The sequence below is a fragment of the Gopherus evgoodei genome, chromosome 12 (genome assembly GCF_007399415.2).
Source record: "Gopherus evgoodei ecotype Sinaloan lineage chromosome 12, rGopEvg1_v1.p, whole genome shotgun sequence".
Classification (NCBI taxonomy): Eukaryota; Metazoa; Chordata; order Testudines; family Testudinidae; genus Gopherus; species Gopherus evgoodei.
In genome coordinates, this window is record NC_044333.1 from 15,365,988 (window position 1) to 15,438,076 (window position 72,089).

The window sequence follows — 72,089 nt, forward strand, 5'->3', positions numbered from 1 at the left end:
AAAGTCCAATGTTAAAAAGAAATTGGGCACACAATATGCATGCATTTATCTATAACAAAGCCATCTTCGTACTTAGAACCAAGTCACTACAACTACAGTGTCTATGTGGATTGGTATAAACAAAACATTGACTCAATATCTGCTCTAGTCAGAGCATCAAATCAGATAAATGATTAAGTGAATGCTGCATAAAACCCTGAATATTTTCTTGGGGATCTGTTAATCTTTCACTGATTCACCTTGAGGGTAAAATAAGTGGTGGATTAACCTGAATTTAATTGGTTCCTTAGTCCCATACTTGGAAAGAACCTACTCCTTAAGTCGTTTGCTCAGTAATTACAATAACTGATATTTAATCCTTAAAAGGTTATGATGAAACATCATAATTTTTCAAAAAAAAATTGCATTGACCAAACTACATTAGCTGCAATAGATTAGACATCTAGTATTTGCATCCTAAGAATTTCATTAATGTATTTTTTTCTCATCTTAAATTTTCTTGAAAATAAGCAAATGAAAACATTTGCTACAATTATATACTTTCAAAATGTTGCCTTTTTAAAAATAAAATATATAAATAAATTGATATGAACATGCAATTTCTTCAGATCAGTTGTAAGTAAGGATGGCAAGTCTTAGAGATGAGGGACTATTGTTTTTTGTATTAAAAGGTTTGCAAAACTAGTTCAGGTTAATAAATTTTATTGTGCATTAACTATATTGGGACAAATTCACCATTCACTACACTGAGCTTTCAGCTACGTTTCCCCCTCCTGTCCATTCCTGCTCTGTCCCTTGAGGGGGGCCTAACCCCTTTCTTTCCAATTCCAGGATGATCCTTGGGAGGGTGGAAATAGGCTTCTGGGCATACTGCAGAAGAGATGAGCACATAGACACTCCCTACTACTTCTACTAAAATAAAGCATAGAGCTGTCTAAGAAGCCATAGAATTTTGAATTTCTTTTAAGGTGATAAATCAAATCTGCCAATGTCAGCCACATCTGTGGTGTCCTTTTCTTGTACTGTGCTGTGTGTTAGTATAATGCAAGAGTGCCAATAAGCCTGACAGATCAAACCCAGGAATTCAGAAAGACAAAACACAGTAGCCACAGTATTTGGCAATGTTAAAAGAATGATGGCATTTTTAAATGACATTTTTACACCAATATTTTTAAATTAAGACTCTTAAGTCAGAGTCCTAAATCCATTCCTAGGATCCTCCCTGATTTTAAAAAGAGTTGAGCAAATGGAACTCATGGATTTAGGAGCCAAGTTTTAGGTTCCTATCTGAAAATCTTGGACTCAAGCCCTAGCCTTGACTCAAATGTCTAGCCTGATAGCTGAGTGGTGGGTTGAGGGTTGTGCTGGAGCATTAAAAAGGAATTCTCCTCCAAGACCACTCTGTGCCAGTGAATCTGTTCTGTGGTTTCTTCTGCAGCTCCTGCACGTGGAAGGAAAATTGCTGATATATTTTCATAATAGCAGAACCTCTGTCTCTATTCATGCTCCTCCATAAGAACACAAAAACTGCCATCCTAGGTCAGACCAATGGTCCATCTAGCACAGAATCCTGCCGCTGACAGTAGCCAGTGTCAGAACTTCAAGGAGTGTAGAGAACACAGCAGCTAGAGAGACCCACCCCTGTTTTCCCCTCCTGGCTTCTGGCAGTCAGAGATTCAGGGTTGCCCTGAGCATCCCTGACCATTTTGGCTAATAGCCATTGGTGTTTCTATCCTCCATGAACTTATTTAGTTCTTTTTTTTAACACACTTACAATTTTGGCCATCACAATATCCCATGACAATGAATTCCATGGATTAATTGTGCATTGTGTGGAAAAAGTACATCCTCCTGTTTGTATTAAACCTGCTGCCTATTAATTTCATTGGGTGACCTCTGTTTTTTGTATTGTGGGAAAGAGTAAATAACACTTCTCTGTTCATGACCATTTCTAAGACCCAGGCTGACATCACTTAGTGAGCTCCCAATGAACTTGGAATCTGTGGTAAACACAATGCACATATACAGTGTGAATTCCCAGCCACAGGAAGTAGAATTACACTGGTTCGCCTTGGTTGGAGAGGGTAGCACAGGACAGACTCCTCTAAAGAACATCACAAACGGCGATCTTTTTGTTTGAGCACTAAATTAAAGAAAACCTTCTTAATACATTTTTAGCAATTAAGGTTATGTATACTAGAACTGCTCAAACAAGGAACATAGGAATTGTCAGACTGGAAAAGATCAACAGTTCATTTCAAAATCTTCTCTTGCTATGTGGCCAATACCATGTGCTTCAGAGGAACATGTGAGAAACTCTAAAATGGACAATTGTGGAATAACTTGCCCACAGGGAAAGTTTCTTAGTAACCCTCATATGCTGGTTACTGGTCATGCCCTGAAGCATGATGGTTTATATCCACTTAAATGTACCATAAGAGAGTCACACTGACTTCCATACTCTAATTATTTCCAGGTTTAAAGTATGGGTTTTTTAATTCTTGGAGATTTGAGTAACTTCTAGCTAGAGTGGAAAGTCTCAGTTCAAGGCAGTGTGACAGCAGAAGATGGCCTAACCATTGTCATCAGTAGCATGCAGTCCCTGCTCTATAATAAGCTTAATACGTGTTTTTAGTGCAGACAAATCACAATTGCTTCCTGGACCTCAACATAGCTAATTTTATGGATATTTTAAATTATGAGTTTAGATGAGATTTGCTTTCATTGATAGGTCTAATAAACATCAGTCAATAAATAAAACCACATTATTACTTGAAAGATACAATATAATTGACGGCTGGATATTCTCTAAACATGTATAATCAGTTTTGCTACAAATCTCAGCTGATTGTAGCTTATTTTATGAAAAAAGAATCTATGGGTGAACTTTTTCTTCTGCAAACCATAAATTAAAATGTGGTCCTTGTTAAGTGCAGCTTCACAAATTAATATGAAATATAGTGCTTTTTCATAAGCTTTGAGAACCAGATTTAAAAGCATATTGGTGTTTGTGCACAGCAGGCAATAATGATCCATTATCCTGCAAGCAGAGGAGCTAGCAGCAACACATAAATAAGAAGCAATTGGACCATCTGCTTTGATTTCTGCAGCATCCCCAGAGGATGTGTGCAGGAGCTGACACTTCTCTCCCATCTGCCCTTACATTATCAATTACAGTTAAATTATGCTGCATGCTAGAGGGCTGGCAGATATGGATTATAGATTGTGGCACCTGAAAAATATAGAGGAAAATACATATGTTGCAAGCCAGCTCTTTATTTACAAGTCTTGACATTTTTCCTCACTTTCTCTGCTGCCTTTTTTTAAGCTTCCAAGAGACATTTCAGTTTAGTGTGAACTTGAGAAGAAATTAGGTCTAACAGTATAGCACCACATGCATAATATTTCAGTTTCCTTTTTTACAGCTGAAACTTGCATGGAGCACAAAACATCAGGTTGAACAGATTTTAAATTATGAGAAAAAATAAGTTGTGAAAACATCTGGGTTGGTTGTTACTGCCTGTTATGTTTATAAAACATGTTAGAACAGGAGAGGCGATGCACCCTGTACATTTTTGGCAGCTTAGAAATCATGTGTAAAACTGTAACTTTTATGAAATGTTAAGTGTTTATGAAAGCTCAGGGAGTGGTAGAAGCAGGAACTGAAGGCCACAGCTCTGGTATACTGCAAGCAGGCACTCTGCTGAAGTATCTTACCACAACCCATAGGAATGCTACCCTCTTTTGACCAGGGAATACTTTTGTTGCAAATTCATTCAATTTTCAACCTGTTTGATGGATGGTTGCCAGTCGTGCTGAACTGCAATTTGGTTTTGTGGTATGGTATTCTGACCATTAATGCTGACATATCAACACTACATAACAACCTTCTTTTTCACCCTGACTCGAACTGGAAGCCTGGCACATTCATCAATTGTATCAGTCCATTACCCAATATGGGATGTTCTTAGACGTATACAACTCCAAACATTGCCTGTTGTACCTTGTTCATAGTTTCTAAGAGTATTCTGTCTCCTACCATTTTCAGTATCCTTAACTTTAATAAGAGAGCAAAGCATTTAGCAAATGGCACAAAGTAATCATAATTTGACTTATTTAGATATTTCTGGTATATGAGAGATCCTTTTGACAATGCTGTCTGGTCAATACTTTATTCCTATGTTAGAATATTGACTAATGGTTACATGGTACAAAGTGAACAAATAAAGCACAATTTTAAGATAGATGGTTTAGGCTATACAATGAAGGATAATGCTAAGTTATCACATGTCCCATAATAGCAGAAGAAATGAGAGGTAATATATTGGCTGTAGTGTGCAAATTAAAGGGCCAGATCTGCTCCCATTGAAGTAAATGGCAAACTCTCACTAGATCACCAGGGCCGGCGATTCCATTTAGGTGACCTAGGTAATCGCCTAGGGCAACAGGATTATTGGGGGGCGGCATTTTGCCGGGGGGGTGGCAGGTTACTCCAGTTGACCTGCCGCAGGCGTGCCTGTGGAGGGTCCGCTGGTCCCGGAGCTCTGGTGGACCTGCCGCAGGCTTTCCTGCGGACGGTCTACTGGTCCCGCGGCTCCGGTGGACCTCCTGCAGGCACGCCTGCGGCAGCTCCACCAGAGCCGCGGGACCAGCAGACCCTCTGCAGGAACGCCTGCGGCAGGTCCACAGGTCTACTGGAGCCGCGGGAGCAGCGTGCTGGGCAGTGAAATGGCCATGTGCCTAAGGCACCAAAAACACTGGCGCCGGTCCTGTAGACCACATCTATCTATTTAGGTTGGCCCCATTAGTAAAATGTCTCAGTACCTCATAGCCTTTCATTTATTTATACTCACACAACATCCCCATGATAAGAATTATAGCCCTTATTTTCCAAATGGGAAACTGAAGCACATTTAAACTAAAGGCCTAAAGGCCAAATTTTAAAAGGTATTTAGGCATTGCATTATTCAGCGTTGCAACACCTAACTGACTTAGGAGACTAAGCCTCATTGAAAGTCAATGGGACTTACACTACCAAGTTCCTAAGTCTCTTTTGAAAATGAGCGTTAGCTAGCTGTTGCAATGTTGAGTAGCACAGTGCCTACATACCGTGAAAATCTGGTCTGTAGGCACTTAGAGTCAGCTATGTAAGATATTCAGGCATCTAAAGATGGGGATATGTTCCTAGATGACGTACCCAAAGTCACACAGGAAGTCTATGAAGGAGCAGTGACTTGAACATTAGCCTCCTGAGTCACAGGATACCTCCCTACCCATAGGACCAGTCTTCCTCCACTGGGTTCATTGACTTCAATGCAACTACATTGATTTACACTAGCAGAGAGCCTGTCTCAATAGTTATTGCCCTTCCTCTTGAAGAAAAGTTGCAGGGTGTCTCTTTAGGGTCCACTACTACCAGAACTTATGCATGTTACATCAGGACCCAAAGAGGTGCTTGAATAACCAAATTCTAATATTCACAAAGCCCAGATTGTACATACTTCAGCTTTCTTATGGAAAATTGGCTTCATGACATCTTGCAGATTTTTCCAGTGCTGCATGGGGGGGGGGGGAGACAACCTATAAAGGGAGGGAAAACTAATGAAAAGGTATAAAGTAGCTAAAGTGAGAAAAGTATACATTTTCCACGTAACTACCAACAAAATGTATAATATAAAATCATGATATAATCTTGTTTCTTCAGTCAACATTTTAAAATAAAATAAAAATATTTCTTCTGTTAAATAGTTTATAATCTTTTAAATTTACATACTTTACTTAGATGTATTAATAAATGAATGAAAAGTATTAGTCTAGTTTATATACATGGTCAGTAAAACTAGTGTTATTAGCCCAGTGGGTGCTTATTTCTATGAAATTGTTGTAATTGCTTTGGAAGAGAATTTACATTCATTATGGTAAAATAATTAGAGGTTATGTGCATTACGTTTCACTTTTCAGCAACAACATTTGTATTTTGAGAATTATCCCTGTAGCTATTGTGTGGGTTTTTCAGAGGGAAGGCAATACATTCCTGTGCATATTTGTAAGCTGCAAAATTAAAAGCAACGTCAGTTATGAATTTGGAACTTAATCCAAAGCTCACTGAGGGCAATAAAAAGACCCTTACTGGCTTCAAAGAGCTTTGGATCAGGTGCTTGACTATGTCCACTAACCATGTCACGTGATGACAGGTGCCTTCCCTTAAGTAGTAAATTATGGGCAAAATATGTGGTAAAATGCAGAGTTAAGCAAAGTCTGTCTGGATGCTGGTAATATATATCTAATACATACCCAGCTTCAAGCTCAGATGAATACTATGGATACCTGTGGAATTGCAACACAGACAATCCAAGGGGAAACAAAGGAATACAAGCCTCATTATGAAAGTAGATCAGATTAAGGCTTTTAAAATGAAATTTGTCGCAATGCAGATAGTTCCCCTTACAAGGCTACTCCATGCCATTTAAATCCTTATGGTGGAATGTAAGTGGAGTGGAGAATGAAAGATTGAATAAGAGGGAGAAAAGAAACACATGCACACAGCCCAGATGCTGGGACACTAATAGAAGAATACGATGAAGAGTGAGTTAAAGGATACTACTCCAGCTGGAAGAATCTCCCACGGGCAGCAGCTCACATATTCTGAGGGAACATGTCAAATTTGATAAAGTTCCTCCAGAAACCAGGTAGGTCTCCTGCCAACTTACCTGCCCAGCTCCTCAGCAGCCCAGCTGGCAGGCTGACAGGGAGCTGAGATCCTGGAAGCCCTAGCAGTCCTGGATTCCAGGCTGTATAGCTTCTTGGCCAACTGGGCTCCCAGGACCTCCAGGGTATAGCCCACCATGACCTAGGGCTCGCATTAGAGAATAGTTAATTCTGTTTTACTGAGAATTTTGAAATGTTGTGTTTTGTTCCAAATAGGAACTAAACCAGATTTTGAAATCTTGAAATCCTCCATGAAATAGAATTGCCATTCTCTGCCCAGCTTGAGGAATCACGTGGTTGAATATAGTGTATCAGTCTCCTCTCCTAAGGATCTGACTTCTTCCATAAGATCAAAATTTCACACTGAGAATGGCTGTGCATTTCTCATAATTTACATGAAAGTGCAGGGTAGATATGTGGGACACTGAATATCCTTATCTGCATGCTATATGCATCATACTTGTGTATTCATCTTAAATGTACAAGTACCAATACTTTTTGTTTTCTTTAACTCAACAAGTGTCCAAAGCAGTTCCAGGGGACAGGTAGAAATGTACAGTTTCAAAATCTGTGCTAACAACCCTAATTGTGCTGCTCTGAATTCTATCTCATGTTAACAGTTTCTTTTTAAAAGGCCTACTGATCAAAAACCAAATAATTTTGCACCTTATGAAAGTGAATTTAGTTCTTGCATTTAACTTATGGTGTGGGAACCTGTATCTCCTCCTTAAAGCCTAATTAACATGGAGACTACCCTCTCTGATAAGTTCATAAGCAGTTCACAGACAGGTGGGATGTAGCAACTTTGCAAGACACTGTTTAAAGATCTTTGACATCTGAGAAAGCCACAAAATCCAATAATCCTACTTTCAGAACTCCAGGATGTCCTCTGAGATCAATCTCATATCTCAACATCACATAAAGAGAGTGCATTGCATTATAGACTGTTTTTTATTGAACACTAACTAAGCAACAGCATTAGACATTCTTGAAGAAGAGCATTTACCAGTGGGACTGGAAAAGGTTGTCAAATTCTGAAATTTTTACCCATGATTAAAACTGCACTTTAGAAATTGTTACATTATTAATAAAGGTCAGCTTATCCTCCATGTATCTTTTAACAGTATCCAACAGATTATGTATGGGGAAAAAAGTGAAGCAGTTTCTGTTTATCTGTGCCCACGAATAAAGCAGATTTTAATTCTCTCTTTTTTTTAATCACCATCCTGTCATTGCAGATACTCTTTCAAGTATATAAAGTGGGGTGGGAAACAGAGAGCCCAAGGGGTTTATGGTTTCATCCACATAAATTAAACAGAATTTGAGGGCATCTGGAAATATAATGAAAGTGTCTGAGAAGGAGTCAGGTTGGATTAGAAGTGTTTAGGTACTTCCCTATATCCCTCTGTGTGTATATATGTATGTCTATTGGTGTGTTTATGTGCATACAAGTTCAGTTTTCACAGAAGTTGAAGAGGATAATTTCAGAGTGTTATGCATGTATTTAACAACAGTGGGCACACTTCATAATTTTGCTCAACAAAATTCCTCATGAGTCTTCCCCAACCAAAATAAAACTAAAAGCACCTGTAATGTTATTCAGGAATAGTTTTCCTGAATAAATCTATGTATGGACACTTTTATACCAGAATTAGGGTATATGATGGGGTGTGTACCCCACATAGGCAAGGAATAGGTTATGTGGGCCTGAGGCCAATTAATGCATCTGGCTGCACCTGAGGGTATTCCAGGCTTAATTATTCATGAAGCTCAGCTGGGGGGAAGGAGCTGGGTGGTGACTATACAGAGGGGAAGCACAGTTTGCAAAGAGCTTGCAGGGAGACACCCTGCAATCACAAGGTGGGATTAGCGCATATAAAGACTGGGAGAGTCAAGGAGGAAGCCTATGGGTGGGTTGGCCCTGGAATCCTCTTCTCAGTAGAAAAGTGTCTGGTAAGAGGGGAGGAGAGACAGAGAGCAGCCAGTGTGGAGTTGTAGGCTCTGATGGTAAGCCCTGATAATAATTCAAGGCTGGGTTTCCAGAGAGGCATTAAATTAAGAGGAAAAAAACTTTTAAGTGTCAGGAAGGCAGAAGGTGGTTTTAAGTGTGTGTTTGGTTTGGGATTTGTTGGGGGATTTCAGAGGGCAGCCCTGTGAACCCTATTCTGAGAGAAGGGTAAGCCTAGAGAGGTTTGTGGGGAAAAGGTCACAGTAGAAAGAGCCCAGAGACCTTGCCTTCTCCCTACATGATCATGGGCTGGGAGGGCCTGTGTTCCCCACCAGGTGATGTGAAACCCCCTGACATAAGGGCATGAGGACACTTGAAGCCCTGAGCCAAGAGGGTGCAAAGATCCTAGAGCCCCAAGTCAGTGTTGAAGACCTATTTGTTGGACTCTTTGACAGCAGAAGGAGTGGGACTAAAGTGTGATCAGGTCGGAGGGTGGAGCAGTGAGAAGAGACCACTGCAGGATGAGAGTGCATGTTGGCAGTAGCGCTTGAGAGGAAAGATCCTGCTACTCTAGTGGTGAGTTCACTCTTCTGTAGAGTGCCTCTTTCCAGTTTAGATTAATCAATTTTGAGTAAGGGTCTGCACATGTAGTTATTTAGGAATAGATATTGTGCTTCAAGTTTATGCTCTCCCTTAATCTGAATTATCTTTCATGTGTAGGTTAGCCCTAACTCTAACTGAAAAGGCTGTTTTTTTTACTGCTGCTATAATCTATTCCCTTCTTGGATAGCAAAATTTCTATGTTGTTGCACTGATTTACTGCCCTGTAAAAGTCATACTTCTGGTCTTGATATGCCAACCTTGGAAGCCTTTTACTGGTTAGCCCTAGAAAGCAAGTTCCAGATGGCTAACACTTAGAGTCAGTGCATTACATAAAGGGGGAGAAAAGTCTTCTGTATTTTGCTGTCTAAATCTGCTCATATAACTGTTCTGACTAAACCTGTGCAAACAGTATGCAAAGAAACAAACCAGACAAATAGTCTTTCTCCTTATTTTACTACAAACTGGAAACTCAAACAATGTTTATTCAGCATTTCAAACCTGTACTTGCTTTGAGGGAACATACCCTTCCCCCTTTTTAAATTGTGTTTTTGCTTAATATTATGTGACATTCATTTTTTCCTCTTGCATTCTTGTTGAAGTAGTATTTTTCAGTGTTTCTACTTTCCAAAGCAGGTTTTAGGTGCCCCAAGTCTGAAGCCCCTTACTGCTGCAATTGATATTTCAGTTGTCGTCATATTTGAATGGGTAAAACATATCAAGATGACAGTATATGGGTTGATAAGATGATATCAACACACTGTGTAATAATGGAACATTTCAGTAACTGCCTTTTAGAAGGGTTCTTTCATTTTTAAACAGAAGCTTAGGTCCCCATACAAAGTCTGCAAAAGCCCACTCCCAATTGTATGTGTAAATTGGGATAACTGGGATCAATCTGTGTGTGCACACATGAATATTGATGTCTATTCAGTCATGGTGCTAAACATCTAATAGTGGAGGAATTTTACATGTAGATCTTGGATTTTTACATGTGAATCTGAGTTAATGCAATGTCAGGACAAGCTTCTCTGTATAGCGTATCTTAAATCCTAAAGCTGTTCTGAACCTGTTTAGATGGTCCCAGGACTCCACCTTGAGCTTCTTGATTTTTTTCCAAATAGTCCCAAGTTGATGGACTCTCTTGCCTACGTCTCTTTCCATTCTCACATGGAAACTTCAATAGTCATATATACAACATAGCAGAGTGCAAGAATATAGTAGTAGCAAAGGCTAGTAACTGCAGGAGAAGTTACTGTATCAGTCATGAAATAAGTATCCGTTGTGCCATAGTAGGTTGACATAACATGGGAGTGTTTACATCTTAAAGTGCAATTTATTTCTGTATATTGTAATATGACTACCGAATAGTCAGTATAGATATTTTGTCACTTTGACAGCCCTACAAAATATTGTGATTAATTGCACTGTTAAACAATAATAGAATACCATTTAAATTTGTTTATGATTTTTCAATTCACCTAATGAGTACTGTAATGCAATCTCTTTATCATGAAAGTTGAACGTAAAAATGTAGAATTATGTGCAAAAAAACCCTGCATTCAAAAGTAAAATACTATAAAACTTCAGAGCCTGCAAACCGACTACTATTGTTCAGCCAATTGCTTAGACAAATAAGTTTGTTTACATTTGCAGGAGACAATGTTGCCAGCTTCTTGTTTACAATGTCACCTGAAATTGAGAACAGGTGTTTTCATGGCACTGTTGTAGCTGTCACAAGATATTTTCGTGCCAGATACACTAAAGTTTCATATGTCCCTTCATGTTTCAACCATCACTCCAGGGGACATGTGTCCATACTGATGATGGGTTCTGCTCGATAACAATCCAAAGCTGTGCAAACCAAAGCATGTTCACTTTCATCATCTGAGCCAGATGCCACCAGCAACAGGTTGTTTTTCTTTTTTCTTGGTTTAGGTTCTGTAATTTCTGCATCAATGTGTTGCTCTTTTTAAGACTTGAGAGCATGCTCCATGCCTCGTCCCTCTCAGATTTTGGATGGCACTTCGGATTCGTAAACCTTGGGTCAAGGGCTGTAGCTATCTTTAGAATCTCAAATTGGTACCTTTTTTGTGTTTCTGTCAAATCTGCAGTGAAAGTGTCCTTAAAATGAACATGTGCTGGGTCATCATCCAAGACTACTATAACATGAAATATATGGCAGAATGCAGGTAAAACAGAGCAGGGGACATACAATTCTCCCCCCAAGAAATTCAGTCCCAAGTTTGTTTAATGCATAATTTTTTTAACAAGTGTCATCAGCATGGAAGCATGTCCTCTGGAATGGTGGCCAAAGCATGAAGGGACACACAAATGTTTAGCATATCTGGCACATAAATACTTTTGCAGCTGGAATTGCAAGGTGCCTTGCAAATGCCTGTTCTTGCTTTCAGGTGACATTATAAACAAGAAGCAGGCAGCGTTATCTCCTGTAATTGTAAACAAACTTGTCTGAGCAATTGGCTAAACAAGAAGTAGACTGAGTGAACTTGTGGGCTTTGAAGTCTTTGTTTTTGAGCGCAGTTATGTAACAGTGCAATTTACAAATGTAGATTTGTGTTTTCATGACAAAGATTGCACTAGTGCATGTATGGGGTGATTTGAAAAATATTTTTGTTTATCATCTTTCTGGTGCAAATATTTGTAGTAATATACACTTTGTATTCCATGTTGTAATTGAAATCAATATATATGAAAATGTAAGAAAAACATCCAAAATATTTAATTTTAATTGGTGGTCTATTGTTTAACATTGCTATTAATCATGATTAATGTTTTTGAGTTAATTGCATGAGTTAACTGTGATTAAATCAACAGCTTTAATATTTTGTCCTAAATAACCTGGCATTTCAGGCTAGTGTCATGACAAGTGTGGTACCTTTTCATGTTTCTTCTTTGAATCACTTGTCTGCATTTAACTATACTCCCCAAACAGTACCTTACTAGTACCTTGGTACAATCTAATACTTCGGAAGTTGATATGGCATTCATGGAATGGATATTTAAATGGTAGTAAAGTACCAGCAAATCAGCTTTCCAGTCTTTGAGTGATTCTTGAAGTACTGTCTTATGGCTACTCTCCTGTGAATATCAGTGACCAGCGGCCCCAATCCAGCAATGCGCTTAAACTTAAATATGTACTTGTTTAACAATATAAATACATAAGGGTTTTGCAGGACTGGGAGCTAGAATCCTGCAATACAAACAAATATGTATCATAAAGGAAATGTTTCCTCTTTCCATTACAAAAGAGTTTCAACCGAACATTATTACAGGAGTTTAACACAGTAAATATAAGTCCTATGGGTATTATGATGGGCATCTTATAACATCTGTATTATAGAAGTCTAATATACCATGGCTTTAGGCTTACAGAGAAGTCAATAAAATTAACAGTTTGAAATTCTATTTTCATTCATTGTAATGGTTTACAAGTATATTACATTCTCTACTTCATTCTGACACAAGTCAATAGGTAACCAATGTAAGTGTAGTTCATTTATATTTGAATTGATGTTCTGTCCCTCATTAGCATATGTTTCTAATGCATTCTGATACATTAGTAAATAGGCTTGTCTGATTAATCATTAGCACATGAAAAGAATTAGCTGTCTACTGCCAAATGGAATTATTGACACTGATAATAAGAGGTACTGTATCATCTGGAAGCTGGTGTTTTTAAGGGAGGGATGGAATTCATTGGCATTTCCATTTGTAAACTGAAATATTTTTTCATATATGGAATAATTTTATTCCTGTCAATCACTCACTTCACTGTATACCTTCCCTTACTCTTTACCTTGATTATACAAAGATGCCAATGCTAATGATTGAAATACTTACTTTCAGTTGTGCCATCTTCAAATTGTTGTTGTTCACCCTAAGGAAGAAGTGTAACTTTTCCTCTAAAGCAAAACTGTAGAACCACAGCATTGTGATGGGGGGGGGGGAAATAAAATGTAAAACTTGACCCATGCAATGCCCTGAATATTGCACTAGGTTGCTACTATGAGTCAATGTGACACACCTAAAAGGGTCACAGCCCCATGATTTGAAACTATTCATGTGATTCTCCCTTGCTCTTGTCTATGCCATTAGATTTAACAGCACTTTGGTGTGATTGCCATACACGTTAAAGTTAACTATATGATAAGAACACAACTTAATCTAACCAAGTCTTGTAAATCACTTAACTAGTCACACAGTAGGGTCATTCTAGGCTGAATATTTGCAACATATGATGAAAATGTTGCAACTATTCAGCTCTTGCACTGAATACTTGTACACTTCAGAGGTGTAGAAATTCGTATTCTACAGTATGTCAACAAAATGCTGACAAGAAAACTGAACATAGCTTTTTTTTGACACATCGTTAACCTCCAATATGTTCATTTAACATTAGATAGCAAGAGAAGGAAATGTGTTAACCATGTTGTAAGCTCTTATTAATAACACTGCATGGCTGTAGTTAATCTTCTTGTAACATATGCAAGAAAATGCACACGTTTAATTTAAATAATATCGGAGAATTTGGCCGGACCAGGTAGGCAGGAAGAAGACAAAGGGACTATTAGCTCATGCTATGGTTGCTCCTGGCCTGTGGAGGTAGAGAGGAGTTGCAGAAATACTATCATTAATGTTTGGCAAGGCATCCTCAGGGTAATAAGAATGGCAATGTCTAGTCACAGTGGCAAAGCTGCTGTTTACTCTTCTGCTCCTGGACTTACTATCCCTGCTTATGCATGGCGGCATAAGAGGAGACTTGCTGCAGCTACTATTCTAGCACTGGCTTCTAAGGAAACTGGAGCCACCTGGCAAGACTGTAAATATTCATATATCCGTTCTAGTCAGTCTGCAATGAGCTCCAGTTATGACACCCACAAATTTCCCCTCTCCATATGGCAGAGCTCTTCTAGAAGTCTCTAAACCCTCTGACAAGCAGGTTCAGATACCACCATCCCAACAGAGAACGGACGGCTTAACACCCCACCCCAATGAGCAGTTGCTTCAACTGACTGCATACTGTATTGTACTATAAAAGTGAATCAGGCATGGTCTTTTATGAAAACTTGTGATGTTCTGAACAGGTCACTGAGATTCATAACTATAGTCTACTCACGTGTATATAGAAAACTTTGTTCATAACCTGTACTATAACTTCAACTACCCGTTCCAAGCCAGGTATTTACATAATACCAGTTCCAAGTAACAACACATCTGCTAGCTAGGAAGAGACAATGGTGGACCACTAGAGTTAATGGAAAGATACTGGGAAATTCCACCTCTCAAACTAAAAGGGGATTTTTGCACTCTGAGTAAGTGGGGAGGGAAAAGCACTTTAAAAGTAGGCTTCTGTATGAGGCTTTCTAATCCAGAAACTTAAGGTCAGCCTCTATGCAGGAAGCTGTCTGGCACTCTTGACACCCCCTAAGCTACAGGGTGTCCCTCAAAACTGTTTAAAGGCTACAGGTAACTTGTATTAGAAAAGAGATTTTAATATAAAAGTGTAAAGCCTGGGGTTGTCTTTGTTCATTTACTGTGTAACTTGTACATGTTTACTCTCCTTTATAATTTCATCTCTGAACCTTTTTTTTTCTATAAATAAACCCTTTGCACAACAGAGAGCTGCTAGGGGTAAAAAACTGTGGCAGGTATGTACCAAAGTAAGTTGGTGTCAGGGGTGGAGGGGGCTGTCATAAACATACAGCTAAGGGTAGCATAAAATCCCTCCTTTACTTGTAAAGGGTTAAGAAGCTCAGATAACCTGGTTGGCACCTGACAGAAAGGACCAATAAGGGGAGAAGATACTTTCAAATCTGTGGGGGGGGAAGATTTTCGTTTTTGGTTCCTTTTGCTCTCTTGGCGAGGAACCATGGTAAGGGAAAATACATCTTCCCCAAGCCATATCTGAACTAAGTATCTAATATTACAAAAATAATTAGTAATAGCAAGGAAATGCATTAGATTGAGTTTTTTCTGTACTAAGAGGGAAGTTTATCACTGTTTTTGTAACTTTAAAGTTTTGCCTAGAGGGGAAATCCTCTGTTTTTGAATTTTTTGTTACCCTGACAGGTTATTTTCCATCCTGATTTTACAGAGGTGATTTCTTTTACATTTTCTTAAAATTCTTCTTCTTTTTTTTTATTTAAAGAATCTGATTTTTCAGTATCCTAAAGACCCAGAGAGGCTTATCTGTACTCACTTTGTAACAAATTAGTTAGGAAAGGGAGTAGAGGGGTTTGCGGGGATATTTTGAGTGAAATAGGGCTCGAAGTGGCCCTTCCTAAATGTTTGTTTAAATTACTTGGTGGTGGTAGCGATAACAAAGGATTGTTCTGTGTACAATGACCCATACCAAATGAGTGGCCCATGTTCTCTACTGCCTTTCAGGTTTTCATGAATTTTGCTGCCAGGCTGACTTCATTTTTATTAATGCCCCATACCCCAGGCTTCAAAGGTAATAACACATAAACCCCTTCCCTCCACACCACACCTTAACCAAGCAGAGCAGCTTCACAGGTCACTCAACTTTAGGATTAAAACCTAACTTTCAAATATATGGCAGTTCTGAGACTTCTTTACTCCGATACGCTGCTTTTCAGGTCGAATGTGCTAAATCTATGTGTGTGTTTTTGCTATCCTCTCTAGATTCAAGTGGGTAATGCAATTTGGCTGCACCATCTAGTGCTTGCCAAGTGAATTAAATAAATAGGGCAGAATTTGCCACTTCACAATCCTGCTGCTATTGGAAAGCAAGGATTTTCTTGCAGACAGCAATGGCCCACAGTGAGTTTTAGGTCACACAATTCAGTTTTCATTTTGTTGGCCTTTTAGTCAACATATTCACATGAGCCGGGTTGTGCCCTTGCATTCCCTTGACAATCGTACAGGATAGGGCAGAGAACCCCTCCAATGCCGCTGTAAGAATCGCATGTCCACAAGCATTAACAATACTAAAGTCATATCACGTTCTTCTACTGTAAAACATCTGTGCAGAATTCTCTTCTGCCATGTCTATGGCACTGAAATAACATGGATGAATTCAAAATCAAATGAAGAATCTTCACCTGCCTTCTAAAAAATTAAGCCTGTTCCCCACCCAAAAACCCCTGTATTTGGTTACCCTGAAACCCTGCATTGGTCATGCAGAAACATTTTCTGCTCTTAGTTTGCAGTTTTGTTTGCAGAAACATTTACACCTGTAAATATTGCAGGCATGTTTCAGAAGTACCTTTTGAAAAATTCACTCTTTACATTACAGAAAGTAACACTTTTCTTCTAAGTTTAAATATAGCATCTTCAAATTTTAGTTTTCTTGTATGTAACAGTGTCTGGAACAACTAAGCTCAATTCTCCTGGAAAAATTGACTTAAATATCCATAAGCTGATATGATCTTCTGTAAACATGAGGGCTGAGAGACTTACTTCTGTATTAGTGCAATTATTATTTTTTTAAAGTAACTTCAAATTACAAAATGTACAACATGAAGCATGTCATCCTTAATTGATTTTCTTTTTAGGAAGACTTAAACTAACTTTCTTTCAGCATGCTCTGAACACTTAAATTCATCATCCAGTGCTGTTAAGTAGGATAACAAACATTGGCTCAAAACTAGGCATGCTAATAACCTTCATTACTATAACTTTGGCAGAGTATAATTGAAAAGATCCATGGTTTTTGATGGTGTTGGTGCCTCACAAAAAAACTTCAGCTATCTATGTAGATTAACATTAAAGCACAGTTGGGCACCTTTAATGTGCACCAGCAGGGTCTACATGGACCAATTAATGTGTAATACATTAATGTAAGAACTCTCACTTCTATAGTGCATGTTGCCACACCACATAGATAGATAGATAGATGCCCTTGAGAGTAGAGAATATCATGGAGTTCTTTGGAAGTGCTCTTCCTCTGAGTGTCATCTCAGTCTTGGTTGGGTTCAGTTGTAATTAGGTGCTCAAACCCAGATCTATTGACACAATTCAGCCAAGAAGATATGAGCACCATCATTTCCAGGAGGTGGTGGAGATGGATTTGCCATGTGCTTTGGATGGAAACTGAGTCCATAACCAGAGTAGCAAAAAGATGGACACTTGAAGGCAAGCAAAAATGAGGCCGCCCAAAAACAACATGGTGGAGATCTGTGGAAGCCGAGCTGAAAAACCTGGGGCACAGCTGGCAAACCATTGACAGACTTGCCAGAAACAGACAGGAGTGGAGGAGCTTTGTCCCTGCCCTAAACGCCAGAGGCATAATGGGAACATGATGAGTTTGGTGCTGATTTGGGCTAGACACTGAGAAACTGGAAGATGGTACTCTTTTTGTTTTGAGGCGTGAGTAAAAGGTGCATTGTTGGGCCCTAAATGAGGAGGAAGAAAAGTAAAGGTGTATCTGGCAACCACACTACTTGTGTGGGGGGTGGGTTGGTTTTTTTGTTTTTTTTTTTAAAGAAAAATTCTCATCTTGCCAAAGTGCTGCACATAGAATTAAAATACACACTATGAAAAGGAAATTGAAAAAGCAAAAGACTGCAGAACAATTTGTGTATGTGGTGAGAGATTAATACATAAGCACCAACATTAATTCAAATGGAAATTGCCAAGAAATTATTTTACACTCTTTTAAAAATAAAAAGTAGGGAGGGATCTGTCCCATGAGAGAGTTCAACACCTATATGGGCACCAAATTCAAAAGACTAACCTATGTTAATTCAAAATCATGACCCATCCTACTAACCCTCAATCATACATGTAACTTTTTCTTAAATATGAGTGTAGCAGTGGAACTACTGTGGGGAAAAAATAAGACTGGGTGCTTAGGTTTGGTGGTATTTAGCTTTGCTATTGCTATAGCTAAAATCTTTAGATTGCACAATATTCATCTATCAGCGTTTCCTAGGTTTTGTCCAGAGGCCTAATTAGTGCCTGAACTTGTAGCCCTGCTGTATGAAAAGTACTGACTTTAATATGTCAGTGGGACTTTTACATGTGCAAAGACCATTAGATTAAGCTTTTACTCCATGCTAGAATCATTTCAGCTCAATGCCCTACTCCTTCTCATTTGAAACTGAAGCAATAAGGTTGTTTTATGAAAAATTCATCATATTTTGATTTCTTAAGTTGGATTTCTGGATGTAAATAATACTAACAGTGTATTTTTCATGCTTCTCAGCAATTACTATATATTATGTAAATACAAGTGGGTAACATACTGTAAATCTGCAACTGGAGAATTATTGACCTGAAACAAACTCACTTTTACTGAGAACTGTCTCTTCCTACTGGTCTGATTCATGGTGTAACAAATTCTTAATTTCCTATAACAGTGCACAGAAACACTGTAAGAAGCCCTTCTCAGTGCTGAGGGAATAAAGCAAGAAAATGACATTTTTACTAAAATAAACAACTTGGCTGAAACCCATGCTGTAAAATACAAGTGCAAAAAATCCCACTTTAAATTGTGAAGGGGGGGAAAAAGCATCCTCTAATACTAAAGCTATACCAATAGCAATACATACAGAAGCAGGGGAGAGTGGAGAAATATTCATGTTTTAAAGCAACTGTACATTGCTAGAAGCAGACCAACAATAAATTATAAACTTCTGTCAGGGCCATACATTAGGTTTTTTTTTATATATAACTGATTGTATTGTTTCACTGCATACTTTCTAGTATATACACTTTCCAGTAAATTTTCCAGTATTTTTGAGTTATATTGGATTATATTTGACACTACTTTGTCTCCTAACCTACTATGTTTACAAGGCCCTAGGTCAAGTTTTAACAGAGTTAGCTGTGTTTCCTATAAAAGTGTGGGTGTGTTCTGTAAGATGTTAGGAATTCAGAGGAGTACATACATCCCCCAACACACATACACTCTATGAAATTTTGGATTTGCCTTAAAAGTACAACCACTGTCTCTCCAGTTTACAAGTGGAATCTAACACGATGATAACTTGCCATTGTCATATGTAGATCTGCAGAGATAAACAGGCATAACTGTGACAGAAGAACTAAGGCTACAAAGCTTCCAGAACTATACACATATGTATTACATATCTGAATAATCATACTCCAATAAACAGAAGAAAAACTATTGTTCATATATAAAAATATGGATAAGGCTATCTTAATCTATTTCTTTAATCTTCATAGTTAACTAAATAGATTATGATTGTTTTGTTTTCCAAAAACTCTTCTCTGGTTATACTGAAAGGAGGAGACACAGGATATGGATTTAATCAGGCTGCAGTTTTATTATTAGATGTCTGGGACTACCTGGCAGGTGAAAATGTACAGTGCAAGCAACGCCATGTTCATGTAATAGCTTCTACTAGCTCCCCTTCATTTTTCATCCAGGTCCCCTACCCAACTCATAGCTGGGACTTTACCATCATACATCCTTCTTGTAGGAGGGTGAGGGTGGACTATAAGAAAGGGGGCTTGACTTTCTGCCCCACCAATCGTGGGAGCCCCAAACCTCCCCTCTATTCTGTTCTTTTAACTAACACCTCCTTTAAGTCCTTTATCCGGTTCCTTGATGCCTTCCCTATGGACTATCTGCACTGTACATCTACGATAAGGAGAGGTCAGCAATTTACTTAGCTATTTCCCCCTGACCCACCTCCACACACAAACACAGTCAGGTTCTCAGATGTCTCCTAATGCCCTTGTTTTTTCTAGAATCCAAAAACTTATTGGCATCCAAGTCTGATAGATGAACCCCATCCTCCCAAAATAACTCTGATGCTCCATATGCTATGCCATGCTGTGAAATTACCCACCCTCCTCTGGCTACAAGGAATGTGGCTATCTCCCTGTTCGCATATCACCTTGTCTTGTCAGCCTTGGGGGACTTTATGGCTTCCCGCAAGACCTCATGATGAAGCATGTCTGACCACACAATTTTTACTCCTAGAAAAAGTTTGAAGATCAGCCTGAAGTCTTTTTTCACTGTGAGCATTAGTTCCACCCCTTTACACATTCCCCAATCATTTTCCCTAAGGGGCCCCACAATTATACCTGGTGATTGCTGACAGGCAACCAGCAATGGCATCAGCTAGTCTCATAGCATGCCTCTATTTCCATGCCAACTCAGGATTGCTTCATTGATGAACTGCAGCTGCAAGACTTCAGACAACTGGGATGCCTGCATATACGCCCAAAAACCAATACTGTCACTGCAGATCCACACCATCTGCATGGCTGGTCTTCCTACATCTGAAATGAGATTACAACAAATTAATGTTGGCTTGCCACTTCAGGTCTCACATGCGTTTCGTATGCTTCCAAATGCCAATGCTCCATTGCCTGAATTGCCTCTGCACCCATATCTAGCTGTACTGCTGACACCTCGATTCTGAATGAGTGGCAACAAGGTGTCTATGTCATTATGAACACCAGAAGGTGGTGAAGAAATTGATATTCTCCAGGAGCCTTCATGAGGGCAAAGCCTCAGGGGAGGGGGGATCCACAAGTTCTACTCCAGTGTGTGCACTCCAGGCAATTGGTTGAATGGCTCGACCACCCTGCCATCAATTCCTTCCTGTGAAATCATTTTCTTTACAATATAGCCTGAACCTGACTTAATTTTTTAAGATTACTTAATGCCTAATACCCCTCCAGGGGATCAGAATCACCACAGTAAAACCCCTCCCACAAATCTACCCTATCTGCTTTGTTGTGATCCTGCAAACATTTCAGACACACATATATTTTAATGTTATATACCTGAGGAGTTTCACTGATATCAGTTGAAGTAGTCAGGTGCCTTACATGCATGTTTGGCGCTTCAGGGTACATTCTTCATTCCTGCCTGATTCTTCACCCATTTCAATGGCAAAGTTTCCATTGACTGCAGTGATACAGCTTCAAGTCCTTAAGGCCCAATTCTCCAAAATGCTGCACATCTCCTGTGAGAAGCTGAATTCTCATTGACTCTCATTCAATTCCAGCATGCTGAGAACCTTGAACCTTTTGGATTCTTAGAGATAGGAACAAGCCATAAATGTTTGATTTGGATCTGACATTTCTCTAAGTTTGTAATGTGGCTCTGGGGTTTGGTTTGGATTTCTTATAAATGGTAACTTGGTGAAGAACTTTATAGTCAGGTTATGAGTAGTAACTAAATGACTCATTTTGTCTTCTGTTTACAGTAGACATTTGCTTACTAAGAAACTGATCCCATAATTTGCTGAGTATCTTCAACTCCCACTGAACTATAGGGAAGTGGAGGGGTGCTCAGCACCTCATAAGCCCTAACTAACATTGCTGTAGAGTTTGAGTCCCTGGTGCTACAGATTACACAGGGCCCTACTTATAATATAGAACTTGATACAACCAGCAGTGTAGGGGGGATAGTCCCAGTAGAAAGGGAGGGAGACGCTCTCCAAGGGACAACAGGTAGCTCCTCTCCTGGGAGTCTCTGGCACCCATAGGCCAGCAGGAGGAGAGGGGAGCTGATTGGCCAGCATTCCCCAGCTCCCAGGATTTAGTCTAGTCTAGCCAATCACCTGTTTAGGGGGTCAGGAAGGAATTTTATCTCTCATGGGCCAATTGGAAGAGGACCAGAGAGGTTTTTTTTGCCTTTCTCAATGCACCTTCTAGCTACAGTGGGCTGAACAGGAACATGCTTAGGACCTCACTGAGGTACTGGGGTGGAGTTGGTTATTCGTTGCCAATTGCAGCCAGGTTCTAGTGCAGTTAAGAGAATAAAATGAACGGTTCCCAGAGGTAAAAGACCTGGGATTTTGGTGTTGGTCCTTACCCTCTTGTGATAGGGTGAGATGTTGTGGCCCTCACAGGCTGAGGACCTCACCTTTCTGAGATCTTCTGTCCCCCTTGTGTGGAGAGGGTGCTAGAGCCAAGTCCTGGTGGGTAGACTGAAGAGGTCCTGTCCCATGTTATGGGTTATATACCATATTACATAGCTATAATATATAAATGAGCAGTCATTAAAACTTACTACAAATGTTTTTCATATTTTTAAGTTTACTTATTGCATTATAAAAGGATTACTATTTTATTTTATATGCCCTAGCAACTATGTATAATGAAAAGGATAACTCTTAAAGTAAATGCATGTTCAATGATAGTTTATATATTGCATTGTAAAGAGTTTATACATTTATAAGGCATATATACATTATGCTCTAGGTTGTTTATGAATGTATTACCCTTTGTAACTCGTTGTTAAATAACATTTTTGGATTAAAGATTCTGTCAATCATCAAATTATACTAAAATATTGTATACTTCATTTGCTGAATTTTGCTGATTTGACACTGTGGTAGAACTGTTCAAGATAATAAAGTGGTAATAAAATTTAACAACAGATTGTGGTTTGTTAGTTTCTCAGTAAAACATGAAATATTTGAACTATAATAAAACTCAAGGAATTTTGAAAAATGTATGTATGCTTATTTTGTTGGATGGTATGACATTTTCTGTAAGAGCAGTACAATAAACTGAAAAAAATTGTAAATATTCTTTAGACTACTGAAAGTCACATGATCTTTTAATTTGGTTGGAAAATAGATTCTTAGAAGTTATGAGTTAGCATATAAAATTATACATCTATAAACACACCGTACTTCTCAACTTTACAAAAGAGATACAAGAGATATCATGGCATTTGGTTAGAAATTAATAACAATCCATTTTCAAATCATACTTCATAATCCATTAAAAGCAGATCTCTGTCCAGAGAACATAAACCCAATGAGAAGAAGTAGGTGTAATATTAGGAGTAGTTAGTACTATTTTAAGCTTGAGTTTGCCTGATCAATAGTGCAGGACTGGCCTGTCAGACTGTATTGAAAACATACCTTATCATTGCTCAGTATCATACTTGGAATTGTCCTTGGAGCAAAGAGGGATAAAATCTTTGTGGATACAGCAGATTTTATCTTAACATGCCAATCATAATTGAGTGAATTTCCCATTTTTAATACCCCTATATTCAGGTTACATTTTTTGTAAACAATAGTAGATCTAGATTTAATAATGTTACAGTGGTCCCAACATTAAAACTAGGGGAGAAGCTCTGTTCTCAAATGAACATACATGGCTTCTAGGCCATATTTTGACACCATCCAGGAATCCATGGCATCACTGAAGTCGTGACAAAACACCCATTGACTTCAACAGGACCAGGATTTCATCCCAAATTTTTCTTAAAACTTCAGGAATTTTGTTTGTATATCAGGTATTTTATTTAAAAAATGAAATCATGATAATTTTAATAACATTCATAAATTAAAGAGAAGATGAATGACATGGCTAGGGTTAGCTCCAGGTTCCATTTTTACCTGACCCACTAGATCTTAATTAATGTTCTGCCTTTGGACCATATTTCTGTTACGGGGAATGCTTTTAAAATCCACTGTACAAAGATTACAATTTAGCAAACATTCTTAGCTTCAAAAAGTACTTTTATAAAGTCAATATCTGAAATGCATGAAAAGACTTGGCACACAATGCCACATGCATTTGCTGTCTTTCACTTGAATCTTTTTGTCTAAATCATGACTTCATATCCGTAGAGCAGTAGATATCAAGCAAGCACTGTTCATCTGTCAGATTATCTCTACTGTTAATGCTGAATCAGTCAAGTATTTGTATGATACTTCTTTTCCTGATCAGCAGAAGTCAAGATTGACCTGTTCACTGTGTCTTATGTGTATAAGGGAATAGACATATGCTGGATTGGGAGTGGTGAGACAAAATGCTTGTGCTTTATTTGAGCCTTGTAGGAAAGCAGAATATTTAACACAACCTGGTCCCCTGAAGTTAATGGGATTTCTTCCATTTAAGGACCAGATCCATCACTGATTGACGTTAATGGAAAGACTCCAGAGGGACCAGGATTTTGGTTTCACCGTGATTTCAAACATATTATACCAAATTCAGTCAGTAAGATTTGTGAAGTGCGTTTGTTACAGAGCAGAAAGACTGTGCCATCGCGTACAGTAACTCCTCTCAACATTGTAGTTATGTTCCTGAAAAATGCGACTTTAAGCAAAACGATGTTAAGCTAATCCAATTTCCCCATAAGAATTAATAGAAATGCGAGGGGAGGGAGAAGTAGGTTCCAGGGAATTTTTTTTCACCAGACAAAAACCTATTATATATATATATACATACACATGATGATGATGATGATTTGTGAAGCTTGGCTGAGGTGGTTAAGTTAGAGGGTGGAAGAGGATGGGATATTTTCCAGGGAATGCCTTATTGCTAAATAGTGAACTAGCATTTGCCTGAGCCCTCAAGGGTTAACACGTTGTTAATGTTGTGAATATTTGTATTGTATACTATTCTGTGATTGCACAGCAGGTATATGCACATTTTTGAAAGATTGATATATGGTGGAAAATGATTATCTGCCTTGCTCAATATGATTGTTTGCACTCCCTGCATGCTAAGTTAGCCCCAAATTAGGGAAGGGGTAGCTTGTCAGCTGGGACCTGGGAATATCTGTGCCACAGCACAACTTTCTTTAGATTCTATTAATTGCTACAAGTACCTGTATTTTTTTTCCTGACTCTTCAGAAAAAAAAAACCAAAAATATGCCTTTTGTGTTTGCATTCTAATATTCGTTCATTTCATTTATGCAGCATGAATGGCTGTGGAAGGTGGAAGTGAAACACAATTGTTATATCACAGAATTATGGAAAGGTAGGACTGGAAAGGACCTTGAGAGGCAGGACTAAATATACCTAGGCAGGTGTTGGTTTAACTTGTTATTAGAACACTCCAGTGATGGGGATTTTACAACCTCCCTTGGAAGCTTATTCCAGTGCTAACTATCCTTATAGTTGGATTTTTTTGCTAATATCTAACCTAAAATTCCTTTGCTACAGATAAATCCCATTACTGCTTGTTTGCCATGTCAACTGAAGGTAGGACAATTGATCATAGTCCTCTTTATAGTAGCCCTTAACATATCTGAAGATTGTTATCAGGTCCCCCCTCAGTTGTGTTTTTTCAAGACTAAATATGCCCCGTTTTTTTTTTAACCATTCTTAATAGGTCAGGATTTCTGAGTCTTTCATCATTTGTGTTGCTCTCCTCTGGATTTGCTTCAGTTTGTCCATATCTTTCTTAATGTGGTGGCACCCAGAATTGGACACAATATTCCAGCTGAGGTTTCACAATGCTGAATAAAGAAGAACAATAACCTTCTATATCTTGCATATGGCACTCCTTTTAATACACCACAGAATGATATTTGCCTCTTAAGCAATTGCATCACATTGTTGATTCATTATGCTCCATTATAACTTCCAGATCTTTTCAGCAGTGCTACTGCCTAGCCAATTATTTCCTATTTTGTATTTGTGTATTTGATGTTTTTCCCTTTTGTATAGTATTTGTCTTTATTGAATTTAATCTTGTTGAATTCAGAACAATTCTCCAATACGTAAAGGTTGTCTGAATGCTAATCTGTCCTCCAAATGTAGCAATCCCTTCCATCTTGGTGTCATCTGCAAAATGTTACAAACATACTCTCCACTCCATTATCCAAGTCATTAATGAAAATATTGAATAGTAGTGGACCCAGGACAGACCCCTGCAGGATTCCACTGAATAAGTCCCCCTGTTTAACAGTGAACCATTGATCACTATTCTTTGAGTACGGTCTTTCATCCAGTTTTGCAACAAATAGTTTCATTGAGACCACGTTTCCATAGTTTTCTTATGAGAATTTAATGTGGGACAGTGTCAAAAGTCTAAATAAAATCAAGGCATATCATGTCTACAGCTTTTCCCCATCCACTAGACCAGTAACTGTGTTCAAAGAAGAAAATTAGGTTGGTTTGGCCTTATTTGTTTCTGACAAATCCATACTAGCTGTTACTTACAACCCTATTATTGTTTAGGTGCTTATAGATTGATTGCTTAATAATTTTATTCCAGTATCTTCCCAGGTATCAAAATTAGGCTGCATTATAATTCCCCAGGTCCTCTTTGTTCCTTTTTTAAAAGACAGGTGCTTCTCCTGTCCTCTGGGATCTCATCCATCCTCCACAAGTTCTCAAAAGTAATTGCTAATGGTTCCAAGATTGCCTCAGTTAGTTTCTTAAGTACCCGAGGATGAATTTCATCAGGCCCTGCTGATTTGAATACATCTATCTTATCTAAATATTCTGTAACCTAAATATTCTTTAACCTGTTCTTTTCCTACTTTGCCTTCCATTCCTTCTGCCTTATTGTTAATATTGATTGTGTTAAATATCTGTTGACAATAAATCTTTTTGTGAAGACTGAAGCAAAACAGGGATTAAATACCTCAGCTTCTTCATATCATCAGTAATTAGCTCCCCTTTTCTGCTAAGTAGAGAAGCTACACTTTCCTTTGATCCTATATATTTATACAACCTCTATTAGTGCCTTTTATGTCCCTTGCTCAGTGTAACTCACTTTGTGCTTTAGTCCTTCTGATTTTGTCCGTACATGCTTGTGCTATTCTTTTATATTTAGTGTTTTGCCCACGTTTCAACTTTTTGTAGGATTTCTTTTTGCTTTTCAGGTCATTAAAGAACTTCTGATGCAGCTATATTGGCCTATTAATTTTTTCCAGTCTTTTCTTTGCATCTGGATCATTTGCCATTGCACATTTAATATTGTCTCTTCGAGAAGCTGCCAGCTCTCCTGAACTCCTATATCCCTTATTTTTTTTCCCATGGGACCTTACCTAACAGTTCTCCTAGTTTGTTCAAGTCTACTTTTTGGAAGTCCACTGTCCTTATTTTGCTGCTTTCACTCCTACCTTTCTCTAGAATCATGAAATCTATCACCCACATTGCCTTCCACCTACAGATTCACAACCAATGTCTCCCTTTTGGTCAGTCAAGTCTAAAATGAGTGTCCTCCTGCTTACTTTCTCCACCTTCTGAAACAAAAAGTTGTCCCCAGTGCATTCCAAGAACTTACAGGAAATTTTGTGTGTTGTTGAAGTATTACTTTTCCAACAGATATCTGAGCAGTTTAAGTCTCTCATTAGTATCAAGCCATGTGTTTTTGATATTTCTGCTATTTCTTCTTAAAAAGCCTCATCCACCACCACCTCCTGATTTGGTGGTCTGTAGTAGACCTCTACCATGACATTGACCCTGGTTCCCCTGCCTTAAACTGGTCTGCCTCTCACCTCCTTCTGGACCTTATAACAAGTGTATATGTTTTTGATATATAGAGCAATGCCTCCTCCGCCTTCCCGTCCTTCCTGGACAAGCTGTAGCCCTCTATACCAGTATCCCAGTCATGAAATTTATCCCACAAAGTCTCAGTGATGTGAATGAAATAATAATTTAGCTTTTGTACTAATATTTCTAATTCTTACTGTTTATTCCCTGTATTCTTTGCATTTGTGTAGAGATATCTAAGAGGCTGAGCAGATTCCCCCACTGTTATCCCTCATATAGCTTCTATGATCCTATTATAATTATTCAACCCTCCTAAACAACATGCAGTCCTCGTTTAATGTCTGCTTTTTTTTATACCTACTCCTTTTAGGTAACCTGCCCTCTTTGAACCTAACCTAAAGCCCTCCTCACTAGGTTGTGTGTGAAGATACTCTTCCCATTCTTGGTTAGGTGGATCCCATCTCTTCCCATGTTAACTGTTAAAAGTTTCAGAGTTGGAATAGCACTTCCAGAAGGATGATTGTCCTCAGTCCATCCTTGAAATGCATCTAAATATTCTTTTATAGGGTACTCAACATTGTGGTATTGAAAACCCTGGGTATTTCTGATCAGTTGCACTAAATGATCACCCTGTAATTTTCAAATGATGCTAACAATTTTTAAAATGCAGTATTTTGATGATTATGGGTTCTGAATGACCAAGGGGGCAGATATTAACAAACAAGGTCATATTGCTAATCACTTTCTATGCCTAATAACAGCTAGTTTCTTTATACACCTTGCTACTCCAACTGTAACTTAACTTATTTTATGACCTTTGCCATAAAAGATCAAGATCTGAGGAATTTTACTCTAAACATTCTTTCAAAGAACTTTGTGCAGCCGGCACTGGCTGAGAAAAAAGCAACAATGACAGCGTTCAATGTTTAGTTTAACATTTTTGAGCACTTTCTTCATTTTTACTAGATTCTTTCTTATTAGGAATTTTCTGCAAAAATATCTGTGAACCTGGCAGCTTCTTTATAACTAAAAAAAATGAAAATTAAAATCGTGGCTCTCTGAAAACTCAAAGCATGAGAGTAGAGGACCAGATGCTATAGCTTTATACATTAAAAAGGCATTACATATAGCCAGCTGTACCATATAAACTTGGATTTTTATGCCATGCTGTGGTGTTCTGTGTATCCTCATTTGTTTTCAACATCTGTTCAGACCTCTCCATACCTCCCATATATTAGTTATAATTAATCATATACTGGAGCATTTTGTATGTTTTATGAGGGTTCACCTAATAAGTAAGTTGTTATAATGTACTTATTGTGTGTTTTGTAGAAAGAAAATTACATTCTATTGTTGCTAATTAATATAAACTTTTGTGTTTCTGTGTATGCATATAAGATTTCTCAAGGTCTGATGTGAAAACAATAGTTTTGAACAAACAGATATTGTATTAATTTCAACAAATATTAACAGGGACAATAAAATATTAGAATAAGAGTTCAAAGGTAGACTACAATTCCAGAACATTGTCTCACTGTGGGGGGGAGGGGATGGAGGGGTAGTTATAGCAGCAGTTTCAACCAAGGGGCCGGGGGCCCCTGGGGTGCCGTGAGCTGGATTCAGGGTTCCACCAAACATGGCTGGCATTAGATTCGCTAGGGCCCAGGGCAGAAAGCCAAAGCCCCACCCCTGGAACTGCAACATGGGGCCTCAAGCTCCACCACCTGGGGCTGAAGGTGAAGCCTGAGCAACTTAGCTTCATGGTGCCCCCTGTGTGTGGGGCCCCAAGAAGTTGCCCTTCTTGCCACCCCTAATGCAGGCCCTGGTTTTTATATGCAAAAAAAGGTTGTGGCACAGGTAGGCTGTGGAACTTTTATAGCATGTGGGAGGGGGCCTTAGAAAGACAAAGGTTGAGAATAGTATATAGCCCTTTGCAGTATGTCTCCACTTGCTGGAGATTTAACATGATTGTACTCCAGTCTTGCATGTTTTTAAATTTTTTTTTTTTGGCCAGGTGTATTTAATGATATGTTAATGATATGTTGCTAGTCAGTCATCTAGGTATATTTTACAGTAACATCATTTTGAAGATAAGATCTTCAGGGAAGAGACTGTCTCTTTTGTGCATAGGGTCAAGCACTGCGGGTACCCCATCTAGTTTTGGGCCTCTTTGTGCAACTATAATATAAATACGTAATAAAATGACTTAAATTAGAAATCATGAGGTAGAGTATATAGTGACTGAGGGCACATGTTTCTGTAAAAATCATGTAGAAGTTATCTATATGGTTCCTTAGTTCAATCAAGCAAATCCAAATGTAAGTCCAATCCTTACACCTTGTACAAAGCAAAGTCCAAATAGACATTGATAAGTTCTGCTATTATCAAGAATCAGATTTTTAGAAGAGTATGTGGCAGATGCCACATCTCTTGCTGTAACTCATAATGATGGGTGTTACTCAGTTTAGTCCCAAAGTTAGTTACTTTCTGTGCAAATTGGTGGTTCTTTAACTCTTGTTGTTGAAAACTGTTTATGTGAGAAATAAGGTATGATTAAATAGATGTTAATCATACAAAAGGAATCAATCCTGCAACACTGAAGTTTCCAACCTGCATAACTCTTTTGCGTCCCCCATTTTGGGTCTTAGTCCCACATTTGGGTTTGGCAGATTCAGTTATGGGCCCGGATTTTTAAAGATATGTAGACCATGACCATTACATTCCTTGTTCAGTCACTACAGCCCAGATTTCTCAAATGTATTTAGGCATTGCTGTGCTTAGTTATGCAACACCTAACTGATTTAGGAGCCTAAATCTCATACTTTGGAGCTTAAATCCCATCAACTGTCAATGAGATTTGGTTCCTAAATCAGTTAGGTGTTGCAATGCTGAGTATAGCAATGCCTAAATACCTTTTAAAAATCTGGGCTGTAGTGACTGAACAAAGAAATATGTTGGTTATTCCATTCCAAGAATTATTTTCTGAGCCCTCTGTAGTGATTCTTAACTAAAACTATTGCTGTTGTTTGGGGTAGAATGTAAGTTCTCTACCTGGGAGCCACATCCAGGCCTAAAAGATTGTATTCGCCTCATCCTCTCTTTCTTTATGATTAGATAGTGAGCATGTCCCAAAACTATGGGACTCGACGTTTTTCTGTTGTAATGTGGGGCACAGTATGGCATAGCTTAAGAATGACTGGCATGAGGCCTACTTTCTCCCAGGCCATCCCTTGAGGGGAAGTTATCTAAATTAACATTTCCTAGTACATAATCACCACTGAATGTAGGGGTACAGAACTGATGAGACTTGGAGTTTTGGTAAAACAGCATACTATGCAAATCCTGCTCCTCTTACTCAGATATGCAGTTCTCTTGAAGTCCATGGGAGTACTATTGTGATAATTGGGCCTACAAGTGTATTCTAATTGTGAGGTGATTCATTTTTACAATTGAAGTTCAGTTCATAAGGGGTCACACTAACAGGTGCAGGACAACCAGACAAAAAAAGTGAATTAGTTCAAACACAGAAGCCTACTGATATAACTGAAAAATCGTGTTGAGATGATGGTTGGTAAACAAGGAAATATGGGTCTGGAAATTAATGAACCAAAATTGGTGTGTCAATATTAGGCCTAATTGGTGGACAAAATAATGATGGGATGGGCTATACCACCCACCACTCCCTTTTTGGGTCATTAAAGAAAGAGCCTTTGATTGCAAAATAAGGACACAGAGGCTACTGAAAGCTTCACCATCATGGCTGCCATTCCCATCATCGCATGGGACTCCAGGCCTTCTGCATTCTAATCCTGAGAGATGTGCTGCCCAGATGGGGCCAGAGAGAGGGACTCAGATAATGTTGCCACCTCTATTGGTTATAGGTGAAGAACAGTTGGGATGAAATGGGATCAAACTGTAACAACTATAGCAACACCAACAGCTCCAGTTCATCTCAACCTTGCTTTTTCTCTTCTCCATAAAAGGGCAGTTATTACCATCATTGATACAATCTAAGATATGGCCAGAAGAGGAGAGTTTTCTTCTAAAAACACTCTCTAGCTGAAGGGAAAGGGAACAAGGGATGTTTGTTAAAATGAACGCCTTACTTAATACTTTACATTTCAAATGTTTTAACTATTTTTCCTTCTTTTTTTATCTTTAATAAAAGGTTAAACTTATATTTAACAATGTGTTTCCCAGGATATTAATCAGGCTGAAGTTTCTGTATACCAACTCTGGATCATGTATAACACTGTTTAATGTTGCACAGTGACTGGGTTATGTTAACATCTTTTGGTCCATATATTCTATCTAAATTAATATGACAGTACACACATGAGTCAGGTGAAAAAGATTTGTCCCCTTCTAAGCAGACCCTAAAATCTGGACATTTGGTAGGTTTTGCTGTTTGTCAGATAAATTTAAAAAAGAAGGGCCACAAGAGTATTGGTGGGCAGAACCCTATATACTGAGGTTTTGGTAGACACTAGAAAACCTTATACATCCTTGCTTTGAATGGATGGTTTATTGCATCATCAGGTATTCATTTCAAATGACTGCTTGTGTTTCTCTATACATTTGGGATTACCATACACATATGTACACATTCTTCCTATTGTAAAAATGGCATGTGTCAATATGTGTACCCAAATAGAGGGAAAGAGAGTTCCATTGATTCAATTGAGCAATGTCAATGTTCATCAGCTGAAGTCCTGGACCAAATGCTAAAGGACCTGATCCAAAGCCTATTGACTTCAAAGGGCTTTGGATCAAACCAAAAGAGTGATGTTTAAAATATTCAAATGTATTTTTGCATTTGTATAATGTGTCCATAGCATAGGGTTATGAAACTTTTATATAACCACTACAGAAAGTTGTAGTGAGCAAGATCCCTATCAGCTGCACACACTGTGGTTTTAAACGTCATAGAAAGAATGCAACATGTTCTTTACCGGCTGTTAGGCCCAAGGAGATGCCTTTAATATTCATGTTTAGCCTTTTAAGCTAGGCTCTCAGATTGTGTTTTTTGTTTTGAATTTCCCTGTAGCTCATCTAGAGCACATATTCTCTCAAGATTGGCATCTTATCATAGATGGATTGATTGTTTGAAAATCTTCTCTGAGGGCTGATATTCTGTTTCTCTGAAAGCCAAATATGGCGATAGGGAACCATTTCTTTTCCCCTGTTGGGCTACAGCTAACATTTAAGTTGAGGGTAAAAGAAGTTATGTGGCAAAAAGCAATTTTCAAGAACTGAAAGAGCCTAAAAAGTGTATATTTTCTTTAAATTGTTGGCTCATTTAATTAAAAGTAAAGCAAGAGAAGTTTTAAAATAGCTTTAAAAAGTGGTTAATAATCCTTAACACGTTTAAATGGAAATAGCTTTGTTACTATTATTAATTATTATTTCTGCCACGTATGAGATACCATTAAGCAATGATTTTAAATGTTGTTTAAGTGGTTTTAAATAATAGCTGAGGTATTGTATTTGCCATAAAACACTTAAATGTTCAAAAATGAGTGTACTTTGAGAGATTCTGAGGGACTCAAAGGACTTTAAATTTGTATTAGTAACTTGTCAAGATTTCAGTGCCTTCTGAAACATATGTGTTTGGCTTTAAGGGCAGAGAGTGACAGTAGAAGATGGTTTACATGTGGTATAAAATACATAAAATGTTGGATCAATATTCATACAAGTCAACTCTAAGTTACTGTGTGCATGCATTTCTGGAACTGAAATTGATGTGCAAAGAACTACAGCTATAAGTGTTCATTTTCCCCCTTTATCCTAACTCCTAATGCACTGAACTATAAAGGATATAGAACCTTCTCCTTGCATCTCTCCAGCATTTATAGTATTATGACTAGTTAAAATGCATATGTCAATCTAAAACTTTTGCTCCCAAAAGTGTGAACTGGATATACCTGGTAACCATAAGAAACTTAAACAGATTATATGAAGCTGTCCAACATGGTGTCACTGATTAATAATGATTGAATCTGTAATATCCATGCAAATGTAAACTATTCATTTATTTCAAATACATGTGAACTGTGTGGATGGTATCTCATACAATCTAGTGTTAGTCTATTCACTGCATCATAAAAATTAATTTGTCTAATTAATGACATTAGTCCTTTTATCCATGCATAATTCATATTAATTGATAGATCTGCCTAAAAAGAATACCTTTTGGAAGAAAAATGATCCCATTAGTGCAAGTTTAATCCAAATCAAGGCTGACAAAGCATGGCGCTTTCAAGGCTTATCTCCAGCTTTGTTAATTGTCATAAGCATTCTAAATTGATTATTCTTACATTAGCATGGGACATTTCATTCATCAATGGTTTGCTGTAAAGGAAATTTGTCTAATGGCTTTCGGTAGCAGCATTAAATAAGTGTGTTGCTCCATTTTTTCCGCGGTAGCTAGAGGGGTATTCAAAGAATATTAATTCACTAAGACTGAAAAAAATTAACAGCCAAAATATATAGAAATATAATACAAAATTAGATTTTTGACACTGAATTATTTTTGTGATGTTCATTTCAATAGTAATTGAGTGTATGCCTTAACGCTTTTATTGCTTTTCTGTTTCATGGATGCCTTGATAAACAGTTAATGTTTCATTTTCTTATGAGTGATGTTACTGCACCTTCCAGGGCCACAGGGGCACAAAGTGCAGGATAAATTAGTTAAATATACATTTTAAAGAATTGCTTGGAGGAACAAAAATTATAATGCAGTCAAGGTACATAATGGTTAGCCTTTCAGTTACATTATTACAATACGATCTGCAGAAGATCAAATTTACTGTTGGTCAACCAGAAATGCAGTAAGATGTAAGTGAAACACTTGGATTTCAAATTTTGTGTTTCTGTCTCTGCAACTTAGGATATAATTGTGCAATTCAAATTTATTCATAAACAGAAAGTACTATCTCAAAACAATCCACATCGATTTCATCTGGTTTTTGCACACAATTGGATAGATTCATTTTCAAACAGTATGCTCTTTTTTCTTTTTAATGAGCATTTAGCTCTATTGGTAAATGGAATGTAGTTTATGTGCACTTTTTTACGATACTCTAGTTTCTTTTCCCTGTTCACATTTGTTTGTCTTGCACTCCCTCGCATTTTGTTAATCATTGGAAGCCACTGTGGAATCAAATTTGTGGCAGTGCCAAGAATTTCAGGAAGCTTTTCATAGTACTTTGCAATTGGAGGCATGCATCACAAAATGAATGAGGAGGAAGGCCACAACTGTCCAATAGAAATAGAAGATTTGTTTTCTTGCTCCAGTTCTCTAATACATTTTTTTCACTTTGTTCATCTGTTGGGCCAATCATAGCCTTGCAGTGCATAAAGGGGGCTATGCTTGTCATCTGTCACTCTGGTGATGGTTTAAGAGGGCCCATGATACAACTCAAAGCTCTTTTCCTCCCCCTATTCTAACCATACCCTTTCTTCCTCATTCATTCACCCCTCTCCACGCCATAGGGAATAGGTTAGGGCTTTGGCTTATCTTGTGGTATTTTTTTAAGTTTCCCTCTGTATTGTGTGGCACTGTTGATTGTTAACACCTAATATCGTTTCTATGGTTGTATTTATTTTACAATTTCCTGGTTGTACTTTATTTGTCACAGCTTTCTGTTTCAGTTGGGCAGGTTCTGTTTTGTAAACTGTAACAAGAAGTCTGAGTTTTTGTCTTTGAGATAAATAACTGGACTGTCCTTGAATCAGTGAGGGCAGTATGGACCGTTTCTTATTGCCCATGCCAAAAACTTATCAAGTTTTTTGTCCTGCACTCATGGATTGAATGCTCTATTAAGATGGAAAGTAGCTGTCGTGGGAGGGACTTTGCTGTTGCTAGTGATTTTATGTGGTAAGTGCTCAGATACTACCTGATGGATGGCTGTATAAAACACAGAGATAGATAAATACATCATGATTGTGGAGAATGGGCAATCCCTTGGGTAACTTGGGCCAATCTAATGAGGGCTTTCAAGATGAGATCCAAAACCTTGAATCTGACTCAATAATGGAATCCAGGTAGGGTAACCAGATGTCCCAATTTTATAGGGACAGTCCCGATTTTTGGGTCCTTTTCTTATATAGGCTTCTATTACACCCCTACTCCCATCCTGATTTTTTACACTTGCTGTCTGGTCACCCTAAATCCAGGGCACCACCTGCAGACATGGCTTAGATGCTCTATAAGTCTGGTCTACAACGGGGGGGGGAATCAATCTAAGATACACAACTTCAGCTACGAGAATAGAGTAGCTGAAGTCGATGTAGCTTAGATCGAATTAAAATTCACATCCTCGCGGCTCCCCCATCGACTTTGCTTCCGCCTCTCGCCGAGCTGGAGTTCAACAGTCGATGAGAGAGCGATCGGGGACTGATTGATACTACATCTATACTACACGTGATAAATCGATCTCTGATAGATCGATCATTACTCGCCAATCCAAAGGGTAGTGTAGATGTACCCAAAGTAATGCTGTAGCCATAAGCTACAATTTGGCAATATCTGCTTGCCTGTACAGCATGTCTGGTTGGTTGTGTTTTAACACTGGTTATGAAAATAATGTTGCCCTTTGTCCGAATTGTTTTTGTCACCAAGAAGCCTATGTTGTTTTCAATGTAGAAAATCTATAGAGGTACATCCTAAACCTTCATTATAATCTGAAACATTTAAACTTGTAAATTGGAAATTTGGATTCCCTTATACTGCATTTAGGATCCATTAGAAGCACTTACATCCACTTATTGATTCATTACCACTTACCAATGTGTTATCTAAACTTTATTGCATAGCACTCCTGATTTGGGGTCCAGTACTGATTTCCATCATGATGCTAAACTGAATATCCCACTCAGTGGAGCTATGTCTGTATTGCACTTTCAATCTAACACTAGTTCCTGCTGTCTAAAAAACATCCCTTTGTTCCAATAATGACTTTTTTCACATCCATTTTAATACATATGCCAAGCATTCTCCATAGGGTTCATGTTTCAGTGAGAAAAGAATAGTTCTTATAGTTCAGTTTGCTTTACAGTAGACAATTTTTGGGAAGGACAGAGATATTCCATATCCCACAACTAAAATGTACCAGATGTGTAGCTTTTTTCTGGTTAAAAAAGATCAGTAGAAACATATAATATTCTTTGTTTCCTAAAAGTAATTTAATAGTGCTTTCAACAGAGAATATGATACTTCAGTCTTGTACAGTAAAAAGGGGAAAGCACTCGCTCTCTATATATCATATATATGATAAAAAAGGAAATGAAAACAAATGACCTGTGTTTAAAATCCAATAAAATACAACAAATAACTTACTGATTGATATTAGTTTTAATATATATTTCCAAGTCATATAGAATTAATGATTGTTCAAGTAATGTCATTTACCAGTGTTGACACTTAGCAGATTGCTCAGCTTGACACATGGGTCTGGTAATTTTTATTATTTTAAAATAAATGGAACTAGCAGGTTTTTACTGGCCATTCAGTGAAGTATTATTGGGTTCCAATATGCTGCTCATGTGCTCTGAGTTGGAAGGATAAAAACCAAAGGGGTAGTTTTTCTCATTAAAACACAACAGTGAAATGAGATACTCCTGTCTCCTTCCTATACTGCACAAGTGAAAGAACACAATATTTCCCCCGAGTGCTTTGTTTGTTGGGGGGTTCCTGTGAGCTTGTTTTAAGAGAGAAGAGAAATAGGGAGCGGTTTGGACTGGCTGGAAGACATTTAATGACATTATTTGTTTACCTTGGAGATGTCTTCAAGAGGTTAAATTTCCCCAGGCTGACTGAGAGAATGACTTTTAAGAGTCCAGAACAACTGAAGTTCAGACACCATGGTCATAGGTGCAGCATAGAACAGAAAAGAACTGACCTACAATAAAAGATACAGCATTTGCTCATTGCTATTTCTTCTAAACAAGGGATAAGTGAAAGAGTGGGTTCCAACTTATCTGTGCTCTCCTAACCTATATCCCTTTTAATGCTGAGGTAGACAAGGCATACAATTTAGATCAGAATTTCAAATGCCCATAGATCAGGGATTTTTGGAGCTGGAGTTCTGGTACATTCCATTACAACTCTAAACCCAGCCATAGATCCTAAATCCAGTTTAAGATTCTGACTCCACCAATGGAGGATATTCAGAGCTGAGTTTTTTGTCTAAGCTTGTGACTAGCATAATACAATAGCAATAACTGAGGAGTTGTGATGGACATTCAAGGACAAAGATGATTCATATTGTCATTCTGAATCCAGCTCTCTACACAATAAAACTGAAATCATTGCACATCATCTTTGTTCCTGATGTGCAATATGTAAGAGAAATGATTATTAGTTCTAGTTTCACTGCAGAAAAGGTCCACTGAGTGATCCCATGCTCCTAATGTTGATTTGGACCACATCTGTGTCAGAGCACGGCTGGTCCACAAAGGGACTCTGTTTGTTTTTTTAGCTTTCTTAGCGGTATAGTCAGCAAGGAGTGATCTACAATGCAAATGATATCACACAACTGTTAACTAAATCAGAGATTTAGATACAAATCTCCCATTCAGAAACATATGAGTTTGGGAAATAACTTGGTAGATTTTTATTCCTTCAGTCAATATGTGAACTATACATTGATATGAATAATTAAAGTAGAGCTATTAGGGTATATTCTGTAAAACAGGCTGGTCATGGCACTTTTATCTGTTAGCTGTAGGCACATCCTGTTTCGGGAGACACAGATAATGTGCTGAATATGTGCAGAAAACCAGGCTTCTATGATTAGGTTAGCACTGAGATAGTATGGTGATGGGGGGCCATCATAAGAACCTACACAGATTATAATTGATTCATATTACAGCACCACTGAAAAAGTGACATGTATTTACAGACATAGAAGACGAGGCCTAGCCTCTGTTTATATACACAAAACAGACAAAGGATGTGGGACAAGGGTAGACATAGAAACAGACTATATGAGGTGAAGTTAGTCATCATAATAGTTTTTTAATTATTTGTTTCTATTATCCACCTTTTCTTCTGGGAGCATTAGCTTGCCTGAACCCTCTTCTACTACCGCAGTCAAATAATAATCCTTCTTTCAATCCTGCCCACCCCACACCAGAGATTTAGGGCCTAAGGTGAGACATTTATTCTACTTGCAGCTTACAGGGACATCGGGTCCAAATCTATTCTTGTCATTGAATGTGGAAAGTAATGGCTCTCGTGAGCTAGCAATAGCTTATGAGTAGGGGTAGGAAAAATACACTATGGAAGGAATGACAGAACTATACAAATGTGGTACAGTTCAGGCTATCACATACATCTAAAAATATAGGAGGCAGTGCTTGGGAGAAACACATGACAGTTCATGCACATTATAAATTGAAGAATTGTCTCTCAGAGATAAGCGCAGCTGAGCTATCCTGCTACTGGACATAGAAAGCTCTTGCTCCACAAGTTCCCCCTGACTGAAGCGCACATAGGGGGCATAGGCAGGTTGTGTGGCATGAATCCCACACTCATCCTGGAGGAGCCCCCTTACTACAATCTAAGCTCTGAATTAGCTTACTTCATCATTGAAGCAGAATGTTTTCCCTCATCACAGCTGATGCTACTCACCAAGACTAAAGGCCAATCCAACTTGCATAAAAGTCAAAGGAAAGATTCCCATTGACTTTAATGAGAGTTGGATCAGGCACTTAAGAAGAATCTGGTACAAAGGAAGCAGCCACTGGCTGTATCCAACTCTGCCTACATCATACCAAAATCAATCATTCAGTAGCAACTTGATGAGTGAGGAGAGACCAGATGGCTTGACACTAGTTCTGCTTTAGTATTGTTTGTTATTTAAAGGAAAGCTCTCCATTTCCCCAGGACTAGCATGTTGCCATTTTGAATGTTAAGAAGTCTCTCAGCACTAATCACTAATATATATATATATATATATATATATTATATATATATATATATATATATATACTATAAATCTCTTACTCTAATTTGGTTTTATCTTGAAACTTCAGAATTCCAAAGGCTAGATCCACAAAAGGCCTTAGGTGCCTAACTGTCATTTTAGGTGCCTAAATCTCACAATCAGGCCCCACCGGGTTACACAAAGCTCACGCTCTGCAGCCCCTGAAAGCTGTAGGTTCCTAAATTTGCTCAGCACTCACATTTTTGCAGTAAAAGGTCCCTGGGTGCTTGTTTCTGCCTCTGAGCATGTGCAGTGCCACCTCGTGCCAGGCATCTAGATACCTGAGCCCCAATGTGATGCACAAATGGGGGGAAGATGGGCATTCCTCTACCTAACTCCTGCTGGGCCAATCTGGTAACAGGGCTCAGACTTTGCCTACTGGGGCCCAATAGACAATCTTACACAAAACCTGAGGAGGTGGTGATTCCCACCTTATAACTCTTATCTCAGTGGTGAGAGCCCTCCACCTGAGATCTGGGAGATCACCAATGGAAATCCCCCCATTACCTGTGGGGGAGAAGGGATTTGAATAGGGATCTTCTATCTGATCAGCTGAATGCTCTAAACACTGGGCTAAAAGCTAGAAGTTGGGCACCGGCACCAGCATCACTTCCACCTCTTCCTCCTCAGCGTCTTACTAAAAGCGTGTAGGTGCCTAATGCCAAAAGAGGGTTTTCAGCTGAGACCCCCAAGCATAGGGAGAGGCCTCCTTGCAGCCCAGATTTAGTACCTATCTCCAAGAGATGGGTATGGTTTAGCACACAGCTGTTGGTTTGGTATCTTCCATAGACTACCAGAGGCATGCTAGCCTTTGTGGATTCCATTCTGTGGCACCTCTCTCTCCCCATTCATTTTACAGGGCGTCTCGTCGCTGAACTCAGGCTTTCTGAATCTCAGTTTCTTTGTGAATCTAGCTCCAATTGGGTTAAAATGTGTGAGCTTTTTTCTGACTTCATCTTTTTACTGCAGCTCCACAAGTGAACAAGCACAACAGAATGGAAAGCGCTCATCAAAACTATGAAATGTGTAGGAGAACATTATAGCATCTCTTGTACAGGTCATATGCCTGCTTTGGAATATGATGTGCCATTTAGACCAGACTCTGTTACAGATTAGCATTGTCATGACTTATGCTAAGAGTAGCTTTGCTGCAAATAGAGGGCACTACCTGACCTAATGTTTTTGATCAGCTACTAGGAGATTGAAGATTGTGCACTATACTGAGTGCAATCAGATTTTCTTCATCTCAGTCCTGTATGAAAAACCTCAGCTTCTAACATGTTTATGAAAGATTATCTTTGTCATGTTTTTCCCCTTTGCAAAGCAATTTCAGAGGAAACAATGGTCTACTGCCAAATAAGAGTTTACTAAAAATAAAAATTGAATTTAGCCCGCCTGTTGACAAGCTGATTGATTTGTGAGCTCTTGTGACTGAGTCCTCTCCTAAATGTGCTCCCATTTATCATGTGTAAGATTGTTTCACAATCAATACCAGCCTAGGACAGAGGCTTTTCTGCCATGGACATGTTGAAAAACAACCAGCCTTCCCAGTAATACTGCCAAGTGTTTTAGACTGAATTATCAGAACAGTTTAATAGTGTTTCATAACTTAGAACATGCTTTGCAATAATGTCTGCTTTGAAATTGTGATTTTCAATGTAACTTCTATAAATCATCTTTTCAGGAGAACAAAAATAGGTTAAGATTGGATTTCCCCCATCCCTCTTCTAATGGTGAAATCAGAGCTTTCTCTGGTTGTATGCCCTTTCAAAACCCATTTCAAACAATTGGATTTCAAACAATTAGCTTTTTAACATAATTATTAACATTCTATTGGATGTACTTCCAGTGAACAGTTTGGGACAAAGCTTGTCTGTGTGCATTCTTCCCCATTCCCCTAATCCTTTGGAATAGTTTTAATATTGTTCTTGATTAAACACTTGTAAATTATATTTTAAAAATAATCGACAAAAATACCATTAGTCTGAACTCAGCACGGTGAAGGGGTTGGAGAAATCAAAAGAGGTTGGAAATTAGTCAAAGTTTTGGAGCTATTCAAATAGTTTCTAGAATGGCCTAGAATGTGGCTGTTCCTAGGCAGCTGCATAAGGCAATATGGGGGATAAAGTGGGGAGTAAGGAGATGATTATTCTGCATGTCTTTGCATAATATCCAACACAATTTAATAGAGAAAGGAATCCATACTGTAGATAAAATAGAATGGCTTAAAAATACAGAAAGCATCATAATCTGTATTAAATCTTTTAGATTTTTAGATATATGCAGTGGTGTTTGTAGCCATGTCAGCCCCATGATATAAAAGAGACAATGTGATTGAGGTAATATCTTTTATTGGAACAACTTCCATTGGTGAGAGAGAGAAGCTTTTTTAAGCATGAAGAGCTCTGTATAAACTTGAAAGCTTGTCTTGCTCACGAACAGAAGTTGGTCCAATAAACTGTATTACCTCACCCAACTTGTGTCTCTAATAGATTTTTAGAGTAATTTCTATAGGACTCTTATTTTAATTTCAAAATTCTGAAGGACTTTTCCATAAAGATCATCTGTTCCAGGCCCTTCCCTCTCCATTCTTGGCCTAAGACTGTGTCCTGGAGGCTGGCTCCCTATCTGTTGATCTCACTCTTTAGCCTTATTAATAATGTTCTTAGGCCAGAGGCACTCAGCTTTGTTCATCTGGTGGGCCCCTCTGATGTGAAACAGAGCCATGAAAGAATAATGCTCTAACATCCTGATTTGCTTTGGAGTTGCATCCTCGTGACACACACTGGTACAATATCCTGGCACAATGCGATACTAGCACATGATGTGGAAAGTAGATCATATGTAATTAATAGGTGCTAAAGATACCATTTTGTGTGTCCACAAACAGTAAGTGTCCTTGAATCTGACAAATAGGTCTTTCTTTACTGAAATATTTTCAAATACTTGCAGCTAATTGCTATTAACAAGAGCTGGCTGGAAATGGCTTCCCCATTCCATGAAAATTTTTGAGATAAAAAATGTTTTCCTATCCCGAGGATAATTCACAATGTTTGCAAACTGAAAAGTGTGGGGAAGGAGTAAGGAAATCAGTCTGGGTCAATTTAAATGTTTTTTGTTAATTTCTAAAGATTTTGTTTCATTTTTGACTCTTTATTTTAAATTTAGTATTCTTTTACTATAATTAGCATAAATTCTAAAAGAGAAGTTGTTTTGAACTGAAAAACTGAATTTTTGTTTAGAAAATGTTGAAACATTTCATTTCAACAATTTCCAAATCATTTCCCCAAAAATGTTGAGCTGAAAAATGTGTTCGAACGGTTTGATTTTGACAAATTTGTCATTTTCTGACCAAAAAAAGTTGAAAAACAAGGTACGTGAGGTAACATCTTTTATTGGACCAACTTCTGTTGGTGAGAGAAGTTGGTCCAATAAAAGATATTATCTCACCCAGCTTGTCTCTCTAATATCCTGGCACCGGCACAGGCATACGAACACTGCATACAGCTCTCGACTATTAAAATTAGATAAGATGGCAGTGGATAGAAAATGAAGGAATAGGATGAAAAGAGCTTCTTATTAAGAAACAAATGCCTGGGTCAAATTCTACTCTCTGTTATGGCAGTTTGAACCTGGATTCACGTGGGTATAACTAAAAGCCAAATATGGTTAATTGTATCTAAGACCCCAGTTTGTCAAGGTACTTAAACTTGACCTTAATTTTAAGCATATGAGTAGTTCTTTTGAAGTAAATGGGACTACTCAGGTACTTTAAATTGGACGTGTGCTCAATTATTGCACATGCTTAAGTTCATTGCTCAGTCAAGGTCTGCATATGTTCTCAGGTATCATTCTTGAAAACAAATAAAGTAGTAAATTCTATGAATCCCCATATCATATTATTTTATCCAACATAAATTGTCATTAGGCCTTACTGTGAAATGGGAAATGATGATAATTTATACATGCAGACAGATAAATGACTCAATTCTTAGTTACAAGGAATTGTTGACAGTGATTACTGATGCTCATTTTCTTTATGCACATTTTATGTGGCAGGAAACTCCAGGTTTAGTGGCCTTTCATGTTTTTCCAAGTAAATCAATCACTCGCATAATAATTATTAATTATTCTATGTTGGCAGACTGTTGTACTGGTTTATGACAGTTAAAAGCACCATACAAAATGCTGCAAAATGGGACTACTGATAAAATACTTTTCAGCTCCAGTGATAACACAAATAATTACCAGTCACTTGTAAATAACTAGTGAAGTAAATTGAAATGTTTGCTGTTGAGATTCAATTGACTGCATCTGAAACCTTTGGCTGCCTAGATTATGAAGTTGAAGGTGCACAACAAAGATTTTGGTTCAAATTACAGTGGATTTATCCAGTTCATATCTGACTCCCTATCCTGAATATTAAGAACACATGTGGTTAAACTACTATGCAAGATACACACTGGCTGGTTGTGAATTTTTTGCATTAGCTGACTCTGATATTTAATTTCAACTCCAGTCCTCTGAGCTGTAGTGTTCTGAATATTTCTGATTATTATCTGAGCTCGTTATCCTGCAGTGCTTTCATACCAGAGTCCAACATTCCTAATCACCTAGTCAAGTTGAATCTTTCATACAGGGAACACTGGGAGGTGTCCTAACAACAGGTCAAATATTCTTCACTGCTGTGCAATGTGGAAGCGAACCAATGGGATCACCGAAGAGATCAGGAAGAAAGAGAGACAGTTACAGTGCTCATATGTTTTCCCCCAAGCCTTTGAAGAGCCTCAGCAAGAATAGTTGTGCTGTTGTGGGTTCTGCTAGATCTTGCAGGGCATAGTTAGCCAAAGAAGACAATAGTCTGGAGGAAAAGAGCTGCTCTTTGTGTTTGAGTTCCCCGCTCAGCAACAGCAAGCGAGCAGTCCTGGTTGGAGGAGAGCCAGGCAATGATGGAGCAGATTGGCACACTACCAGTGCTATGGCAATGTGGACACTCAGATCTGTGAGAACTCATCCTCCTGTCCTCATGGGTCCCCAGCCTCTACAAGAACTACTATCCATCAGCCCTTCTTCCAAATGGGGTTTATGAGCTGAGGTAGAGGGAAACCAGGGATTTGTCTCCTGCTTTTAAAGAGAGAAGGAGTAGATTTGATTCCACAATTTCTCCTATGTGGCTTGACGGGGGAGAATTCTTTACCTGCAAGATCTGTTCTCTCTCAAATAGAGATAGGGCAGCTAGGAATAGTAAGTAAAGATTTGTATCCCTGCCTGGCTCTAAAATGAAAGTCAGATGTGACCATGAGAAACAAGTTTTAAGCATGTTACGTTTATATCTATATAGTATATACATACCTTTTATAGTAACCCTCCTAAGGAATGTCCACTTCTTACTGCAGTCGTTATGTAACTATACTTACATATGTGCAACTCAAATATTGTATGCAGAATAATTCAGCTGCTCACAGGGGGTTCTGTTGCTTGCCATAGGACACTGATGCTTTTCTATTTTAAAAAAAAATGTCCACAGGGAAAGGAGGAATCGTTATGAATGCAGATGGTACATCTGTAGAATGATCCAGTATTACACCTAATTGAATGTAGGCTGCAGACTGTAAAAATCCATTTAACATTCCTTTTCTCATTTTACTGTAATGTATCACTGTGATCAGGAAGTTTATTCATTTATAAACACACCTTATCTTTAACATCTCAGTCATATTTAACTGAGTTATCATTGTTTATATTGTGTAGACGACTCATTTCCCTTCGCAGGCTATGCAATCATATGTCACATAAAATATCTGACCTTTCTCTTCCCAGTCTCCGTAGGCCACCAGCTGATTACTCAAAGTAATGCTCAATGTAATACCAAGTTCAAAAGAAACAGTGAAGAAGAAAGGGGACTGCACCTTGAAGGTGACTGATAGTGTCAGATCATGGACATTTAATATCACTGTATGTTCAGAATCATTGTTAAGAGGAATTAAAATGAAAGTAGGACAGAAATTAGACACAGTATGGATACAGAGCTGGGTGGAACAAACTGTCTAGCAAATCAAGATTTTTCCTTAAATTGAACTACACAACAGTAAAGTTATCTCTATGAAAAAGCAAATGTCCCCTTGGTGATTATCATCTGAAACTGGGCCCAGCTCTTGTGATACAAGTCAGTTCATCCAGCAAATCAGTCATATAGTCAGTCAATCTGGTTCCCTGGTGACTTCCCTTCTGTAGAGGACTTCTCACATGACAACCATTGTTGTGACTGTCCCATGGGACATCCCCAAGGGAAACCTCCATGCTGGAGGGTCCCCGGTTGTTGTGAAGGTTTCTTTCTCCTTTTTCATTTACCTGCTGAGTTCTCCCTTCTCCCACTTGTAACAAATCCATGTGTTAAGGGCAACAGGCTATTTTTATTTGTAGTATGCTAGGGTCGCAGTGCCCCAATCATAGACCAGGGGCTTGCTGTGTGGGCACTTTACTAACATGCTACAAAAAAATAGCCCTGTCCTGAACAGTGTACAACCTAAGTAAAATAATAGGTGCCTGTAGGACTAGAATCCATGTACAGCTCCAAGGCATAGTCCCACAACTCTTTGGGCTAAGGCCAGTCTTTGCTTAGCCACTAGTAGTCACAGATCCCTTATTCTTTCTTTTGTCCAGCTATTAGAGGTCAACTTCTAGTGTGTACGTATAAACAAAGCCAGGATTTTGCACCCACTGCCTCCCTTTTTATCTCTTCTCCCTCTTTTTACCTTTCTGGACAACATCATTGTGAAGATCCATTACTCACACTATTTCTTCTGAAGAGCAGTGTGCTGCTCTTGGGTTGCTCCCAATGCCAGGCAGTATCCTTGGGAATTATGCCCGCAGACACAATTTTACAGGCTTCATTCCCATTCCCACCCCTTCATTATAAAGACTTTTTTCCTCCTATCTCTTCATTTTCATTGCTTCTTCCTTGTTCTGCTTTTGGTTAAAAATCTGCATTCTTTTTCTGTATAAAACCTCTGTTTATGACATGTCAGGATATCATATAAACTACTGCTGGATCCCACCTGTATTGTTTAATCTTCTTGGAATATGTGCATTTTACCAGCGTTGGTTGTTATTGCAATGATTTTAGTGTGTGTGGTTTCCTAATTTGCAAACCTTTCTATTAAAATTAATATTTAGGTTTTATATCTTTCAGACTGGAATAATGATGTTAGCGTTATCTGATGTTTATATCTTTTAGTCACGAAAATGTTCCTATTTAGGCTGTAACAGGCCACACACAAGTAATCACAATAAATAGCATTTAATATGTTTATAGTAATGGAAGGATGAGGTTAATTTCTGTTTTTATATTGATGGAGTCAGCTGGGCTTGGAATACTATTGTTTACAATTAGCTACATTTTTGTTGTTGTGCTTTACCCTCAAATTAAATCTTTATTTCAGAAACTAACCCCAGGGATTCCCTGTTATACTGAATGTAATAAACAGCATTAGCTGATAGCCTATAGCCGATGTTCATTTGTAATTAGGCTTGTGTTTAAATAAGAATTATTTTCCAAATTTTAGTGCAATAATTTTCTCTCAGATTTATTTATGAAAGGCTGGATTAAAAGTTTTCTCCAGTCAATTTGTCCTGTCTCCACATGTCTATAAAGCAGGGTCATTCGGGTGAGGATGACATTCTTTCACTCTGCTCATGGTCCATTTTGCGAGTATAATTTCTAGAGCCAAGAGGAAAAAATATTGAAAGTCAATGGGGTTTGGGCATCTACCTACCAGCTGAGCCTTTCAAGATCTCCCCCAGGGCATTTTGTCATATGGTAATTGTAACAAGCTAATGCTGTGACTACAGGTATACAGCTGGGGAGATCAATGTCACCCTAATAAAAAGAATAAGCCCTTTCCTTATGAGACCACAGGGCACATCTTTAGTATAGAGTCCCCATTTCCTTCCTCTTTTTCTGCAGGGTGGAATGTGGAAGAGATATCAGTGTCCACGCTAGGGTTCTACTCATGAAAAAAGATGCCATATTTAGCCAGATTCTTTACTTATTCATGATCAGATTAATATTCAATGTACAATGTAGTATGTTAATGTTTTATTGTAACTTTGCCTTAATATGTTTGGTTTTTTTTTTAAAAAAAAGTCTTGAAAATTGAGGCCAAGTGCTGAAGCCCTGCAATGGTGAGATATAAGTTAGATAAGGACCTGGGGATTACAGTGGATGAGAAGCTGGATATGAGTCAGCAGTGTGCCCTTGTTGCCAAGAAGGCCGCGGCATATTGGACTGAATTAGTAGGAGTATTGCCAGCAGATCAAGGAAAGTGATTATTCCCCTCTATTTGGCGTTCATCAGGCCACACTTGGAGTACTGTGTCCAGTTTTGGTCCCCCCACCCACTACAGAAGGATGTGGACAAATTAGAGAGTGTCCAGTTGAGGGCTACAAAAATTATTAGGGGGCTGGGCACATGATTTACGAGGAGAGGCTGGGGAACTGGGATTATTTAGTCTGCAGAAGAGAAGAGTGAGGAGGGATTTGATAGCAGCCTTCAACTACCTGAAGGAGGGTTCCAAAGAGGATGGAGCCCGGCTGTTCTCAGTGGTGACAGATGACAGAACAAGAAGCAATGGTCTCAAATTGCAGTGGGGGAGGTCTAGGTTGGATATTAGGAAACAGTATTTCACTGGGAGCGTGGTGAAGCATTGGAATGGATTACCTCGGGAGATGGTGGAATCTCCATCCTTAGAGGTTTTTAAGGCCTGGCTTGACAAAGCCCTGGCTGGGATGATTTAGTTGGTGTTGGTCCTGCTTTGAGCAGGGGATTGGATGAGGTGACCTCTTGAGGTCTCTTCCAATCCTAATCTTCTATAAGACTATAAGAACACCTGTACTCATAGGACCAGAACCTTAGCTGGCATAATTCAGCATAGCTCCATTGACTTTAGTATAGCTATGCTGCTGGGGATCTGAGCCATAGCATTCTGATTTTACACCCACACAGTTCTGAAAGAAGAGTGCCCAATGAAACAATAGATGAGCCACAACATTTTGGTGGCTGAATGAAAGCCAAGGAGAAAAAGAAGTATGCTTTGGTTTAGTGGAGCTCAATCTTTTCCGTAATTGACACCCCTGAGATTCTCTTTTCATCTAGCCAGGAAACTCTCTTCTTTAGCAGTACGGGAAAGGTAGTAGACTGGTGTATCCTGCTGTAGTTCAAAGCACCTGAGAAGCTTCAGCTTCCGACCCTGATGCAAGGCTGATTTACACAGTGTCAGCCACTCACTGAACAGTGGTTCAGATGTTGCATGTCTCTTGCACAACTTTTTGGTGCTTTGGATTCTTTTTGTAAGCTAGCAGAGAAAACAGCAAAGTGAAGGAGCTGAGATAGAACGGGCACATCACTATATAGACACTGTTAGAATAAAGCATACTATTGCTCTAACAGCATATGGCAAGTAGGTCATCTTTCCCAAATAAGGCCAGCGAGCTTTGAAAAGAAAATGAATATAAAAAGGGGATGGGAAAGACTAGAGGAGGTTGTTAATAGCTTTTTGTGGGCTGATTACATAACTGAAGGATATTTTCTATTTTTTTTTCCTGTTGGTTTATTTTGTTTTATTTACTTTATTGTACAAACACTTGAAATGTAGATAGTTTTTAAAAAAATCTAAATATATCAAAGGCCAAGATAGATAATCTGAATAATGCAAAGGTAAGAAAAATGTATTGGTTTACACACAACAAACTGACTAGTGAAAAGGTCACAACATAATATAGTTATGAAAGGACTCAGAGAATGTATGGTAATGAAACACCTTGTCATCGGGTGTATGTATTACACACTGGCCCAGCAACCAAAGGGTTAACAAAGGCATGGCCGTTCACTGCTGATTGGTGGCCTCACAGCAGCTGGGAGGATAAAAGGGCTGGAAAGCAGAAGGGTGGGGCAGCTACCGAAGGAGTGAGAAGGCTGGAGAAAGGAACTCCTGCCAGTAAAGTACTAAAGAGCTGCCCAGAGACAACAGCTCAGAAGGGGACAAACTGACTGACAGGCTGGAGATCCTGCAGAGACCCGGGAAAGGTAGGAAGGAGCTCAAAGCACTGTCAGAGTTGTGCTTATGTAGCTTGAGGGAACCCAGTAGAGAGGGCGGCCATGGGTTCTCCTACCAATCTGTTGATGGACTTGAGTGAAGATAGGGTTTTCAGATGCATGGGCATCAGGAATAGACTGACTGCCCCACTAAGTTATGTGAACCCAGGGGCTGCACCACACTTGGCCACAAGGGATGTTGTTGCATTGATGCATCACCTCACGCACCTCCATGGTGTCAATATTAACATTAGTTAGACACAAGCAAAGTGGTTTCAGAAAAGTGACTGAAAAGCATGTATCACATGGCACAGGTCTCAGGAGAACAACTCTGCATTGTTCACCAGTGCCGTTTATTCGTTTAGTTCTGGTTTTATCTAATCTTCTTCTCTAACAGCATTCTGTGGGCAGTCAGTTTACTATGGTGTCTGTATCAACATTTCAGAAACAGGTAAATAATATCTCATGAGGCGATTCCAAACTGTGAATTATGGTGACCTGTGATAGCTATCTTAGTGCAGATGAGTTTGCTAGATGATTGAATAGCAGATATCAAGACTGGGAAATCTGGGGCATGTTTGCCTGCCTCTCAAAAGTGACAAAGTGATAAATGAGCATCCTGCTTCCTTCTCTTTTAAACAAAGAAAATAATTTGAGAAGGCATATGATGCATGAGTTCCTTTGCTGATTGGGCCACCAAAACAATGGCAACTGTATTCTTTTCCCCTGGCTTTCAACTGTGCCTGCACGCCAATACCATTAGCCAGCTACAAAGCTCCCCATATGACTGTGGTCTAATGCAAGCAGAGTTGGGGTTTTTTTGGGGGGGGGGTGAAAGGGGTTGTCTCTGATGCTTGGATTACACTTTTTCTTTACAGTAAGAGAAAGGATGACCAGGACAAGGTACAAAATCTTCTCTCATTTACATTCATATAAGTCCTACAGGCAACAACCTATGAGTCAAATATTGGCCAAATCATGGCAAAATTCCCATTGACTTCAATAGAGTCAGGATTTTACCCCATAGCTATAAAGAAACATCTTCAGCAGGTACACTACCAAGCAGATGTTATGCTTGGCTTTGTTCCACGGATGATAGTTTATGGACAACGTTACTGCAGTGGATGATACCACACCAGTAAGGGCCTGTCAATCAATGTTCACCCAGGGGTTTTAAAACAAGTAGTAGTGAATAAAGTTAAAAAGAACTGGGTATCTATCTAAATGTGGTCAATCTAGCATTCTTCTCCTGGCTAATGTTCTCTGCCAGTCCATTGTCTTTGTTTTAATCTAAAAGTGTTGTCTTTCACCTCTTAGGTCACAAGTTTGAATATGGATGGTAATGACTGAAAGTAGCAGCTATCTGGCCTCTATTAAGCTCGTAAGTGGTGGTTATTGGTCTAGGTAACAGTCCAGCACTGTTGGTATCCCACCATGAATAGGGCTGAAACTCAATGGCAAATCTGCTTGACAAAGCTCTGCAGGTGAATAGAAAATCGTTGCTTGTGGGATTGCCAGTGTGTTACCTATCATAAGCACAAAATTCATTTCATTTAAAACATTTTGTGTGTGTGTGTTTGTGCACTGCACAGTATAGTCAGTGTGTGATTTGCTCTTAAGTGGCATCATCACTACGTTTGTGACATAGAAAACAACTCGTGTTGGGTTTTTTTGTAACCTTCTTCAATGTATCAGGCAACATAAATTGGTCAGTACTGTGCTCAATTAAGTTCTCACTCCTTAGTGAACAATCTCACTGTCAAAACTACAGTCTTGAATTGTCTATAATATTCCACGAAGCTTACAAAAATAAATAAATAAATCTCCAATGGACAACTGATCATTTTTGCCCAGTTTTGTGTGCCTCTTTAGTAAACTTATGAAGTGGTATTTCTGAAACCCAACCAGACATAGAGAGATAGTATTATTTCAGACTATTACTCGCTGTAAAATATATATATAAACTGCAGATAGAAAGCTGTGTTAATGTAGATTTGTTTAAATGAAAATCTGTTTCATGATTATGGTTGGAAACCATTATTCCTGTTGAGTTGTGCCATGTTTGAGCAACAGTCCCGGTGAAGTTAATAAAGGCTAGATTGACACTAACTTACTCATACTGGTGAGCAGTTACTACTCCAATATTCATCTGAAGTCAGTGAGACTTCCCAGGCTGAGTGACTGCTACCAATGTAACTAAGAGGCTCACAATCTGATCCTAAGTCAGTAAATGCATTAGAAGCTGACCTTGACGTTTCAGGAAACTTCTAAGTGGAACATGACATTCCCATAACAAACTGGAACAATGTGTCTAGATGAAATTACTATAAGGTGGTTGCACAACTGGTTGAAAGACTACACTCAGAGTAGTTATCAATGGTTCATTGTTAAACTGGGGGTGCTTATTTAATGGAGTCCTGCAGCAGTGAGTCCTGGGTCCAGTGCTATTCAGTATTTTCATTAATTTCCTGGATAATAGAGTAGAGAGTATACTTATTAAATATACAGGTGACACCACACTGGGAGGAGTTACAAGCACTTTGGAGAAGAGAATTAGAATTCGTAATATCCTTGGCAAATTGGTCTGAATTTATCAAAATAAAGTCAATAAAGACAAGTGCAAAGTATTCCACTTAAGAAAGAAAATATCAAATGCACAACTACAAAATGGGGAATAATTGGCTAGGTGGCAATACTGCTGAAAAGAATCTGGGGGTTATAGTATCAGAGGGGTAGCCGTGTTAGTCTGGATCTGTAAAAGCAGCAAAGAATCCTGTGGCACCTTATAGACTAACAGACGTTTTGGAGCATGAGCTTTCGTGGGTGAATACCCACTTCCTCAGATGCATGTAGTGGAAATTTCCAGGGGCAGGTATATATATGCTAGCAAGCAAGCTAGAGATAACGAGGTCAGTTCAATCAGGGAGGATGAGGCCCTGTTCTAGCAGTTGAGGTGTGAAAACCAAGAGAGGAGAAACTGGCTCTGTAGTTGGCAAGCCATTCACAGTCTTTGTTCAGTCCTGAGCTGATGGTGTCAAATTTGCAGATGAACTGAAGCTCAGCAGTTTCTCTTTGAAGTCTGGTCCTGAAGTTTTTTTGCTGCAGGATGGCCACCTTAAGGTCTGCTATAGTGTGGCCAGGAAGGTTGAAGTGCTCTCCTACAGGTTTTTGTATATTGCCATTCCTAATGTCTGATTTGTGTCCATTTATCCTTTTCAGTAGAGACTGTCCAGTTTGGCCGATGTACATAGCAGAGGGGCATTGCTGGCATATGATGGCGTATATTACATTGGTGGATGTGCAGGTGAATGAACCAGTGATGGTGTGGCTGATCTGGTTAGGTCCTGTGATGGTGTCGCTGGTGTAGATATGTGGGCAGAGTTGGCATTGAGGTTTGTTGCATGGATTGGTTCCTGAGCTAGAATTATTATGGTGCGATGTGCAGTTACTGGTGAGAATATGTTTCAGGTTGGCAGGTTGTCTGTGGGCAAGGACTGGCCTGCCACCCAAGGCCTGTGAAATTGTGGGATCATTGTCCAGGATGGGTTGTAGATCCTTGATGATGCGTTGGAGGGGTTTTAGCTGGGGGCTGTATGTGATGGCCAGTGGAGTCCTGTTGGTTTCTTTCTTGGGTTTGTCTTGCAGTAGGAGGCTTCTGGGTACACGTCTGGCTCTGTTGATCTGTTTCCTTATTTCCTCGTGCGGGGATTGTAGTTTTGAGAATGCTTGGTGGAGATTTTGTAGGTGTTGGTCTCTGTCTGAGGGGTTAGAGCAGATGCGGTTGTACCTCAGTGCTTGGCTGTAGACAATGGATCGTGTGATGTGTCCGGGATGGAAGCTGGAGGCATGAAGGTAGGCATAGCGGTCGGTAGGTTTTCGATATAGGGTGGTGTTAATGTGACCATCACTTATTTGCACCGTGGTGTCAAGAAAGTGGACCTCCCGTGTAGATTGGTCCAGGCTGAGGTTGATGGTGGGGTGGAAGCTGTTGAAATCGTGGTGGAATTTTTCCAGAGACTCCTTCCCATGGGTCCAGATGATGAAGATGTCATCAATGTAGTGTAGGCAGAGAAGGGGCGTGAGTGGACGAGAGCTGAGGAAGCGTTGTTCCAGGTCAGCCATAAAGATATTGGCATATTGTGGGGCCATGCGGGTGCCCATAGCAGTGCCGCTGATCTGGAGATATATATTATCATCAAATTTGAAATAGTTGTAAGTATAAAGGCACAGAGCTCAGCAGCCAGTTGTGCTGTGGCATCATCAGGGATAGTGTTCCTGACAGCTTGTATTCCATCTGTGTGTGGGATGTTTGTGTAGAGAGCCTCTACATCCATGGTGGCTAGGATGGTGTTTTCTGGGAGGTGACCAATGCATTGTAGTTTCCTCAGGAAATCAGTGGTGTCACGGAGATAGCTGGGAGTGCTGGTGGCATAGGGTCTGAGTAGAGAGTCCATATATCCAGACAGTCCTTCAGTGAGAGTGCCAATGCCCGAGATGATGGGGCGTCCAGGATTTCCGGGTTTGTGGATCTTGGGTAGTAGATAGAATAACCCTGGTTGGGGCTCTAGGGGTATGTTGATTTCTTCTGGTGTTATTGTAGGGAGTGTCCTGAGTAGATGCTGTAGTTTCTTAGAGTATTCCTCAGTGGGATCTGAGGGAAGTGGCCTGTAGAATTTGGTATTGGAGAGTTGTCTGGCAGCCTCCTTTTGGTAGTCAGACCTGTTCATGATGACAACGGCACCTCCTTTATCAGCCTCTTTGATGATAATGTCAGGGTGGTTTCTGAGGCTGTGGATGGCATTGCGTTCTGCACGACTTAGGTTGTGAGGCAAGCGATGTTGTTGTTCCACGATTTCTGCCTGTGCACGCCGGCGGAAGCATTCAATGTATAGGTCCAGACTGTCATTTCGACCCTCAGGAGGAGTCCATGTGGAGTTCTTCTTCTTGTGCTGTTGGTGGGAGGGCACCTGTGTATCAGTGCACTGTTCAGTGTTGTCCTGGAAGTATTCTTTGAGTCGGAGACGCGAAAGTAGGCTTCCAGATTGCCACAGAACTGTATCATGTTGGTGGGGGTGGCAGGGCAGAAAGAGAGTCCCCGAGATAGGACAGACTTTTCTTCTGGGCTGAGTATGTAGTTGGATAGATTGACGATACTGCTGGGTGGGTTAGGGGTACCACGGTTGTGGCCCCATGTGGCAGGTAGGAGTTTAGACAGCTTACAGTCCTTTTTCCTTTGTAGAGAGGTGAAGTGAGTAATGTAGATCTCCTGTCTTATTCTAGTGAAGTCCATTTGTATAGAAGTTTGGTTATTAATGAGAGTCTCCAGGTTGGAGAGCTCTTTTTTGATGTTTTCCTGTTTGCTGTATAGGATGCTGATCAGGTGGTTCCTCAGTTTTTTTTGATAGAGTATGGCATAATCTCTCACTGTGGTCTGTGTAATATGTAGATAGCAGTGGATTTTTTACCTTTAGTCCATTCGGTATGATGTCCATCCGTTTGCATTTGGAAAGGAAGATGATATCTGTCTGTATTTGTGCAAGTTTCTTCATGAGGTTGATGGATTTCCACTCCATACGGCTAAATGCAGTGCCTTGCATGGTGTCAAGTATCAGAGGGGTAGCCATGTTAGTCTGGATCTGTAAAAGCAGCAAAGAATCCTGTGGCACCTTATAGACTAACAGACATTTTGGAGCATGAGCTTTCGTGGGTGAATACCCACTTCCTCAGATGCATGTAGTGGAAATTTCCAGGGGCAGGTATATATATGCTAGCAAGCAAGCTAGAGATAACGAGGTCAGTTCATGTGCTCTCGTCCGCTCACGCCCCTTCTCTACCTACGCTACATTGATGACATCATCATCATCTGGACCCATGGGAAGGAGTCTCTGGAAAAATTCCACCACGATTTCAACAGCTTCCACCCCACCATCAACCTCAGCCTGGACCAATCTACAAGGGAGGTCCACTTTCTTGACACCACGGTGCAAATAAGTGATGGTCACATTAACACCACCCTATATCGAAAACCTACCGACCGCTATGCCTACCTTCATGCCTCCAGCTTCCATCCCGGACACATCACACGATCCATTGTCTACAGCCAAGCACTGAGGTACAACCGCATCTGCTCTAACCCCTCAGACAGAGACCAACACCTACAAAATCTCCACCAAGCATTCTCAAAACTACAATCCCCGCACGAGGAAATAAGGAAACAGATCAACAGAGCCAGACGTGTACCCAGAAGCCTCCTACTGCAAGACAAACCCAAGAAAGAAACCAACAGGACTCCACTGGCCATCACATACAGCCCCCAGCTAAAACCCCTCCAACGCATCATCAAGGATCTACAACCCATCCTGGACAATGATCCCACAATTTCACAGGCCTTGGGTGGCAGGCCAGTCCTTGCCCACAGACAACCTGCCAACCTGAAACATATTCTCACCAGTAACTGCACATCGCACCATAATAATTCTAGCTCAGGAACCAATCCATGCAACAAACCTCAATGCCAACTCTGCCCACATATCTACACCAGCGACACCATCACAGGACCTAACCAGATCAGCCACACCATCACTGGTTCATTCACCTGCACATCCACCAATGTAATATACGCCATCATATGCCAGCAATGCCCCTCTGCTATGTACATCGGCCAAACTGGACAGTCTCTACGGAAAAGGATAAATGGACACAAATCAGACATTAGGAATGGCAATATACAAAAACCTGTAGGAGAGCATTTCAACCTTCCTGGCCACACTATAGCAGACCTTAAGGTGGCCATCCTGCAGCAAAAAAACTTCAGGACCAGACTTCAAAGAGAAACTGCTGAGCTTCAGTTCATCTGCAAATTTGACACCATCAGCTCAGGACTGAACAAAGACTGTGAATGGCTTGCCAACTACAGAGCCAGTTTCTCCTCTCTTGGTTTTCACACCTCAACTGCTAGAACAGGGCCTCATCCTCCCTGATTGAACTGACCTCGTTATCTCTAGCTTGCTTGCTAGCATATATATACCTGCCCCTGGAAATTTCCACTACATGCATCTGAGGAAGTGGGCATTCACCCACGAAAGCTCATGCTCCAAAACGTCTGTTAGTCTATAAGGTGCCACAGGATTCTTTGCTGGGGGTTATAGTGGATCACAAATTCAATGAGTCAAAAATGTGATACAGCTGTTAAAAAGACTAATATCATTCTGGGATGTATTAACAGGAATGTTCTGTGTAAGACACGGGAGGAATTGTCCCATTCTAGCTGGCACTGGTGAGGCCTCAGATGTATTACTGTGTCCAATTCTGGACGCCTCACTTTAGTAGAGACATGCCTAAACTGGAAAGAGTCCAGAGGAAAGCAACAAAAATTACGTAAGGTTTAGAAAACCTGACCTATGAAGAAAGTTGTTCAGTCTTGAGAAAAGAAGACTGTTATCAGGTCCCCGATCACTCTTCAAATGTGTTAAGGGCTGCTATAAAGAGGACAGTGATCAATTATTTTCCATGTCCACTGAAGGTAGGACAAGAAGTAATGGGCTTAATCTGCAGCATGGGAAATATGTTAGATATTAGGAAAAAAATTCTAACTGTAAGGCTACATCAACACAACTGCTGGGTTCAACAGAGATCGATCCACGAGCAGTTGATTTAGCAGGTCTAGTAAAGACCTGCCATATTGACAGCAGATCGCTCTCCAGGCGACCCCTGTACTCTACCCCCAACAAGAAGAATAAGGTAAGTTAATGGGAGAGTTTCTCCCATCAGCCCCCTGGGGCGTAGACCTAAGTAGCTTGACCTAAGGTACATTGACTCCAGCTACATTATTCACATAGCTGGAGTTGCATAGTATAGGTCGACTTACAGCAGTAGTGTAGACATAGCCTAAGAGTAGCCTAAGCTCTGGAATAGGCAGGGGAGGCTCCAGGCCCCAGCACGCCAAGCGCGTGCTTGGGGCGGCAAGCCGCGGGGGGTGCTCTGCCAGCGCCACGAGGGCGGCAGGCAGGCTGCATCCGTGGTTTGCCTGCGGAGGGTCCGCTGGTCCCGCAGCTTCGGCGGACCTCTCGCAGGTGTGCCTGCGGAGGGTCCGCTGGTCCAGCAGCTTCGGCAGACCTCCTGCCTACGGGAGGTCTGCTGAAGCCTCGGGACCAGCGGACCATCTGCAGGTAAGCCGCGGAAGGCAGCCTGCCTGCCGTGCTTGGGGTGGCAAAATTCCTAGAGCCGCCCCTGGGAGTAGGCTTCCAAGGGAGGTTATGGAATCCCTATCATTGGAAGTTTTTTAAAACAGGTTGGACATATGCCTGTCAGAGGTGGTCTAGGTTTACCTGGTCCTGCCACAGCTCAGGGGACTGGACTTGATAACTTCTCAAGGTCCCTTCCAGCCCCACATTTCCATAATTCTATTAAATTAACTGCTTGATACAGGGAAATACGGTACATGCACAGCAGGCCATGGACCTCGTATGACCATGTGAGGTAACAATTTTTATAGCATCAATTCATGTTAAATGTAACAGCTGCAGCAAGATTTTTTTTTTTTTTTTTTTTTTTTTTTTTTTGCTGTAAGGCATCTTGGAGTGTTTTTGCCAATTTTCTGTCTCAAGAAAGGTGTCTTCACATCTTGATTTAGCCCTGAATAATTCAGCAGAATCTTTAATAACAGACTTGCATGTTATAACATCCTAAAACATGTTAAGCTTAAACAGGCAGAAAGTAACTTAATGTCATCAATAGGACAGTGATTTATAAAGAGAAGTTTTAGGATGTTATCACATATTATGGTGGCTTATTGTGCCTGACCTTTATTTGACTTTGTCAAAAGATCATAGATTTTGATCTAACTGTATTCCCTTGTTGAACCTTGTAACAGGGATACAGAAACCCATGTGTTAACATAATATATTTAACCCATCCACTGCCAATGCTTTCCCAATCTTGTTGTCAATCAAATGACCTGGAAGGAGACCATAGTAAATAATCCAAACAGGCATTCTAATTAACATTCTAATCCTTCCCCCACCGTTATTTAAATAGGAAAAAAAACACATTTATTTAAGACATGTAGCAGACAGAGGAGCAGTTGTCCTGAATTTGCCATTGTAAATGTTGCATGTTGGAACACTGTTTATAATGAGACTGCTTAAAAGGTAGCATAGGCCTGGAATAAAAGATCAAACCAATTATACAGAGGGGGAACAACTGAAACAACATAATATTACTAAATCTTCCTGTAATTAACTTTCCCAACCATTGTCAGTTTCAGCTGCAATATGTTTATATTAAAGATTACTATATTAAGGTGTAATAAACTAGAGCAAAGGATGACTTGGCAATGAGAACGACAACGAAGGAATTTGTTTCAAAGTGACTTTTCTAAATCCCTTAAATGCAAGTGCCTAATTTGTGCCAGGGCTGAGCCCTGTCACCTCTAGGCTCGGCAGTTTATAGTCCTGGGAGCTCTGGGCTTCCTGTGTCATTTATGAAAGAAAAAAAATTGCTTCAGCTCCAGTATCTCTTTCATTACAAATTAAACACTGCTTAAACAGAATATTGCTGCAGTACCCCCAACTGTTTAAATAGGCAACTTGGGCAGATGAAGGAAGGTCTGAGCTGCAAACTTTTTCAGGAGTGGAGCAGGGAGCAAACACAGTAGCAGTGTCAGCAGCAGGAAAAACACTGGCCAGGAGCTTTGTCTCAGGGTTGCACTCTGATCACTAATCAGCACAGCATGATGTTTTACTAAGACAAAACGGCTGTACAGTCGCTAAAGCAATGGAAAATCTTCATTACTAGAACTTTTGCAAGAAGAAAAAGGTCTATGTTAATCCAGCTCATGGCAGCTGCCACAAAGTCAGTCCTCCTTTATGATGAAAATCCTTATGGGGCCAATTCAAAATGCTGTGCAAGCTACAGGTGTCACATGTATAAAACATATAGCTGATTTAGGATTTAATTGGGATTTTCTTCTCAGGTCATAACACTTAAGAGAAAACACACTTAGGATTTCATTTTCTTTTAGTGCAGTTATTAATCTGTTCTGAGGCTACAATGGGAATTAAATCATAAATGTGATTATGCTTGTGGTTGGATGTTGTCTCAGCAGGTTCTTTCTGCTTGTTGTTTTTAAATGACTGGTGCTGTGATATGGCATGTTGATTCTGATTACTGCTTAAAGATTTCACTTTATCATCATTTGTCAGGAAACTGACTTTCTTCTTAGTCCCATTAATATTAAATCTGTCATAACTAGATTAGGTTAGAATTGTTATCTACTGTACCTTTGAGCCCTAGGCTAAATTTCACCATCAAGAATAAAAGCATAACACAATGGGGAAAACACACTAGCTAATATAAAATGTGGACACAATTCAACAAAGCAAATGCTTAATTGCTTCCCTGAATATAAATGGACATAAGTACATGCTTAAACGTTTTTCTGAAACAGGGCCTGTAACAGAGTGCTGGGAACCAACAGCTGAACCAGCACTCTGATCACTCAAACCTCAATTAATTCCCCCTAGGGTAGACATGACTGTGTCTGGTGAGCAGGATAGAATGGTCTGGGGAGAACTGAAGAACTATTTAGTCTATTAATACAAAGAGTGGAAGAAGGCCTAGGAAGGAAGTGCTGGGGGCAGAGTCAGGCTACCAGCCAAAACCAAGAAGGATCTCTGAGTGGAGAGACGCCTTCCCTCTCCTCTCCGCCGCAGAGGGCTGAGGAGGTGCTGATATTGTAAACGTTGTGGTGTATGCTCCTTCCACCACCTTTACAGATCCAGCGTAAGTAAATGACATCTGGTGTTCAGCTGCTAAAGATCTCGGAATAGTCTATGTAGACAGAGAACACGACGGGAGTGGAACGCAACCTTGTCACACAACTTGTTTTCATACATGTACAAAAACCTCAGTTTTCTTTGTTGGGAATATAAATCCTGATTAAAGATGCCCCTAACTCACTTTTATAGCTCTAGTGCATGTGGATAGAAAAGCTAGTTTCTAATGTAAAGCATTCAAAGGTGGAATAAGAATGGCCGTATCCCTTTAGACATCAATATATGCAAGTCCAAAAAAAGTCATTTTGATTTTACGGGTTGGCAAACATATTTCATCAAGTCATACCCATGCTGTCTAAAATAATGTCCATCTTTTAAGCTAGTATTGTACCCACAGATGTGAGGGTAGTTGTGTCATTCAGTCTATACTCAAGCAAAAGTAGCACAAGAAGGCGGTTTGTCTTTTGTCCAGAAAGCTGTTTATCTTTACTGGCAGTAATTGGTTTGTGCCACATAATTCTTAGTCCATTGAAATCAATTAAAATTGACTTCAATGGGCTTTATATCAGTCCCTTAAATCACTTTATTTGACACTTATTTGACAAAACCAATATATCTATCTGGTGCCCGTCACTGCATGAGAAGGGGATATTGACTAGGCACACCCCTTTCCACCAAAGAACGAGGCTGTGTATAATTGTACAAGCATAGGAAACCCATCTCCAACGCTCATAAAAAAAGTTACAGGTAAATGCAACCCATATGCATTCTTTGTACAGAGAAACTATAGCAGAAAATGGCAGCAAATTTCAGTGAAAAAGGAGCCAATATAGGGTGACCAAAGCACAGATGTTACCCTTTCCCTGAGAGTGCTATAAAACTGGAGTTATATAAAATCAAATTTTAGTTTCTGTATGCATTTTGCATACGCAACCAGAAGTGTAGCTTGGAAAATCAAGGATTACCTGTGTAGTTCCCATTTTGACCTTATTCTGAACAGTAGCATCTAAGTTTTCAAACACAATTAACTGTGGACACAAATTATAGAATGTAAATGCTTAACTGCCTGATTGGCGATGGCAGCTTTCATTTGACTCTGCGATCTGATGCCTACATTTTTTGCTTAACATACTGTGCAACTTAATGTCAGTTGTACACTTCACATAGCACAGCAAACTTCTCCAAATACTGCAGGTCCTCAGCTCCTGAGAAATAATACTTGCTAAATATTATTAAATATAATGAGCAAAAAAAAAGCATACAGCAAAACTTAGTGGTTGGTAACAGTCTGTTGAGATTTATCCTGAAAATATAGGAACCCTGAGTGTGTCTGAATTGGTGACTACTAAAGCTGGGAGGGAAACCATTATTCCATCCTGTCAGAATTTTCAAGATTTTTAAAATATTCTTCTCCCAAATAGGAGAAAAAGTCAATAATCATACATGTTTTTTTGCAAACCAAAAATCTGTGAGAAAGGAAAAGAAATCCAATCAACTAAATCAAAATGTTTTGTTTGAATAATTTTTAAATGTCTCATTTTGATTTCAGGCTTTATTGTAAATTAATTTAAATGACATGCCAGTTAGACCCAAAAAACTATATTTTTCATTTAGAAAATGTCAAACTAGTATGTTTTTAATTATTTCAAAACTTTTTATTAATCTTTTTGGAAACAAGAAGTTTGTTGAAACCAACCCTTTCTCATGAATCATTCTGGATTAGATGATTTGGCATTTTCCAGCAAAATTCTGTCCCCCACCAAAAATAATCCCAACCACTTCTGGTAACTAGTAAGCAATACCATTTCAAGAATCCCAGCAAGGGGAAAAAACACCTTCATGCCATTAATTATCTAATGAGACGGTGTTTCAAAAACCCTTCCAGTTTCTTCCTCTTCAAGAGAAACCAATTTATTTCAAAAGCATTCTTCCACTATGACACAGTAAGATGCTTAAATTCCACATTCATCATTTTGGGTTGCAGGAATCTTTTCTTTAGGAGCAGCATGGCTTTACACACACTGTAATAGCCTTTGCACAGCCTTTATTATAAGTATTTCATAACTGCTGGAAGGTAAGAGTCTGATTCTGATCTAATAGTCCAAATCGGGAAGAACTTAACTGATATAAGTGGAGTTACACAGGTGCAAAAACCTTGGGTTGAAAACCAGATGGTGTCAAATATTAATCTGATTTGCATCCTCTAATGCTGACCGTTAGTGATTGAAGAAGAGGCACTGAAATGCTAATGTGATTAGTTATAAATGCTAAAAACAACCGGTATATTTTCTCCTTGATTGTCTGTGAGTTTTAAGAATATTTCATTACTTATGCTTCCTTTGAAATAAGGAGAAGATATTATTCAAAGGCACAGAAATAACTAGCAATTGTGACATTTCGTTAGAGTTTAATTACATGAATCATAAAATATTGCTACAATTTTCCAAACTGTTAAGCCTTAATTAATATGAACCCAGAGGGACCACCTTGATAGTTTATAATACTCTGGATCACTACTCCTACAGTAGTAGTTCATATGGCCTGGAAGTGCTTTATAATTTGCAAAGAGTGATCAATTATTAGAAATGAAACCAGACAAATTAATTTAATATAAATGAGGTTGTATGGGATTTGAGTAATTCTTTTTAATTACCTTTGTTATTTTTTCAACAGTCTAACAAAGAGAACCATTATTCTTCTCCATGTACAAATTCATTAATCTCATTACTGTGCAGTATTAATATAGTTTTATCACACATTCCAGAAGTGCAGCACATTGACAAACCATAATGAATCACAGCATTAGTGTACTATCACTACATTAATTTCAGGACATGCCTAGCTCATTTGCAATTTGCTTTGAGATTTAGTATAAAATGAGCTGAATAAGCATGTAATTATGACATCTGCTTCTTTTCAGGTACCTCTTTGTAAATCAGTGACAAAGGAATAACAGGTTTAAATATGTGTTAACACTCCGATAGCATGTATAATTGCAATATGGCAATGTGTAATGAAGATTAAATTAGACTGTAGTATACCTGACATATGCAAGAGCGTAATTGATCTGTAGTAATTGTGATACTGAAAGACTATAAAATACCAATATCTGAGTAAAGTACAACTAACATAAAGAAAAAATGTTTTAGAAGTTAAGCAATGATGTATGTTTGCAAGGAAACATTAATTGCCTCCACAATATTTAACTTTAAAATATTTCAAATTTAGTTCTTATAGTTACTAGAAAAATCATAGGCAATATTTACTATCTTCTGCTACGGCTCATTCTTGGTCTCAGATACCTAGGCCCTGACGAGACACCCTTTTAAGTCAATTTAAAATATCCCATTAACCACAATGGTGGAGGTTCAGGCCCATAATACAGCTGCATCATTATTGTATGTATATTGTACATTATTTTTTAAAACTCTACTTACATGAGGAGTCCTTTCTCATGCAAACAGTCCTATTGAGTCAGTGAGCAAGGGGGTTGAGGAAGGGTTACAGGCTTTCTCTTATATGAGATAAGCAAGGGCCATATGGGAAAATAAAATCTGGGCTAGAGGGTATTACAAATTATTAACTACGTTCTAACCAAAGTCATTAGCACGTATGTGGTAAAGTATTTATTGAACATTTTATGGTGCTATATTTTAACTTTAATTTCAAATTACTTTCAGGATCACAAACAACTGAATTCAAAAGGATAGTAAGAGAATCGTAAGTTTTCAGGAAACACTCTTGTCCTGAAAAAATATATATAAATCTGCTCCGTGGTTCCACTGAAGTCAGTGAAGTTACGCCACTAAAGAATTTGAGCCAGAGAAGCTTGGTGTATGGAAACACCAATCAAAGTAAATAAATATAGGCTGTTTCTGTTTTAATGAATTCTCTACAATTATTTTTACATAATCATAGAACTGGAAGGGACCTTGAGAGGACATCTAGTCCAGTCCCCTGCACTCATTGCAGGACTAAGTATTATCTATACCATCCCTGACAGGTGTTTGTCCAACCTGCTCTTAAAAATCTCCAATGATGGAGACTCCACAGCCTACCTAGGCAATTTATTCCAGAGCTTAACCATTCTGACAGCTAGGAATTTTTCCTAATGTCCAACCTAAACTGACCTTGCTGCAATTTAAGCCCATTGCTTCTTGTACTGTGCTCAATTTATGAAAAACAATTTTTCTTCCTCCTTCTTGTAACAACCTTTTACGTACTTGAAAACTGTTATTGTGTCCCTGCTCAGTCTTCTCTTTTCCAGACTAAACAAACTCAATCTTCCCTCATGGGTCATGTTTTCTAGACCTTTAATCATTTTAGTTGCTCTTCTTTGGACTCTCCTGAATTTGTTCACATTCTTCCTGAAATGTGGTGCCCAGAACTGGACACACTACCCCAGATGAGGCCTAATTAGTGCGGAGTAGAGTGGAAGAATTACTTCTCGTGTCTTGCTTACAACACTACTTCTAATACATACCAGAATGATGTTGCGTTTTTTTTGCAACAACATTACACTGTTGACTCATATTTAGCTTGTGGTCCACTATGACCCCCAGATCCCTTTCTGCAGTACTCCTTCCTAGGCAGTCCTTTCCCATTCTGTATGTGTGCAACTGATTGTTCCTTCCTAAATGGAGTACTTTGCATTTGTCCTTATTGAATTTCATCCTATTTACTTCAGACCATTTCTCCAGTTTGTCCAGATCATTTTGAATTTTAATCCTATCCTCCAAACTACTCTCAGGGAATGGTTTTCCAGCCAGTTTTGCTCCCACCTTATAGTAGTTTCATCTAGGTTGCATTTCCCTAGTTTGTTTATGAGAAGGTCATGTGAGACAGTATCAAAAGCTTTACTAAAGTCAAGATATATCACTTCTACCACTTCCACCCCCATCCACAAGGCTTGTTACCCTGTCAAAGAAAGCTATCAGGTTGGTTTGACATGATCAGTTTTTGACAAATCCATGCTGACTGTTATTTATCACCTTATCTTCTAGATGTTTGCAAATTGATTGCTTAACTATTGGCTCCCTTATCTTTCCGGGTACAGAAGTTAAGCTGACTCATCTGTAATTCCCTGGGTTGTCCTTATTTTGCTTTTTTATGGATTGGCACTATATTTGTCCTTTTCCAGTCTTCTGGAATCTTTCCTGTCTTCCATGACTTTTAAGATAATCGCTAATGGCTCAGATATCTCCCCAGTCAGCTCCTGGAGTGTTCTAGGATGCATTTCATTGGGCCCTGGTGACTAGAAGATATCTAATTTGTCCAAGTAATTTTTAACTTGTTCTTTCCCTATTTTAGCCTTTTTGATCCTACATTGTGAGAGATTTTTCTTTTTAAAAAAATACAATAATAGAAATCAACCACTTACATTTCTGATAGACAGACGGCAACATTTTAAATGCAATCTGTAAAGCTACACATTGGGGTTTTTTTGTTGTTTTTTCCGCCAAAAAATTCACCCATGTGCAGCATGAGCCACAAATAAAACACATGGCCTGCTAAAGAAAATTGTGACTTTTTTTAGCTCTTGCTTGCTTTCCCACGTTCCAAGCATTTTCTCCAAAAAATGGCTGCAGTTGTGCAAGCACAACAGTGAATTCCCTTAGGATATCCCAATGAAAGCACCTGAATCATCCAGAGAGGCCTGTGCCACATAAGAGCAGGTTTCAGCTGGCAAGTGGACTGCTGTTTGCTTGGAATTCACAGCACAGGAAGTTTCCAGAGCTTCACATGGCCAACAGCCATAGCAGATCTTTTGGGTTGGATAGGGCCCCAAAATAGCACAGTTTGGCAAATATTTTCAGTCATTTCTCTTACAGGCTGTTCTAGTTGCATATATTTATGTCTATATCTAATCTGTGACTACATGTGCCACTAAATCACAATCAGTCCTAAACTGCTCAATCGCAAAGATTTTGAATAATTTTGATTAGGAAAATAGCACTTTCTTTCATAATGATATTGGTATGGTGGAGTTGAAGAACTGTGTAGCTCATTATGTAGTTCTTCTCCTCACACTTGGATAATGCTTATCTTATTTCCTGTTAGTACACAATTCTTTGAGAAAATGTGTTTTGGTGATAGTCTTTCAGTTTCATCAGCAATGACTGCTCACAAAAGCATTTGAATTAAAAATGCAAAACTTAAGAAAATTTTCCATTGTGCTGCTATGTGACTTCAGTCAATAAAAACTCATATATAAGAAGTTTTTGGATAATTATTAATTCAGAACAGGTGTGGGTTTAGGGCTAGAAAATTACGGGAAATGTGGAAGGTTTTGACAGCTTAAATGAGCTTTTAACTAATAGGCAATGTTATTAAAATAAATGGATAAAAATTGATTTATTTAATAAAAATATAAGGAGAAAGTTATGGATTTTGGCAGAAATTATCCAAGGTAACAGCTTTCTAGGTTATTTTATTCCACTTATTAAAAAAAAATAATATTAGGAGATAGAAGCCTAAAACGTATGGTTGATCACTGTAAAAGCAACATTAAAAAAAGGCATTATTTTACCAAACAGCAACATTTTTCTATAAGGCTACGTTATCCTAAATGAAAATTCAGTAGGGGGTTAATGAATAAAATACAGGACTAGGAATTGTGATCAGTTTATCTTTTTTGAAAGCAGATTGAAGTAATTCAATGGCTTGTATGCAACTTGATTAACTCAGCAGAATGTACTAAAAAAGCTAAATTCTTAGCTAACATTCTTCTAAAAGCTAACATTCTTCTAAAAGTTTCTGTAATTTGCAATTCAAAAATTCTATATATTAATTTTGAAAATTTACCTGCTCAGTCACAAAATCTGCCACCAAAAGATACCCAATTTACCATGATAATGATAATTAAGAGGAGTTTCCTCAACCATCAAAAACATTAATTAATATACCCCTGCATTTTATACAGGAGGATAAAGAATTCAAGTCTTTTCCTTCATATATTTGGATCAGCAATAGAGCAGTTCTAGGACTATTCAAATTATTTTAAGGGAATTGTAGATGGTAAAAATGAACAGGTCTCTTTGAACATCTAGGTCACTCCATGCAAATACAGGATTTTTTCGTTATGCATTCACAAATCTATTTTTGGAACATGTTGAACAATAGGGCCGTTATTCTAGAGATCACTTCCCTCAGAAGACAACTTAATGCATCTCAGTGTCAAGAGGTTTTTACTGACATTGAACCTACATTTTCCACCTTTCTTAATTTCATCCCCTAACTCCTAGTTGTACCCCATGAACTGGATAATTCTTCATTTTTTGTATATATATGCTCGCGATGTTTATAGATTGCTACCATGTCCCGTATCCCCTGCCCAGTCATCGTTCCCCTAGTCAATTTTTAGCTCTTTTAATCTTTTATCATAAATCTCTCTCAAGCCCTTAATCTCTGGTTGCTCTTCTCTGAATATCCTTCAATTTATCACTAGCTTTCAATGAGGAAGTGGCCAGCGCTGGCCACAAAGTTCCAGGTATGGTTGTATCAGAGCATGTTGACAGAGACCCCTCACTCTCTCTAGTCTGGTGCTTCTGAATAGGCAGCATAAAATTACATGGTCCTCTTTTTTGCTTATATAGTGCAATGCAATCTGATGTCTAATGTGCGTTAAGTTTCTTTCTGCACTATGGCCTCTCGGATTTCTCCCCCCCTTTCCCCTCTATATATGTTTCAGGTTATTTTTTATTTTTATTTTTATTGCTGATATATCAGCTTGATCCAGAAGGACAAATATTTTGTTTCTGGACCATAGCAGTAGCAAACTGCAGTCCCTGCACCAGATCCTTTCTGCTGCTAATGCTCTTGGGGTGAAGCCAAAACTCTTCCCATGCCCTTGGGCACCTGCTGAGTGTTCCCAGACCCAGGCACAAGACAAAGATGTTGGTGGCAGTCTGAATCCCATTCCACTGCTTGCAAAGACATGTGACTTGAGCCCTGGCAAACCTTAACTAAAACCAGTAATCAAACAGTTATTTGACTGTCCTCATCCCTTGCAGCCTTTTGTCAGATGTAAGCCTGGAAGTTCTCTGGTCCATCCCAATGTCGTCCTATCCACGAACATTGGCTCCAGGCTGCAGTGTCCACCAAGCAAAATGTTTTACTCTCATTTTATCAGCTACTACTGACTGATCCAATTCCCATTGAAGGAGCAGGCTCAGAGGATCAGATGTACAAATGCAGAAGATCAGATGTACAAATGTTTTTAGGCAACTAAACTGCAGATAGGTGCTTAGAGTGATTTTGCAAAAGTGCTTACATAGATTAGGCACCTAATTCCCACTGATCCTCTGGGATGGTTTGTGCACCCATGAGTCCCACTGACATGAGGCTCAAGGGCTGTGTGCAGATACTGTTGGAGGACACCAGGCATGCAGAACATTCAGGTCCATTTAAATAATAATAATACTTTGCATTTCTATCATCTTTTACTGGCAAATCTGGCCATATATTTTTGTTTACATTTGGGAGTTTGAAACAAAGTCTATTTGAAGATCTCTCCTCCATAACATAAATCATGATGGATATTTATTGGTTAAAAAGTTCTCCAGTAATGTAAGCTGAAAATTTTTGCTCTCTGCTTGTATATGTACATTACTACTTCATGCACATACACTTCATGGATTTAGCTATAAGAGTTGTTCTCCCCTCCGCATTTGGAATCACTTAAAAACTAATTTGCATATATTTTACTGCTTTAGAGAATTAGATCTGTATGAGTTGATTGGTTTTTACAATGTAAAATATTGAAATTCTTAATTATTACAGCTGTAAAAATGTTGAAGGCGATAAAATTAATAACACAGCTTCCAAATGTTCTAATTCAGCCATTAGAAAACTGTTTTTTGTTGAGCAATCAAGCCAGCACAAGAACCTTTTTTCTCAGTCCATCTCCTACCCCTGCCATGTAGCTGAGCTTTGCCTTTTGAGGTCATAAGTTAACATAGCAATAGAAAAGTATTTTTACAAAGATGTCATGAATACTGTGGCTTATTTCAGAAATCTATAAAGCTGGAACTCTGTATTCTTCTTTTGATTCACTAAGGGACATGTTTGCAACCAAATAAGTTTACATTGCTTCTGACCTTGAATGTTCTCCAGGCCTCCATGGGTCAGCTACTATTACAGTAGTTACTCCATGGTAGAGAAATAGTCTGCTCTGTAGGTTGTAGTCTGGACTCAGGGCCGGCCTTAGGATTTATGGAGCCCTAGGCGAGATTATTAAACTGGTGCCCCTGTGCCTGATCTACTCTTAGCAACACAAACATAAGCTTATAGTATTGGAAAACTTGCCACATTCACATTATTAAAACCAGTTTAACTTAATTAAGCACACTGTAATGCTGATGGACTAGCACTAAAGAAGCAGCACTATAGAAAAAATTCTGATATGACAGAATGATGCAAATAATATATTTTTTTTAATTTATCAAAAATTTATTGGAAATTTATATGAAAAGGTATTGAAACAAAGATTTGTTTTTAATTAAAAGCAGTCTTTCTGGCTTTTTTGGCTGCAAAATCAGTAATAATGTCATCGTATGACAAAGACAAAGTCGTGTCTTGTTCGATCGCAAGAATAGCAAGACCAGTCAAGCGTTCCTGACTCATTGTAGAGCGGAGATAGTTTTTAATGAGCTTTAGTTTTGAGAAACTCCGTTCTCCTGATGCTTCTGTTACAGGAATTGTCAGTAGAATACGAGTGGCAATGTACACGTTAGCATATATGTCAACAAGTTTGCGGGTATGAATAAACTGTACAATGTCCATCACCGATTTTGCAGGTGGCAACATTGATGACAGTGTACTCAATTCTTTGTACAATTCAAGTCCATTTAAATCAAAACTATCACCGTGCTTCAGGAGGCTCTCTAGATTCTTGCTCTTTGTCATTAGTTGCTCTTGTTTTCCTATTTTGTTGAATTTAGTTATGTCATACAAAAATCGAAACTGTTCCTGGTGTACTTGCAAGGTATTAAACCTTTCTTCAACAGCAGATACTGCTTCATCCATCACAACATTAAAAAATTCAACCTCAAATTTCTTTTCTGGATCGTCTATGGGCATGATCTGCTGTACAGATTCTTCACAAAGAAGTGTCCCTGGCCTTTTTAACTCATATTAACCATGTATTTACTTTATGAAAGTTGGAGAAAACATTGTGAAAACGTAAAACATTGACTGCCCAACTTCTGGGCTGGCAAAAGTTATACTGACTCACAGGGAAAAAAAAAAGCAGGAGAATCTTAGTACAACATATGGTCACTCTATACCAGGGGTCGGCAACCTTTCAGAAGTGGTGTGCCAAGTTCACTGTAATTTAAGGTTTCTCGCGCCAGTGATACATTTTAATGTTTGTAGAAGGTTTCTCTCTATGTCTATATTATATAAATAAACTATTGTTATTATCTGAGGTCTTGGCCACAGGTCCTGCTCAGGCCACTGCCAGCTGAGTAAATGAAACCCCAAACCGGCAGCGGGCTGGTGGCTGGAACCCTAGACAAGGATCCCAGGCCTTGCTGGTCTGGGGTTCTGACCACCAACTCCTGCCAGCCAGGATCCCGGCTGCCAACCCCCCCTCAGCCCGCTACCAGCCTGGGATTCTGCTCACCCAGGCTGGCAGGAGGCAGAGTGGGGCTGGCGGCTGAGCTCCTGACTGGCAAGGGGCCGGCAGCCGGAACCCCGGAGTAGCAGTAGGCTGAGTGCTGCTGGCACCCCAGACTGGCAGCAGACTGAGCCACTCAACCCCCCACCGGCCCTGCTCAGCCCGCCACCAGCCCACTCAGCCCGCCACCAGCCCACTCAGCCCGCTGCCGGCTGAGTGAATGGAACCCCAGGCTGACAGCAGGTTGAGTGGTTCAACTGGCCTGCTCAGCCCACTGCCAGCCTGGGATTCCTTGGGGGTCCCCAGGCCAGCAGCAGGTGCTGAGTGGGCCCGATGGCTGGTATCCTAGCTGGCAATAGGGCAGCAGCCGGAACCCTCCAAGCAGTGATGGGCTGAGCCGCTCAGCCTGCTGCTGCATACCATCAAAAATCAGCTCACCTGCCACCTTTGACAGGTGTGCAGTAGGTTGCCAAACCCTGCTTTATACACTAGTAAGGAGATGAGCATATTACAGTTGTTGGAGGGCTCTTATCAGGAGTAACAGGCTATGGGAAAGTCAGTCAACATTTTTTGTTTCTCTGATGAAAACTGACCCACTCCCTGCCTCAAACCAAACCTGTCACTAATAATTGTCAACAACTTAATTTTCTGTTTTTGGCTAAGATATTGATTTAAAAAAAAACATTGAAATTGGATTCAGGATTGTTAGCAAGAATTTTTGGCAAACAAAGTTGTTAAATGACAATCTAAATGGAAACACAGTACTGCTTTCATGCTTGGCTCACCCCCCAACCTGCTGGTCCAACAGCTGCAGTAGAGGAGGAGATAGGTGGAAAACTGCAGGACCCCAAAATCCACCTCTTGGGGTGCAGAGTGGCAACAGCAGCAGCAAACCCTCAGGTCCAATCACACGACAATGGGCACCGCCGCCAGCCCAACAGACCATGGTGAAGTTAGCACAGCATCTGATCTCAGGGACGGGGCACCCATGGAGCCACAGCAGCTCATCCTGCCCTGTGCAGCTCCCCCCGGATGAGATGGATCACTGGCAGCTGCCAGGCCGGGGGAGAGGTGCTCCCCAGCTAGGGTGATAGATCCAGATGTCCTGATTTTATAGGGCCAGTCCCGATATTTGGGGCTTTGTCTTATATAGGCACCAATTACCCCCACCTAGAGTGACCAGACA